The sequence below is a fragment of the Oryzias latipes genome, chromosome 20, assembly GCF_002234675.1.
Source record: "Oryzias latipes chromosome 20, ASM223467v1".
Classification (NCBI taxonomy): domain Eukaryota; kingdom Metazoa; phylum Chordata; class Actinopteri; order Beloniformes; family Adrianichthyidae; genus Oryzias; species Oryzias latipes.
The window spans coordinates 2,177,534-2,249,622 of record NC_019878.2 but is presented as its reverse complement, the minus strand read 5'-3'; the positions used below and the strand labels follow the sequence as shown (position 1 = coordinate 2,249,622).

Here is a 72,089-nt window from a genome sequence, read left to right as displayed (position 1 = left end):
GTTTGCTTTAAATTCATTTTAAGGAATCTTAAAATCTATTGCATTGCAATAGATTTCGAGCTGTTTTTCTGTAGAAATTCAACATAAATTGCAAACAGCGCCCCCTGGTGTATTGCATTTTCATTTGCATAGCATCACTCTTTATGTGTTAAAATTCAAATTGAAAGGCAAACTGTCAGACACTTATCAGGGCGGGGCCTATCAAATTCCTAAATTAATTAAATCCACTGTCTTTGGTCGATCAGATAAAAATATTAAAGATTAAAATATAATAACAATAACAATAACCAAAACTTGGTTCATCCGCGACAAAGACGGTGTCTTTGAATTGGAAAACTATGAACTTAACTATGTGAACAGAGTAAACAAAAAAGGTGGAGGAGTTGCAATATATGTGAACAAAATACTAAGTTTACAGTAATTGATAAATTGTCAGTTGCAGTGGATGGAATACTGGAATGTCTCACAATTGAAATATGTAACGATTCAGGGAAAAATGTCATTATAAGCTGTGTCTATAGGTCACCAGGGTCAAGCCTAGAAGTGTTCAGTAACTGGAGGGGAAAGATGTTTATAAATAACAAAATATTACAAATCTGTGGAAAATTTAAAATGGATCTGATAAACCCCATCAAAAACAAAAAGCAACCAACGACTTTATCAGCAGAATGTATGGAATCATTTTCTATCCAACCATAGCAAGACCCAGCAGAATCACTACTCAAAGTGCTACTCTTATTGATAACATATTTACAAATAATATAGAATACATTCATATGAGTGGACTAATGATATGTGACATAACTGATTGTTACGGCCCCAGGCTCTTTGGTGTGTATATGTGTGTATGTAGAGTGTTTGCGTGTGTCTGGTTGTGTCCGTTGCAGAAGTCTCCACCACAGAGTTGACTCCACCTCCTGCAGGAGATGATTGCGGCATCCTTCCCTCCTCCAATCACCAGGCTGGGCAGGAAGCATAAAAGCCTCAAACATCCCTTGTTCCAGTGGCAGCTGAATTTCTGGGAGGAATCCGTTTAATCAGCTGGCCCCTGTTGTTGGACTTGGCGTTAGAGCCTGTGGAAACGGCCTGGTTTTCACCTCTAGTTGTGATCTTTGTTTTCGGCTTATGCTTTGTGTTTTGTGTCTTGGTGACGTCCATCCAGTTTAAGTTTCACATTGGTTTTGTTATTTATTGCATTAGTGCCTGAGCAATTAAGTTTGTTACCTTCTTTTACTTTTGGAGCTGTCATTCAAATAAACGGCTGCACTGAGAGCCTTAAACCCTTAACGGCTTAATTAATTAATTAATTAATATTTTCTTAATATTTTCTCCCTCCCTTGGGGTGGGATGTAACACTGATCATTTACCAGTTTTTGACATACATGTGAAGACAAAGACAATAATGAAAGAACCAGCCTATAAAAGGTTAAGAAATGAAAAAACTTATGAAGAGGATTGCTGGTTTGTCGTGTCTCTTCTCCGGTGAAGCGGTCTGCAGATCTCCACAATGTTGGTGTCCAGAGAAATTCCATTGGACTTCAGGAACTCCTCCACCTGTTTCTCCACAGTACTCCTCTCCTGGTTGTCGGATTCCTCACTGTTCCCAGCGGTCACTGCGTGCGCATGTGACCTGGGTTTGATTGTCAATAATCATGTTGTTAGATCTGGAGATCTGCTCTTGGTCATCCATTCATTTTATGATTATGTCCGTCCTGTTGAAGCACTGCTCCTGTAGAGCCCAGACCTGCTTTACCTCTCCGAGCAGGTCCAGAATCTGTCCATGAACAATCTTCATAGCTTTGATCTCCTCCAGAATGAAATCAAGCTTCTTCCTCAAGTCCTCATATTCCTCCGAAACTGTTTTTTTTTTAGGTGGCATGTTTAGGAAATGCTTTTATCAATATTTAAGCATTTATGTAGTATATTGAGTTGAGAAGTGCAGCTGTTCTATGCCTGCCAGGCGACTTCTCCGAGAACTTAAAGAGGGCCTTCGCCCTGCAGTAGCCGGGACGGACTCCAGAAACCGGGAGGGGAAAACCAGGTTTCATTTGATTTTGATTTGAAATGGTATATTTCAAGCAATTAATTAGAAATAACACACAAAAGCAATACAATCATCAGTTATACATTCATACAGTAACTAATCAAACTTAGGATAATTAGACATATTAATAAATATTGCTTGAAAGGGAGTGGAAGGAAGCGAACTTATATAATCCCACCCGTTATACTGTAACCATTTTATTACATGATTTATCAATATCTGTTCATAGCTTTTGTCAGACAGAATTAAGAATCTTGAAATATCATTAAAGCACATGACAAAGAAAATTACTTAATTGTAATGTAAAAATAACTATTTTAGAAATCAACATGGTAAATGGAGATCAGTTATATAAAATATATACAGATTATGTTACTTATAAAAGTCATTCAAATGATTAAAAAATAATACTATATCAGTAAAGTAGACACAACACTGTTTCAGAGATTTTCATAGCAAAATTTCATCAACTATCAAAAGTTAAAAACGTGCAAAATTTTGCTACATTCGGAAAGATTTTTGAATCAATTTATCAATTTTTGGAGCAAGTGAAGTAATATTCATTAAATGTCGATCAATTTAACCATTTTCAAAAGGTGATTAATCATTTGTTTTACTTTTTTATTTTTCTTTATTTTGTTTTTGTTTTTAAATAATAAAGTAATGCTGTAAGGGAAAAATAAAAAGGGTCCATAATCTGTCGATTGTCCAAGGTTGGCATTTCTTCTTCTGCTGATTAACAGCCGTTCTTCTGGGTTCAAAACAGTTAATAGTTCTCTTCGATGTTATGTGATTCAGGTCCATATCCTTCTTCAGCTGATATCACTTGGACCGGTCCGGTGGACCAAGTGGTTTGACGTAAATCCTGCAGCCTTTAACCCAAGTGTTCTCAATCTGCTTCTGCTTCTGCTTCATGTGTGAAATATATTTCACACATGAAATATATTTCATGTGTGATATCTAAATATTTCAAATTTCAGGTCATAGGGACCTTATCAATGTGGTAAACACAAGCTCAATCAAAATAAAATCAAGGATGGATTATAACAAATTATATTTGTACCTAGATAAAACCAAAGTGATGTTCTTTGGTACCGACATAGCCAACAACAAGCTCTCAATTAAAATAAAGGACCAAGCAGCCTTGTTTAGCCCCCAAGCGCAACTGGCCCTGCCCCCCACCTCTACACAGTACCCGTCGCCCTCTACGCCCAAATTTTATTAAGGCTAATCAAAGCTAACTATGCTAATTATGCTTCTATGTGTAAAAGTGCTAGGATTAGTTCAGCACCGTCAACTGACTCAGAAAAACACATTGCGTAATATGCTAATGATGCTAATTCTGCTAGTTATGCTAATGTGAATAAAAGTGCTAGCATCACAATCATCAACCCACTCAGAAAAACACATTGCTTAAGATGCTAGTTATGCTAAAGTGGCTAAAACTTGTATATTTGGTGTGTTAGTCAATTCTAAAAAAAAAATCCGAATTTTTTCGTTTTTGCTGAGTGTACACATTTGTTTGCGACCGTCTTTTGCTTACCACGCCCACATTTCATTTTTGATCTTGTCGTTTGTTACATCAGTTTGTTCAGCGTGCGCCAGAGAACTGCATATTTCATTTTCACGACATGCCGATTAAAAATGTGCCGTTCAAAGTCTATAACTTCTAATTTTAACACTTTGTCTACAGCACCTTGCTATGCGTGCCTGAGAAGTTACGAGACGATTGCTAAAAATCCCTAGGACGAGTTTTTGTTTGTATCTGGCGCTAAAGGTGCTTTTTTTTAAAAAAAAAATGCAAGATGGCGGCCTTTTCCCAAGGTCAAAGTTCAAGACACTTCTGTGGTGTTTGTAGACCAGAGCTGGCAGCAAGTGTGTGCAATTTCGTGAAAATCGCTCAAACAAAAGTGTTGTTTTCCCGTATCGTGGAATAAAACAAAAAATGCCAAATCTCAGAGATCACCACAAAGGGGCCGCCAAGCCGTGGGTCGTGTGGCCGTCCCATAATGATGTCAAAACTCTCTTGGGATATTCCCAACACATTTCATCGTCTTTGGGGGGGTTAAGTTGACTTTGTGGAAAATTCATTTGCAATTTATCCTAGGTGTGTGCACATTTTGGTGACTTTTCGACCATGTGGCTAACTAATATGTTCGTTGCAGTCAGTGACTGCTGCTCCGGACCATAATGACTAATGTCCTTATTGAAAGTGTTAGAGAAATCAAATCCTTAGGGGTTGTTATCGATGACAAACTAAGTTGGAAGCCACACATCAGACACATACAAACTAAAGTCTGGAAAAGGAACAAACTGAGGGGATGTCGAAACTTCAAGATCAAACTTATAAGAAGCACAAAGAAAAGTTTCTGTGTGTCGGGGTGTGGCACTTAACTTTGGAACGGGTTAAGTAATAAACCCAAACAATGTTAAATATCCAAAGATTTAAGAAAATGTATAAAGAAACTCTGATTTTACTATTAAAGATAAGAGGAGTTAAGGATCAACAGGTGTTTGAATATTTCCAAATCCATGTGTAAACTTGATTGTGGTGAAATAATCAAAGATCTTTTAATTAAAACCAATGAGTATTACATTGTAATGTGCAATAATGATTACTAAAAGGATTACTATTGATTTTCTTTACTTGATCTGCAATGTGTAGCAATAATTACTGGTGTAATGTGATCGTGTGTTCTAATGATAATCAATTATTATTACATATTGGTTACCGTTACTGTTTACTGAAATCATAAATGAATTACAGAAGATAATCAATCATTATTAGACACTGGATTTTGTTACTTGAAAAGAATCTATCTGATCAGAACCAGATTACAAAAACTATGTCCAACTATAAAATGAATAAACTCAGTATGGGAGGGATTATATAAACTTGCGTCTTCCTTCTCCTTTTCAAGCAATAAATCAAACTACTTGACTTTAGTGAATGATCACTATATTAGATTAAGCAAATGGGATTTAAGTGTCTTTTTTCTTTGTTTTATTTCTTTTATCTGTGCATTTCATCATTTCTGTAATTAGTTTGATAAATCTGTGTATATTATTTTTTGCTTTAACTACATGCTTAAAATAAATAAATAAATCAAATCAAGCCGTGAACAACCTAGGCAGCCTGTCGTAGGGCCACTGGAGCTGGAGCGATCACTATGCTACTGGGAGTTGAGCTGGCGGCCAGACAGAGACCTGCTGTTGGATGAGGAGCCAGCCTGCTCAGCCTCCTGAACTTTATGAAAAAAAGACTGCCTTGCTTTCTGAAAAAGATATGGAAATGTTTTCATCAAGCTCTTTGCCACAAGTCCACCAATAGGGAGTGGTTTAGTCATTTCATCCATCCACCAATTTTCTACTGCTCATCTGGGACCAGGTCATGGGTGAGTTTAGGTAAAGATGATCAGACTTGTCTTCTCCCTGGACACTTCCTCCATCTCCTCGGATAGCTGATTCTGAGTAAGTCTCCGTCAGAAGTCAGAACTCTGTCTCCCCCTCTGGTCACCAGTGGGAACCATCTCTAGAGTTCTAGCCACACTTCCTGGATGCTGCACACCTGACTCTCATTCATTCATTCAGGTTGGAAAGCTGTTTTTATGAGGTCTCACATTTTTAATGTGTGATATCTAAATATTTCACATTTCATATTTTCCTGAAATTAAATTTCAACCGAAAATAAAATAGAACATGATGATGATTTGTTTTAAGCTACATACTACACAGGGCATTTTATGTGCATTCACATCACTTCTTAAAAGCGAGTTTATCTCCTGGTTTTTTAACCCCTCTTTTTTGGATTTAGACCAACCATGTGGCTTTCAAAATGGATGGGGTGGGGGTTCTGTTTCTACTGTTCACTGGTGCGTTTTGCCATATTGGGTAGCAAAAAGCTTTGTGCGCAATCAATGTCCACTAGGTGTTATAGAATTTTAACTGGGCACAAAATGCAATTAATTTGTCCTCTATGATCAATTTTTTGTAAGGATGATCACTTGAAAAACCACAGACGTCACTGCCAAATCCAAGTTGCCGGTTGGTCAAAGTTCAGCAAGTTTAAAATTCCCACTTGCACGATCCCAGTGCGTTTTGTGCAAGAATCGGAACAAAAAATTAAATGTGCATTTTCAAGCCTGGTGTGAACGGAAAGAAAAATGGTGATGAAAACATAAATCGAAACCTACCAGTTTAACACAATTTACAATAAATATTTGCAGGAAAAAATTATCCTATTTAAAAAATTTTATGAAAGAACGGAGCTTTAAGGAATCTGCAACAATGAGCAAGCGCAAGTAAGCAGAGTTCTAAGGCTAGAGTTATTTTAAAAAAGTTCCAATAACTTTATTTAAAGACACACACATGCAATATAAGTTTAAGAAATTATTCAGTTTACTTTTTTTTCTATTGCTATTAGGAACAATTTTAATGATGATTTATCGTATTTCGGGCAGATCCTCGCTGCAGTGTTTTACAGGTAAATACCCTAGGGCGGTTCAGTCAAATAACTCACCTGCTCAGCGTCCTATTTAAGCCCAGGTGCGCAGTTGTTCATTCTCTTTCTTACCTTCAGCGCTCATTCTTCGCCAGTCTCCGTGCCCAAGCGTCTCCTTCTCTTTCGGCGTCTTGCTGTGTTCCCCCCGTCCTTCGGATGGATGATCCCCATTTTTCTGATTTGGGGTTTTCGTTTCGCCGCGTCTGCTCTCCTTTTGCGGCGATCAGCGGGCGGCTGACGGCGCACAGCGCGTTCGTTCCGCCGCGGTAGCGTGCATCTGCAGGGGGTGTGCTTTCCGCGATGTTCGGGATGTCCGTGGCCCCCGATCAGGAGCAGTCCGGGTCTTCTCGTCTGCCGTGGTCGGCCGAATTTCTACGGTGAGCGGCATACGGTTCTTTCCCGTGTAGTTTTTTAAGGCTGCGTTCTTGCTTCCTGTTTACTTCGGTGACGTCACGCCCCTAAGGACCCTGGAAATTGTAGTTTTGTCTCCTGGTCCTTCATGATTCACTTCTGATTCCTTTTCTGCTGCGTAGTTCTGCGTCGTCCGGTTGTTGTTTCAGGGGTTGTAGGGTCTTTTCTGTGGTTGTGAAGGCTGGCGGTCCTCGTTTGGACAGGTTTCTCATGCTGGCTGAATTTTTTTTTTTTTTTGTGGCTTTTAGCAATTTTTTTTCTGTTGCTGTTTGTTCTTTGGGAGCTGAGTGTGAATCTTGACTATCTTTGATTCGATGCTGGCTTTATTATTATGGCGCTTCTTCTGTTTATTTTCTTCGTTGTTGTAGCTGCTGGTTAGTCAGAATGTGAATCAGTGTCTCTTGGACCCATCTCTGCTCAGTGGACATTTTCCCCATGATTGGTCTCTCTTATGCAGCGTCTATCGCTCATTTTATTCACTCAGCGATCGTTGTTCGTTGCCCCCGCACCTTCTGCATCTGTTTCTGCTCTGCCTGTTTTTCCCCTGCTCTGTGTACCCCAGTGGGTCCTGCCCTGGCTTCAGGGACTTGCGTCGACCGCATTAGTGAGTGTGTTAGTCTCGTCGCGGCCTTGTTTTCTTGGCTGGACAGTTAATTTGTTATTCTCTCTCTGGTTTGGTTTGGAGGTTTGTGGGGGCTAGGTGATGGATTCTTCCGGGGCATCGTTTTCAAAGCCGCCACTGAGGGTGGCCCCTAGGAAGTGTTCAGGTTGACGTGACTTGATCTGGACCTGTTAGCGCCTCGCAGTTCATCCCCTGGGCATCTGTGGCCTGGTTCCCCATGCGCCTTCAGGATTGGTATATATTTTCTTCAGCTCCCCATGCTGTCTGCACGATTTTCCTCCGAAAACGATATAAGGCTGAGGATGACTATTATCACTGATGGACTCACTGTTCTGCCTCTATGCCTCTCAGTGGCGTCTCTTGGCATTCAGTTGGCGCTCGACGTGTCGGTTTACCTTTCCGCTGTCGTGACAGTCCTCATAATATCGACTTTATTATCAGAAGCCCTGTACTGGATATTTGTAGGCGATGGGTGCCCTTCATTTTGCGAGTTATTGATGATTTCTTGGTGGCCAACTTTCCTCTGTATCCCTGGTCTTTTGAATCTCTGTGGAAAAAAACGTTATTTTCGAATCTGGGTTTCCACGTTGTCTATAATGTATGGTCCTCCACCCGTCCAGATTTATTTTTCTTCTATGGATCTGGGTCGTTTATTGATGCTTGTCTCTCCCCATTATGTCATCTCTAGCTTTTGTGCAGCATGTTGTTTATTCAATTTTTGGTTGAATATGATTTGTCAATGATTGGGCCACCTGACATTTGCTGTGCCTTTGGTCCTATGGTCATCCGTTCATCTTGTGCTCTGGGTAGTTCGATCCTGGGCCCCGTGTTCCTGTTCTGGATTTTCGTGTTTTGCGTTTGATCTTTCCCTCTCTATGCTTGGAGTGGTTTTGTGATGACTGTCGTGTCTTCAGGCTCCCTCCACTTGTTCTTCTGAGTCTGCGCCTTCTGGTTTGGGGGAAAAGGATTTAAGAAGAGTAGTTTGTGTTTGTCCGGCCGCCAGAATCCACAGCTCTGATGGTTTTTAAGGGGTCGTCCGGTTATTTAATCCTTGGAGATTATATTAAGGCTGTTTCAATAGTGAATGATAGTATTGTGTCATCGGTTGACTTGGTTAATGTTTAAATAACACCTTGAGCAATTTCTACCCTGACCGTAGGAAATATATCACTTGCGCTCTCTAGCTTAGTTCAAGAGTTAAATCTTGTCTCCACAAGCCAGTCTTCTATCTGCCTTGTTTAAGCAGATGACACTCTGCTAGATGCATTCCCATTTAGAGGCTTGTTATACTCCGCCTCTAAATGCTTAAGGTTCAGTCTAGCAAAAATACTATCAAAACCTATGATCCCTCATGGCTCTCAAGTTCTCTTTTGCAGTATCCAGACGCCCTTGGCTAATAGTCTGTACTTTGTTGTCCACCAATTTGAGAACAACTAATATCAAATCCAGCCGAGCTGTAATCCTTTGCTACGTGGGATGTTGACCTTCCTCATCTACCAATCTCCTTGGCTACTCTTCCCATCACCTACTCCTCGATGGCCTCCTGAAGGTGCGTCCCTCTGAAACTGTCAAAGGTTACTTTTCTTATCATTGGAGTATATAAAAAATTGGTGTAAAGATTTCGTGCAGGTTATATATTTCACTATCATTTCACTGTTGGAATTTGTAATTATGGTGGTTTCTAGGTTGCGATAAATCCACAATGGGTCTTTGCCTTAACTATCTACTAAATTTCACTTTCTCAGATTTGTTCTTTAAAAGCACTGTTATTTAATTTCTCTCAATCATTTTGAAACTGATCAGTTTCTGGGTTATTTGTATGTTTTGTCAAGACTAATACTGCTTTGTTTTATCTATGCCTCGCATCCTGAGCCTGCGAACCCCTACGCCCCGATCAGCTTCTCCGTTTCCAGGAAATGATGTCACCCATGCATTCCTTGATCTGGTGCTGCAACGATGACTGCTCGACGTACCTATTGCTGCACTGAAAGTGACGGGGCGGTGGACCTCCTCTGCATACCAATGACACTTCTGACTGAATTAATTAATCAATGTCAACAGCAGAATGAATGTAAATTCTTCGATTATAGATGTTAAAAGAAAATTATAGCCAGGTGGAAGCCTCAAAATTTAGGTTGTTCTAAGTTGTATCATAGTATGCGCAGAGCTCGAATTTGGTTCTTAAGCTCATTTGTTTGTAGTATGCCAATGAAGCATAGTAATTATGGGCGTTGAACTCGTTCTTAATATTTGGATGGAACCTCAATTAAATGGATGTTCCTTGAGCGCTTATAATTGGTATGCCAAATGGAGAAAATTATGGCTATTAAGCTCGTTCGTTGGGAGCTTCGAAATAATGGATTTTACTTAAGCTCGTGTATATATATTTGCCAAAATGGAAGAAGTTTATGGCCATCAAGCTTGTTCTTAGTTTTATAGAAGTTTGAATAATGGCTGTTAAGCATGTCATAATACGCCATCGGAAGCTTTGGATTGGATGTTAAGTTAGTGTATCATACGGGTTGTTTGGCGGTTTAAATTATAGTTCCACACAGCGCTTTGCAGAAGTGAGCTTACGTTCTAAGATCAGGTATGAGTAATTTTATGTTGGCTCCCCTTTTATTTCTTTCCCTCTCTCTTTCAGATAGTATGTTCCCCTAGTGGTTTCCACAAACGGGAGCAACCCTACGGTCAATGATGCCGGGTCACACATAGCAGATCCACTAGATAGCATGTTCCCTTCGTGGCGCTGTACTCGAACGGGGCAGCCCAACGGTCAATGGTGCCGGGTCACACATAGCAGATCCACTAGATAGCATGTTCCCTTCGTGGCGCTGTACTCGAACGGGGGCGGCCCAACGGTCAATGGTGCCGGGTCACGCATAGCAAATCCACTAGATAGCATGTTCCCTTCGTGGCACTGTACTCGAACGGGGGCGGCCCAACGGTCAATTGTGCCGGGTCACACATAGCAGATCCACTAGTTAGCCTGTTCCCTTCGTGGCACTGTACTCAAACGGGGGCGGCCCAAATGGTCAATGGTGCCGGGTCACACATAGCAGATCCAACAGATAGCATGTTCCCTTCGTGGCGCTGTACTCGAACGGGGGCGGCCCAATGGTCAATGGTGCCGGGTCACACATAGCAGTCATACTGTGAAATGAAAATGGAATGCTGCCGAAAAACACACCCCATTTTATTACACACTGATTATACATTCACATTTTTCTTCTTCTGGATGATTTTAGTGTTGGGGGTTTTGTTACCCGAAAGTTTTATGGAAATTTCTCATGGAATTGAACGGAGCCTTATGCCAAACGAAAAGATGTGAATGCCAACTTAAAGAATGTGGAAAATTAAGTATGTCAAATAAATATTTCTTACTGCAAGAGTTGTCTGACTGAAATAAAGATCAGAATAATTTTAACCAATCAAAGTTCCTACTGGATGACAATCTACAAAATCTCTGACAGGAAGCATGTGGGGTAATTGCACTCTATGATGGTAGTGAGGCTATAGTTGTTTCTGTGGATGGGAGAGAAATGTTGTTTAAATGGAATGTTTAATTTTGGATTAATAGCTGCCGATGCTGATGAGGAAGCCTTGCTATGTCTCACCCGGGAGGACTTGAAGGATTGATTTTCTGGATCAGAAAACCTTTTCAGAAGAGAGCAGCTCTGGGATTTCATCCGTCAAAAGGTATAGCAGTAAAAAAGAAATCTGGGCAAAATCTTATGAAAGTGATGCCATCCCTGCAACTACAGCTGTATCACCATGCCAACATTAAAATTCAACTACCATATCTACAGACAAGACAATAAAAATGCCAGACCCACCAGAGTATGTCGTGTACACAGATTCAGAGCTGGAAATGGTGGGCAGTCAGTACTTTACGTTGCTTCTCAAAGGGAAGGAAAAGGGCTGCAGTTTGTCTAAGGAGCTTTGTTGCAGGCATGTGAGAAACACAATTACCAGTATGGTTGCAAATCTGCGTGGATGTTCTATGAGGAAAGCCTAAAAAATGTTTGAGGCATGTCCATGCTTCAAAGAAGTTAAAAATGTAAGTTTCTTACCTCATTTTAATTGGATTTGTTTTTGTTGCCTATGATTGCTGTGTATTTAAGGTCAATAGTGGATTAAATGAATTGAGCACCATTGATTTATTTATTTTACTAAGGCCATGGATGAGCTGCGCCGTATGTGTGTGGTGCTAACCTAAAGTACATAGATAAAATGAAGGGAAGGTGGAAGGACTTTTTTTGCAAAAGTTCGGTTTGGAGTGTGGAAGACGGTTTTGAAACCCCGTTTTCCATTAGATATACGTGGAGGTAAGTTCCTGTTTTGTTTTTCAGAACATGTTTCATTTGTGTCCAAAGCACTCAGTTATTTATTTTGTCTCTTTCTTAGTGGATTTCACTGTTGCTCTCATCAATGCACTCCCATCACTCTTCCCTTCACCAACTCCACCACCAAAATGGCTTGGAAGTGCCAGTGAGGCTCTCCTTAATGTCCTAAAGCAGTGTTTTTCAACCTTTTCTGAGCCACGGCACACTTTAACTTTGAAAAAAATCCTGCCCTTTTTCGCAAATTCAGTACCAGTGATAACCAGGGGCCGGTTGTTCAAAAAGTTTAATCTGGATCAAAATGATCCGGATTTGGAAATCACATTTTTTCCTATGCAGGATCAGGTAATCCGTCTTACTTTTATGCCGGTTTTTCAAACCAACATTGGATTGGATCACCCTGATCCAGATACACAGTTTTCAAGATTACCGAATCCAGATTACCTGTGCTCTAAATGGGATAACATATCACAACATGGGCTACCAGCTATGTAAAGAACAGGTAGAAGAGCCAAAATGGGGTCACTGTAAGAGTTTGTTATTCTGAGACAAAACACAAAAATAACAAACATCCACTTCCATTCATAATTTCTTTTATGGGTCATAAAAGAAATTATGAATGGAAGTCCTCATCTGAGTCACAAAAAATACAAAAAACAGATATATATTAACAAATACATTGTGGATATTTTGAAAACGTCTTAAATAAAATGGCTAAATGTCCAATAGTTAACAAAATAAAGAATGTTTAGGGAGTTTTTTTTATCTGAGGAGGAGAGACCAGCATTTCCAAGCTCTGCTTTTAGGAGGCGGATCTGCAGTTCTGCTTTGGTTTGCTGCAGTTTGGTCAGCTTGATTTGTTCCTCTGCCAGGAGTATCTGTGCTGCTGCTCTTTCAGTCTCTCGTTTTAGAAGTAATTCATAGGCATCATCATTATTTTTCGGCAAAGGATGCTTCAAGCGTCTTTTCTGAGCTCCTGTGACTGCTGGCTCTACCAGTGAGGGTCCAGGTTGAATTTCAATAATAGGGCTGAGATCCAGAATGAATGTTTCCTCTGCATTAGGAGAAACAGGCTCACTTTCCTCTACAATCGTAGGCTCACCATCCCCTACAACACCTTGAATCCCGTGCAGAGCTTTAGAGTTCTCACCTCCAATAATGTCCAGAACCACATCTGTGTATTCACCTTTTTTAAAGGGTTTGTTGCCTGTTTGGGGTTTTTTGGCTTCAGCAAGGTCCTTTGTTGTTCTGGCCCTCAGATTCTTCCATCTAAATTTCATTTGCTCCAAGGTCCTCTTCTGGCCAGACCCCATTGCATTCACATTCTGGGTGATTTCAACCCAAATGTCTTTCTTCCTTTTGTTAGTCACCATTCCACCCGCAACAGAGCTTCCTACTATTGAGACATAATGGCACTTAACACCCTCCAGCAGTGCATGGGTTTCTGCAACAGTGAAATTAGGTCCTTTTGAGTCCATGGTTCCACCTCATCTGTTGCAGTGAACATAGTATTTATAGGCCAGGGGCATGATTGATTTAACTGAACACAAACCACAGCACGTCAGCCAATTGGTGTGTGGGAAATTGACAGCCGTCTTATATTCAGCCTTTCTCAGAGGACTTAGAGAGAGGCACTGACATGGCAGGTATTGTCCATCGCTACCATCGTTTTGGTGGAAGAGGATACTGTCAAAGGGTGTATGTTGAGCGTGCTCAACCACTGGAGCAGTACACCACTGAAGAACTGTATGCTCGCATTCGCTTTGGGAATGCTGATATTAAGTACATTGTAGACCTAGTCAGGCCAAAACATCAACAGAGAACCTGAAGGAGTCACAGTCAGTCTGTGGAACAACAGGTCCTCATTGGTCTGCGCTTTTATGCATCTGGGACTTTCTACCAAGTAGTTACTTGGCTACCAGGCGCAATGTCCCTCTCTGTCATGATGTTTATGATGCACCTGAGCCATTTGAAGAACCAGACCAACCTCTGGCATTCTCTCAGAATGAGTGGACGTATAGTAAGGGATGCAATTGTTAGACATTATTTTCTACAGGCTCATCTTTGATGATTTTTACTTTGAAATTAATATACGGTGATGAATTGAATATATTATTTTTGTTTGTTATTGAAATCTGTTTCGGGGATTATTTCATATTTCATTGTTTTTACTTTACTTAATAGCTTAATTGGTAGCCAATGTCTACTATATCTACTTCATCACTGTTATATAATATAACAACTTTTATAAATAAAAGTATAAACACTAAATGAAACAAATGTATTATTTTACCAATTTTAAAGTTTTTCTACGTTTCCCTCCTGGAATCCACCTTTAAATCCTACCCCCTGTTGGGATCAGGATAATCCAGTTTTTTTGGATCAAAGTTATCCAAATCCTACTGACAAGTTTTGAACAACACAAACTGAAGGTTTGATCCAGATTAGAACTAGGATTGGATTCTGTGATCTAATCTGATTTCAGATTCCTTCTATCCCTTTTGAACAACCCATTTTCAAGATTTGATCCAATCCGATCACCAAAATACGATCAGCTTACCTTTAAACAACTGGCCCCAGGACACTACCCCCATCATCCCTTCTACGTGCATCATAGGAAATCTCACCTGAGCCCTAGAGACACGGATTCTAAAAGATCAAGGTGAGGAGCTCAATCACCCTCCTGCTCCTAAAAATATTTTGTCTGTCCCTTCATCACTCCATCAAGACGTCCTAGCCTTACGCATACGCATCCCGTATGTCCTGTCACAGAGGTGTCCAAAGAACCCTTAATCTCATTAGGCGCAGGTTCTTCTAGCCAGCTATGGAGCACGATGTTCGATAATTTATCTCGGCCTGCAACATCTATTCTCTTCCTCTTTCGGCTTCTCCCATCAGGGGTCGCCACAGCGAACAAGTCGCATGGTAAACTTGGCAATGTTTTACGCCGGATGCCCTTCCTGACGCAACCTTCTCAAAGCAACCGGGCTTGGGACCGGCACAGAGGTAGAGAAGGGAACAGGGAGCAGCCCGGATTTGAACCCTGGTTTCACGGACGGAAGGCGCCGCAAACCAGCACGAGCTGAACCGGCTCCCCGGCCTGCAACATCTATGCCCGCTCCAAATCCTCGAACTCTCCACCCGCTGGTCTGCTACAACCGTTGTCCTTAATCGTCCATGGTCCCACCTAGCTATGGACTTCATCACTGGTTTTCTGCCCTCGCAAGGTAACACCATCATCCTAACCATCATCAATCGTTTTTCCGAGGCTGCCCAATTCATACTCCTGCCTAGTATCCATCCGGTCACGAACACCTATGTCAACATCCAGCTCGATGCCGCCTTAAGGACCCAGCGGCAAGAATTCAAGAAGCTACTATCCTTGCTAAAAAACTTTCTCTTAAGTCATTTCTGGAAGAGAAAGAAATCTGTTAAAATAATTCCTAGTTTGAGTTTACTTCCGGGTTCCAGCATCTGGGTCTGTCTCGTCATACACATCATGACAGTTTTAAGCTTTGAGGATTTATTAAGATGGGCCAACTTGTTGTAAGATCATATTTTAATTACCATGTGCTTTGAACTAGTAAAAAAAAATATTTTGGGGATGTATAATACCCAGTTTTAAGTTATTCTATCTAGGATTTAGCTTTTTAAACCTTTTTCCCCCAAGCATGTCTATGAAGACTCTCATTCATCCAGGTTGGTTCCATTGTAGTAGGTTTAGGGGCTGTCATCTGGACTTGGTTTTAAAAGTTAGTTTCACCTCTTATCCAAGAGGCTTTTCTCAATTCTGAAATAGCTGGTCGAAGAGCTGGTATATATGCGCTCATGGGGGAGGAGTCAGACCTGAAACTGGATGGTATTGTCAACTTACACTGTAAACCCGAATAGTCCAATGAGCTCAAAAGTTTTATAATCACTGAACTCAAAAGTAACAAACAAGTTGAGTCAGCTTAAAACCTATAAGCCGATTGAACTTTTGCCACAGTTATATGTTTATTGGACTAAAACATTTTGAGTAAATGAAACCTTGGAGTCAAAACTTATGAGTAATGAGACGTGATGACGTCGTAACGTACGCCCATGAACGTGAACTCAGCCACAGAAGTCTTCAAGATGGCGGAGGTCTGATGCGAGTGTCAGCTGGCCCAAGTTGATAACGCACATACGTCTAGGTAAGTCGTATTATTTTATTTTTTATTATATTTTATGACTTTCGCCTCTGTATTATATATTTGTTGCTTCTTTTGATGTTCCTTCAAGTATATCCTTTGTATTCATGACGTGCTCCATGAGTTTGTATGTATCTTCGAATATTTGTTCTGAATTAAACAATTATGTATGTTTTGCAGTATCATGTCATCAGAGAATTATTGCTTGTGGTTAAAAGAAGTTGTTGGGGCAAAGTTTCAAGTTTTACTTTTACCGAGTTGGTTGGCGCACATTTTAAATTATCTAACCGTTACTAGCTAACCGTTACTACTAGCTAACCGCTAGCTAGCTCTGGCAGAGCGGCTGCCACAGCCACATATTATACGACTCGGTGGGAATTGCCTTTTTTTTCTACTACTTTTTACCATAGGCTCTGTGATTTGGTAATCGTTATTTTTTTGTGTAACTTGTATTTCACGTAGTAACCTAATAAATGCAAATGTGGGCTAAGCTAGCTGCCTTACGCTAACATGTTCTCGTATCTTCTTTAGTGAACCGGCGGTGCGTTTGAAAAATAAGAGCGAAGGTAAGTTTTGATTGTAAATAACATGGCTGCAATATTTAAGACACGAGCAGCTCCCAGTCCCACGAATCCTCCGGCTATGGAGAACATTTGACCTTATTGAAAAATGAAATTAATTATAAATAAGTAAAAATTTCTAAGCTACCTTAATGTTATGTAGCAGTTATAACTTTGTCCTGAATTGGGCTCGAGTTAAAATACTAAATGTATCATAAAGTTTGCTTAAGACTCAAAAACTGTATTTTGGCCACTGGTTTGGTTGTGATTTGTGTTTCACAATGTCAAATATTTTAAAATAACTTTTTTGTCTCTTCCTAAAACATCCTCTATGTCATTCTAGCTAATGCACAAGTATTTAAAAAATATTAATATAAATCATAGATTACATATTGTGGACAGAGTATTGAGGCTATTGTGAAATGCAGCGGTTTTTCCAAGCTACCAGTAGCTTGAAAAAGCTTTAAAATGTGTTTAACATTTTAAAAAAAAATTTTGTAGATGTGAGCTGAGTTTCATCGCATCACAAATGTCAACCTGCGAAAACCGTTTTATTTTGACCTGGACAGACAGACGCAGAGGATGCTGATCTTGTTGAGAAAGAAGGCAGCACGAACCGGAAGGCTCTATGCGACTTTCTGCACCTCTATGATAAACAGGTGAGGTGTAACTGCATGGCATGATCAACATTATGCATTAGTATAGCTAAAAGAAGGGGCTGACTTGGATCGGTTTATATTAATCACTGAGCGTTTCTAATTCAGTGAATGAGTGTAAATGTTTACTTCACTGGAGAAAAAAACATCAATGTTGATCCCAATGCATTTGTAAATATGAATTTAATGTCATCTTATGTTTGGTGTATTTTTTGAAATAACTGTACAATTTTAAGATTATTAAAAAGACTAGATGAACTGAACTGAGCCAGACCAAAGGGTGCAGTCATTTGAAATATGTTTGCCATATTAATTTGTCTTTGTCTCTGTGCAGCAAGAGCAGACTGCTGATGTCAAAGGTACTCCTGTCCTGTACTGGCTTCCCATATACAAACGTGAGGAGGACCCACAGTTCTTCAAAGTTTGGAATGTAAGTACTTTATGATGGATATGCTGGTTAATACTCCAGCTGTGTGGGTAATACAACTTAACCATAAAGTCATGCCAAAGCAATATTATGTGGCAGAGCACATAGTCTCCTAAAATATTGCACTCCAGCTCATCTGTGCTCCTGTACCTGACCGTGGACCTCGCCTCTGACTCGTCTTGGGCCCACAGCCGTCCCCTATTTCATCTGGATGACGCCAATCTGCTGGACTTAAAAAATGCAGTTGTTGAGCTAGAAAATGTAATTCTTCTCAAAGAGTTCTGGTACATCGCCTGTCCGTCCTGGGGAGGAGTTTTTTTTTATTTTATTTTTATAAAGGAGTTTTTACTAACTGTGTAAAAGGGTCTAATGGCAGGGATGTGATGTGTGTAAATGTGATCCTGTTTTCAGATGTCATATTTTTTATTGTACAGTGCCTTATGGAATCATGAGGACTCTTACAAATAGTCTTATTTTGATTCCATTTGATCTTGTATTATATAAGCTCTGTTCTTCCAGATCCTTTTCAAGCAATAAATCAAGCTCTACATGACTTTAGTTAAAGATCACTGTATTGAATTAAGCAAATGTGATTTAATTGACGTTTTTGTTTTATTTTCTGTCTTTTTAATCAATGCATTTCATCATTTCTGTAATGAGTTTGATAAATATGTGTAATTTTTTTATTGCTTTGACTACAATCCTTGAAATCATTAATTTAAATCAATTTTAATAATTTTCCTGATGTGTAATTTCTGACCTTCTCTTAAAATGTCAATTTCAGGTTGTAGTTTTTGCATAAAGTTTTCTTCCCTCAAGTGATCAATTCTCTCTCTTTAATACTACACTGTATCTTTTCCTTTGCAGATTAGAGTCACCAAAGCCAGACATCAGCTGCACCTCTGTTGGCATTCTGACCGTCAGCAACAACAATACAAGTTCAGTGCATTTCTGTCCGCTCAGTACAGCAGTTGTGGTGGAAGATGAGCTTGTGGTAGGCAAATTTCCTAAATGGGTATTTTTTTGAGCGCTAATGTTTATAGGGAAATGGCAGCCTAAGAAAATACTGTTTTATGTGGGAAAAGTATAAAAAAAAAAAAGGCTGATAAACAATTTTTGCTTTTCTTGAAATGTAAGAATGCTCTTTTTTTATGAAGTTGTATAAGGAAATGGTGTAAAAAAGATTAGTGCTCATTTTTTGCTTTTCTTGAAGACTGATTTATTTATTTTTTATGGCTTGTGCACTTTTTCTTAACACAAATTGTGCTTTGTTTTACCTTTTTGTAGTACCACAAGTTGTTCAAATGTACTTGTGTAAGGTGGTTTAAAAATAAACTTGCAATTACAATTCTGCCTCAGTTTTTCTTTTGTAAAAATGGCCGTGACTAAGAAGGACAAATAAGACTAGTTTAGACTTCAAATGATTAATTTTGAGTTGAGATATATTAAAGTTTTTTAGTTAATTAACTAATGTATTAAGGTTCAATAAAAACAAAATATTCTAGTTCAGTAAAGTAAGAATCTTTAAGTTAGTTAAATAAAAAGTTATAGTTTAATTTTAGTTAAATTGTTTTATTTTATTCAACTCAAAGATTTTAAGTTCAAATAACTTATACTTTTTAAGTAAGTCAACTTAAAAATTATTATGTAATCTGTTTCCTCAAAAATTTTGAGTTCACTGAACTTATTCGGGTTTACAGTGTAGCCTACATGGTTTCGGGTCGTTAAGAGTCCTTTGTCCTCAGCTGGGGATTGGGAATTTCTTGTTTTTAGATTTTGATGTTTTATTTCAAGAATTTTTGTCAAGTAAAAATTACTTGCTGCATGGACAGATAATTTGACTACTTTCTAGTCATTTTTTATCGTTTTTCCTCATTTTTGAATGACGTGTGCAGCATTCAGGAAGTGTGCGCTGGGCTTTCTGGGAGTTGCTTGCTGCCTGGATGTAACACCTCCATTTATTGATGGGGTGTTACATCCAGGCTCAGTGGGTGCAACATAAATGGCACAACCAAGGGCTTACAGTGCAAAGCACCCATGTTTATTTTTAATGTGGAAACACTAACAACAAATATCTGGGGAGGGAAAAAGGCTGCTGTGACAAGCATGAGTCATCCTGCTAGTGTGGCTGCCAGCCATGGGAAAAGTGGGAAGGGAGGAGCCAATAAAGGGCCTTTAAAAACCCTTCTCAATCAGGTCCTTCTGGGGCAGGCTGGGAAACCTGGAGCTGGAATAAAGAAACTAAAAAGACAAGAAATGGTCACCACATAACAGGGGGCTTGCAGGATCTCTGCAGTCCGTTGATGAAGACATCAGTGTCCCTGCAGCTGTCCACATTAATCCTTTCTTCCTCCACCAAAGACAAGATCTCTAAGTATGTGTGATGCTTCCTTCTGAGGAGACTCACATTCTAATGCTAATATAACAGACTATTTTCATTCCTCTTTTTGTTTAATGTTGAAACGGGACGTTTCATCTGGAGGAGGGGACGAATGTAACACGGTTTTTCTTTCACTTTGGTCTTCTGCAGATGACAGGTTCATGACAGGTTCCTGACATGAAATGGGACAAATGGACTTAAAGGACAGAATAAAGTACTGGTCCTCTACACCCAAACGTGTCTCTGAGCTCCTTATTTACATGTAAAACTCTGCTTGTCATGACAGCAGCCGCCTCGCCCTCCATCGGCTGCTCGTCGCCTCTGATTTACTCCACCTGTTCGCCTGAGTATTTATTACTGCCATGCAGCTGCACTCACTGCCGGAACATCAAGTATTCTGCCTGATTCCCAGCTTTCTCATGCTTTACGTTTACAGTCTTCAGCCTGTCTGGAAGCCTGGCTCTTTGCTCCACGTTCTCAAGCTCTCAGACCTTCAGCCGCCTGCCTGCCTGCCGATATCCCAGCCTCTCTACTCTACCCGTGATTCCAAGTTTTCAATAATCAACTTACCTGCCTGTGATCTCACTTTCCACATCGCCAATTCCTACCTCAAGATACCAAGCAGTAAGACATTCCTCTTCTACAAACTCTGTGTTCACGGACTTCCTCATTCCAAGACCGGCGTCCCACCCCCTCTCTGAACTCTGGACTCTGCTCTGTTCCCTCCCTCCTCTTATTCCTAATCACCCACAAGTCTGCCTCAGCGCCCTCTGGTGTCAAGTTTCAGCCATCATCCTGCCTGCTCTGGTCCTCAAATAAACTCTGAAGTTCTCTTACTCCTGGGTCTGTCATATTTTGTTGGTCTTCAAGACCAGGGGCCTCATTTATAAACGTTGCGTACGCACAAAAGAAGGCGTACGCCACTCTCTACGCAATAGTTGAGATTTATAAAAAGCAAACTTGACGGGAAAATGTGCGGTCCTCCACGCAAGCTCTGACCCAGGCGTACGCACAAAAACGGGTGAAATGAGAAACGGCGACACCGTTGGTAGATGGAAGAAACACGTGAAAGTGAAAATGACAATACTGCCTCTCAGAAATAACATGAAGACTTCACAAAGCAAGTCTGACAATTAACCGCCTACACGAACACCCGTTTGATCGATCAGCAGTGAAACAAACAAAAAAAACAAACGCAAATTACAACAGAAATTCAAATGAACACATATTTGCAAAAAGAAAAGTGAAATATGTTCTGCAATATTGGCATGTTGTGCAATTCCTCCTCATAAATATTATAGTTAACAGAATGAAATAATGTACAAAACTGATATTCTCGTTAATGTGTCCGTCTGGCGGAGCAGATATAGGTGCGGGCGCGCGGACGGACGGACAGATGTACTAATTGTCCACTGGGGAAAGTTGTTTTCAAATTAAAAAGTTTCTTCATTAGATATGGAATTATGGTATCCATGCATATGCCTTTGGTTTGTTTTATTTTTGATAAAACAATGTATGGCGTATGTCTCAATCATTCAGAAAGCAACAAGAAATTACATTTGCGCTGATCAATTTCCCATTTCCACGTCGATTATTACCGACATCTGTAGCTTGTCAGATGTAATTAAATGGAGGGAAATAAAATGCCCCATCACAATGCGTAATGACGCACAATGGCTGATCTTGCGCTCTTAGAAGATGTGGCAAATGGAAGAATTCGGAGTGAACGCATCTTTAGACAGCAAGGAGACTTGCTGGCAAACGAGGACGAGTGGCTTATGAGCCGGTTCAGACTTCATCGAGCCGTCCTGTTGGACCTCTGCGGGCTTTTGGGCCCGGCGTTACAGAGGAGCACTCGGAGGAACCACGCGTCACCCGGTGCATCTGGCGCTCCGGTGTGTCCCCCCCCCCCGATGGAGCGTTAGCGCGTATTTTGTTTTTGCCTCAACTTTGATGTCCGACCATTTCTTTTTTATTTCGGCCACGGTCCGAGGTTGTGAGGCTACAGCATTTACGGCGTCTGCCACTGTTTGCCACTCACGTGCCTTTTAGGCATTAGTAATGTCCACACTGTGCCCTCCAAACAACACTTTTCTGCTCTTTTCAACCTCGCCAACGATAACTTCTACTTCAAATTGAGTGAAGTTACATTTTTTTGATTTTCTCTCCGTGTTTGCCATGGTTTCGCAAGCCATGAATATTCATTTGTGGGCGTTTCGCAGACTATTTATGGGCAACTATGGGCGTGTCATGAAGCCGCAAAAACAGCGCTGTATTTAGAATCAGTTGTGATTTATTAAGGGAAAGATGCGTAGGATGTGCATGCGCACGGTTTTATAAATCCGAATATTTCTGTGCGTATGCACGTCCTATGTTTCATCCGTACGCCACTTCTGACGCAAATCCTACGCAAAGTTTTATAAATGAGGCCCCAGGTCCTAGCACCGCTTTACCGACACCGAACCCCAAAAGGCTGATTACACTAACAATAATCTGATTTTCTGAGTCGCCAAAAGGTTCAGAATGTCTTTGTTTTATAACCATATCTGGAAATAAAGCTTCACAAAATACTCCTTATCTTTGCTCTTCGAACATGGCTCCAATAAAAACAGACAAATGTTGTTTTTTTCTCGTTAATTTAGGATTTTAAAGTCGTAATCAAAGTTTTTTATTTAATGGCCCTAAAAACTTGGTTTTACGCAACCAAACTTTTATTCCTTGAAAAAAATGCTGTTTAGAAAATGTCAATTTATTTGGTTTCTGTGAGGTTTATATTAAATTGAATCGGTTGGTTCAAAAGGGGCCCAAGTCCACAATTTTTCAAAATAGAGATATTCTATGGTCTTCAAGGAAAAAGCTATTTGATTATGTGCAAAAAAGTCCCATGTCCGTTGTAATGTATTGACTATGCTTGACATTTACAATGCATTATCTCGTGCTATCTTAGATGACCACCCCCTTCCATTGACGTGTTTCCCCTACCATAACAAAGGTGGCTAAAGGTGGAAAGATTTCATGTAAACCATGGACACCAGTGAAGATCACAAATCATTGAAGACAAAAGGTTCAGCGCACTGTCTAGTGGGTCTAGATGACCCAACTCTCAATGTTAAAGTGCCTAGGATAGAACAAGGGTTACGTACAAAGTTCTGGACTTGGGCCTCTCTTGCATGGGTTTAGCTTTATCCCATAGATGGCAGCACTAGTTATCCAATATGGCAGCTCCCCTGTTTAATTCAAGAAGGGGCCAAATCCAGAGACTTTAGTTTGCTAGTCCTCTGAAATGATAAAAGTGAGGTGCTCTGTATTATAGCATTTGTAAGCCATGAACTGGTGCTAAATCTGGGTAAAGTATTAATCATTTTGTGTAGCCTCCCTTTATGTGATGTAAATAAATTAATTTCCTGGAAAAACAAACCTCTTGGGCTTCGGCCCCTTTTGAATTCACAGAGTCAATTGCAATAAAATGGAGGGTAAAAACAACTACCTGGGCAAAAGTTCCACTAATTTAGTAAAAAAGTATTGCAACCTTTTGGAAAAGTAGCTGCAACTTAAATTTTTTGGCGCCTCAATTATTACAAAAAAATACACGTGAGATCGTGAAAGGACTATACATCAATACAGACCACAGAGTTTCTCTTTTTTATTTTTGGTTGCTGTTGTGGAGTAGGACTTTTGTTAAGGAAAAAGTGTACCTTGTCTCAAAATATTTTGAAAAACACGACTCTAGTGATATTTAGTCCACAGCAGAGTTTTATCTTCTCTGACCTGAACTTGGCTTTATGGATCCTTGTTTTTCTGTCACACAGATTTGAGGCAAACATTTGTAAAGAATCTAAATGTTTTTTAACAACGTTTACTTTGTTAGATTACCTTTGCAGAAAAAAGGTGAGTTGAGATAAAGACTTAGCCAGAACAAGAAATCAAACAGATTTTAGTTTTACTCACCTCCTCTGGTTAAAATCCAAACATGGATCAGGAAAAACAAAACACTAAAAAGTTTGTTCATCATCAAAGTTTTCTGAAAAATAAAAACTCCCATTACTCAAATCCTGAAGCCAACTTTTTTGAGACTCTAATAAAAACAATCACTTTGTCTGAAGAACATTTCTCATCTACAAACTGAAAGTACATGAACCATCAGTAATGTGACAGTGGACTGACGTGAGCAACAAGAGACGACTTCCTGTTTCTGAGACGGTTTATTTTTTGTTTCATTTCTCTTCTTTTCTTCAGACTTCAGACTTTTTTTTTGAAGACACAGCAAACAGTCTCATGCTTGTGGCTGTGAACGGTAACTTTTTGTTTCCCTCCTCGGTTTAGCAGGACGGTGAGAAAAGCACAGAGTTTGTCCAATCAAATGCAGCTTGAAGGCCTCCAGAATTGTTCCTGTTCTGAAAAAATCTCCTCTCACCTTAATGGATCTGTCGCTCTGATACTGAAAATCATAAAGACCCTGGAGTTTGAAACTATGGATCTGGATAAACATGTTCATAAACACATGAAAAAGAACACCAAAAAGATCTGAGGCTGATTGATCAGTCTCAGATCCTGCACTGAACTGGGATCAGAATCATCTTTTTGCCCTAGAATTTCACATCTTTGGATCAGGATTAAAGTGATCCGGATTACCAAATTCCCTGATCCAAGTCCACGGATCAAAAATTGTTATATTGGTATTTCAAAACGTTGCTGTATCAGATCAAATGTTCTTAGATCTGTTGGGATGGGGATTGCCAAATCCAGGCGGAGCATTGTCCAACAATGAGGAAGAATCTGCAGGACTTCAGCAGCCAAATCTGAGACTAGTATATACCCCCCACCTTACACAGAATTGAGAAAACCCTCCAGGATAAGAGGCCAACTTGTTATCAGCTTGGAAAACTAAGTCCGGGCAACCTTGTTTTTCTAGACTAGTTCTGCTGTTGTTACGAAAGGCGATGAGGAGGAGGAGGCAGAGGGTTCCAGGGGAAACAGGATCTTTGATAAAGTAAAACAGACTAACAAAACCAAAAACCACTGCTGAGCAAGCTAGGAAAACTCAAAATACACTGGAACTACTAGAAACAGGGAAACATTAACCTATGAAGCAGCACAGGGTTGAAGGGAAAGACAGGACTTAAATACACAGAACAGACGAGACACAATGGAAACAATAATGGCAGATGGGGACCAGAAGCAAAACTTGAAACAACATAATAGGAACCTTTCAAAATAAAACAGGAAACTGAACTCAAAACATTTGATTGTTTTTTAAATGGTTTATTTTAAACAATAAAATAAGAACAATACACAACATTACAATCATCAGTTATACATTCATACAATGACAAATTGAACTTAGTGTAGCAGGATGATGCAGCACAGCTGCAGGCAATCCCCCTGACTTCCTGGAAGCAGTTAAAAATGGTTTGGCCCATCACTTGAGCACTTGTTGTCTGGTGCTCAAACCCCGCCCATTTCCTGGTGGCTATCCCTCTGTGCTTCCTGGTAAGTGTCGCGGTGCCGTCTATGAATCTGCTTTAGGTTGTCCTAAACAAATTGTGTTCTTTAGCTAAAAAAAGAAAAGAGCTCTGGCATCCGGAGCTCCCCTCTACGCCCCAGTGAGCTTAAGGTGTGGATGTGTGTCTCCTCACTGCTCAGGTGATCAGTTTGTTTGGTCTTAGCCTCTTCCTGTTTTTACACTTTATGAATTGTGTTTTGACCAATTTTTGTTTGGATTTAGGGGCAGCAGAGGCGCACTGCTACTTTTGTTTGGCTTCTCTGATTTTTTTATTTGATTTTTTTCTTTTTTCTTAACTTGTCCTGTCCAACAGCTGGGCAGACAGATGAGAGCTGAAGGCCTCTTGTGTTGGACATATTTTAGTTTTACAACAGGGGTTATGAATCTTTTGACAAACTAGAGGTATGTCTGAATAAACCCCTTTTGTAATCGAGGCCAGACTTTATTCATTTTAATTATTTTTGAAATTCTTTTGTGTTGGACCGGACGGAAAAGGAAAGAAGGGGAGAAGAGAGAGGGATGTTAGAAAGAGGGGGATAGGAGGGGGGGAAGGGGGGGTAAAACCATGAAGCATCATAAAGTAACAAGCTACTGGATGTTTATCATTACGGTAAGGTACAGAGAGAATACAAATCTCAAAGGGGCGGGGCCAGTCCACACACACACTCAAATGTTATACAGTAAACCCTTGTTTTTCTCGGGGGTTACGTTCCAAAAAGAACCCGTGAAAGGCAAAATCCGTGAAGTAGAAACCTTTTTTTTTAAACAATTATTATACAATTAAATTCTCTATTATACATTGAAAAGAAAGAAAAAACCGTTTTACAGGCTCAAGCATTTGTTTCACAAATAAAAGTACTTTAGAAAAGGTTTTTCAACAAATTTCTTCTGTACTTAACTGTCAAATAATAATTTGAATCATCGATGTGAACAGAAGGCTTCAAATCGCTGAGATTGGCCCCGCCCACCGCGACCCGAGAGCTGCGGCAGCAAGCAGCCAGAGAACAACCGCCACCCAGGCCATGGCCAGCAGGACCGCCGTGAGGCCCCCAGAGAGCAGGGAGGCATGGGGGGGAAAGAGAGTGCCGCCCCACCCCAACCAGGAGAGCAGCCCCCCCGCCACGCCGGAAGAGCCCAACGCAGGGCCCCACCCGAGAAGGGCACCCACAGCCCCAGACGAGCACCCCATCACCACCCAGGAGTTCTGGGCATCCCCCAGCCCCAAACCCAGGTACGAGCCAGGACCCCCCAAGGGAGACCTGCTCCGCGCTCCAGGCAGCCACCCACCAGGGCCACAGATGGTCCAGAAAGGTGCAAGACAGGGGCCAGCCGCCCCCGCCCACGAGAGGGGCACCCCAGAGAGAAGGGGGGGCCCACAAGGGTTGTTGTAGACATGGCCCGACCAGGCTCGGCCACAGATGGAAATCGGCGAGGCCCAGCACCCGGCGGCAAGGACCAGAACCCACCCCGCAGGGACACAGACACCCCCGGCTCAGGTGTAATATGATCCCCGGTTTCTGGGCTTGCCAGAAAGCTCAGGGATCCCTCTCCCTGCGCGGGGAGAGCACAGCCGGGCCCAGGAAACTGGCACCCAGGGGACAAAGGGCCCAGCACGCCCCACCAGGGATGGGGTAGGGGACAGATGGTCCAAGGTCCCGCCTTCCTTGCGACATGACTGTGTGTGTGTGTGTGTGTGCGTGTGTGCGCGTGCGTCCGTGCGCGTGTGCGTGTGTTTATTTTTGAATGTATATTTTGAGGAGTAAATGGTTTGTGCACTAAGGGGGTAGGGTGCTAGGAGTACATCTGCTGCAACCGCCGATTGCCTCAGCGGAGACCCCGGCCCGTCAAACCGCCAAGGTCCCGTACCGATAGTGGGTCTTTTTAAAGGTGTTTAGACAAAGTTCTGACCAGACGTTTTCATCTGTGCTGATGCTCAAATCTGCGTCCCATTTATTTATTGGAAGTGAAATATTATTATCTAAATTGCATAAGAGTTTGTATATTTTAGAGAGAATTTTATTCATTGAGAAATTAATCAAAGAGGTAACTACATCTGTTAGCTTTAAATCATTGTCTTTATATTTAAACTTTTTAGTAATAATTGATTTAAGTTGCTGATATTCCAAGAAGTTATTTTTTCCATGTTTGTCTTGAAGTTCCTGGGGAGTTATGAATCTTTTATCAATAATTAGGTGCTCTAGTAGTGTTACGCCCCCTTCTTGCCAAGATGGGAAGTGTATCATTTTTTTGTTTATGAGGATGTCTGGGTTGTTCCAGATGGGTGTCATTTTGCACAGTTGAATTGGCGAGTTAGATATTTTTAGAAATTCCCACCATGCTGTTAAAAAAGCATTTATATTAGTACTTTGGAAAAAGTCTTGTTTTTTACCTGTTTGGCTAATAAATGGTAGATCTGACAGGTTGATCTTTCCACATAACGCCTGTTCCAAGTCTAACCATGAGTTGGTTTCTGGATTATTTTTTAACCATTAAAAGATGTATTGTAATCTATTTGCAAGAAAATACTTGTGGAAGTTGGGTGATTCTAAGCCTACACAGCTTTTTGCAAATTTTAAAGTTTTTAGACTAATTCTTGCAGACAACAAGTGCTCAAGTGATGGGCCAAACCATTTTTGACTGCTCCCAGGAAGTCAGGGGGATTGCCTGCAGCTGTGCTGCATCATCCTGCTACATAAGGATAATTAGACATATTAATAAATATTGCTTGAAAGGGATTGGACGGAAGCAAATTTATATAATCCCACCCTTGTTATTTTTTCTTTTTTTTTCTTTTCAATTGTTCTGTCCTACAGATGATCAAACAGAATAGAGCTGAAAGCCTTTTGTGTTGGACATGTTTTACTATCACAAAAAGAGGTTATAGAACTTTGGAAGCCAGAGTGTAGATTTGTATTAACCCCTTTTTGTTGTATTAGTTTTTATTTATTTGTTACATTCAGTGTCTGTGGAGAGGGAAAGAATGTGTGTGTCTTTGTGTGTGTGGGGGGGTGGGGGTGGAAGAGAGTAAAAGGAAGAAAGGTGAAAAAGTGGGGGATACTGATTTGAATAAGTTATTATTTTAAGCTCTAACAATTATACCAGATCTGCTGGAAAGACAAATATTACATCAAAGGTGAAAATCTGGCATGAAGATGAGCGGAAAATATCTGTCCATCAATACACTGTGGGTTAGGAGGAGGGATGAAGCAGATAGGGAGCAGTGTGGCAGTGTGCACGTGGGGGTGGGGATACATGCATGCTTCACTGAACCTTGTGTTGTGGGGAACCAGATCCTACCCAGCCAGACCAGGGGCCTCATTTATAAACGTTGCGTACGCACAAAAGAAGGCGTACGCCACTCTCTACGCAATAGTTGAGATTTATAAAAAGCAAACTTGACGGGAAAATGTGCGGTCCTCCACGCAAGCTCTGACCCAGGCGTACGCACAAAAACGGGTGAAATGAGAAATGGCGACACCGTCGGCAGATGGAAGAAACACGTGAAAGTGACAGTGTGTGCCAAATCGTGCTGGCATGTGCTGTGCTACACAATGTGGCACAGCTTAAAAACGTGCCTCTACCCCCTGGCGCTGATTGCTGTGTTGGCCCCGACCCTGAACCCCATCCCCACGCATTTGAGCCATTTGCTGCTGCTGTGCGCCAGCGTTTGGAAGTGATGCGTCGCTTATAAAGAAAAAGAGGTGTGGAAAATATTATTTATTTAAGAATTCCCTCATCGTGCAGTTTATTTCAGTCAGGGCGATCTTGATTTCGCCCAACTCCTTGGCCACGTCTCTGATTGAACTACTGACTTCCCTCTGCATTTCAAGGACTGCATCGGTGAGGACACGTCCACTGCTGGAGGGTTGAGAGCCGGATGCCGTGGAGACGCTGGGTCCAGACGGCTGCTCAGCTGCAGCATCGAAACCACTGGCCCCGCTGGAACACCCAGCAACTAAAATAAAATTGTTCTATATTAATAATCTGTAATTGTGTAGCCTGCATACATGTGACTTGACTGCATTCATTTTAATTATTTCTCTTACCTGTGTCACCCTGACCCTGGCGCGTCGGCGTCCCCTCCGTCTCAGTCAGGTGACTGAGGCGGAGGAGGACGCCGATAAGGGGGACTTAATAGGGATTCCCCAATAATAGCGGCCAGTTTCTCATCAAGAGGGGTCAGCTCCGGTCCCCCCCCACCCCACCCCCCCACGTGGCGGACACACTCTGCCGATGCAGCGCTAGACGTTTTTTTGCCTCGACTTTGATGTCCGATCATTTCTTTCATTTCTTTTTTATTTCGGCCACGGTCCGAGGTTGTGAGGCTACAGCATTTTCGGCGTCTGCCACAGTTTGCCGCTCACGTGCCTTTTCGGCATTAGTAATGCCCACACTGTGCCCTCCAAACAACATTTTTCTCCTCTTTTCCACCTCGCCAACGATAACTTCTACTTCACATTGAGTGAAGTTACGTTTTTTTCATTTCCTCTCGGTGTTTGCCATGATTTAGCAAGCCATGAATATTAATTTGTGGGCGTTTCACGGACTATTTATGGGCAACTATGGGCGTGTCATGTAGCCGCAAAAGCTGCGCTGCATTTAGAATCGGTTGTGATTTATTAATGGAAAGATGCGTAGGATGTGCGTGCGCACGGTTTTATAAATCCGAATATTTCTGTGCGTACGCACGTCCTATGTTTCATCCGTACGCCACTTCTGACGCAAATCCTACGCAAAGTTTTATAAATGAGGCCCAAGGAGAGGAGGGGGAGAGACCCCCAGGCCAGGAGCCCCTCAGCATCAGGACCCAGGCAGCCCGGGAGGGGGGGAGGAGGGGATCGCCCAGCCAAACAGCCAGAAGCAGAGAAGGCCCCCTACAGGGGCCCCCCTCAACGCCCAGAGGCATAAGCGAACCCGGTGTCCGGCCCCCAGGCCACAGGACAGGAGCGCTTAGCCGTACCAGGCGGCAGCCATGGGGGCCACCGGACACCGAGACAAGGGCCAAGGGCTAAGCCAGGGCCCCCAGAAACCATGAGCCGCCCACCAACCGACCGGCTTCCCGTCTCCGCAAGCCAGCCCCGGCACGCGACACGAGCAACCCGGAGATTGCCAGGCACCCACAGCCACCCCATAACCCTACACACTACAGCCTCTCCCCCCCCCCCCCCCCCGCCATATTGTCTGAGCCCTCCTCCCCAACCCTCCCAGTGCCCTCCCCTCTCTGATGAGAGAGGGGAGGGCACTGAGAGGACCAGGGGGGTGAAGACCGGTCGCCCCTCCCCGACCCCACCCATGTATGGTGGTGGGGTGTGCTGTGTGTGTGCTGCAGTTAAAATAGGAGGTCCCCAGTGTGGGGGGCCCCACTGCTGCCAAGCCGCAGAGCTCCCCACTCCTGGTTCCCTCTGTGAGTGGTGTGTATTTGCTGTGTGTGTGCTGCTAGCATGCAGTGTGTGTGTCTACAGTGGGAGTTAAAATTGTGGGGGGGGCCAGTGATAGACGAGCACAGATGTTTCACCGTGCCCCCCTCCAACAGACCTTCCTCACAAGGCCCTAGATGAATCAGAGTGTCTAATATGCAAGTAAAAGCGGAATGGAGGGCGGGCGCCAACGCGAGAGAGACACCCCCAGTGAGCCCAGCCATAACCCACATATCCAGTTCCCGTAGTCCTATGTGCCTGTGTGCAATATTTGTTTGGGTGAGAGCTGGGAGGAGCAGGCGGATGGGTACAACTGGAGGAAGAAGGCTCCCCCGAGCAACCGGCCCCCCAGCCGGCCGCGGTAGGCTACCCCCTCCCTGGGCTGCCAGTCAGCCAGGAGGCGGCAAGCCAGACGCGGATAGAGGCCAGAGCCCCGTAGCGCCGAGACACAGCCACCAAGGAAGGGTCTCGGAGCCAGAACAGAAGGGCAGGGGGTCCAGCCCAACCATTCATTCAACAAAGTAAAAAGAATGTAATAATAATAAAAATAAATGCAAATAATAATAAAATTAATGAGTTAATAAAAACACACAAAAACCCAACACATACACATCCCTTCTTTAAAATAAAAACAAATAAAATTAGCTGTTAAAATTTTATAAAATCAAATGAAAAAAAATGTAAAAGCTTTACTAAAAAGATGTGTCTTAAGTTTTTTCTTAAAAACCTCCACAGTGGCTGAAGCCCTCACGTCCTCAGGCAGGCTGTTCCACAGGCGAGGCCCACAGTGCTGAAAGGAGGCCTTGCCGTGGGTTTTAGTTCTGACCTTTGGGACCACTAGCAGACCTGCACCTGTGGACCATATTCATGCCCTGACCTTCCTAAGGACTAAAACTCTCCCCCCTCCCCAAAAAAGAGAACCCAAAATAGATTAAATAATAAGAAGAAGAAGACAATAATAATAATAAAAAAAATGTTTTAAATAAAAATAAAAAATAATAAAATAAACCCGCCCAATTGAACCTCTTAACCCCTGCTGTGAATGCAGCGTCGACCCCCGGGAGGCCAGGCCACGCGCCAACTACTGGCCACGGGCGATATACTACTCCTGATAAAAATCAGCGCCCAATCCTTGCCCACAAGCACCTGTATGAAGGATGTATGGCAATGTCGGATTGGCAAAGGCGAGGATCGGAGCAGATGTTAATCTTTCAATCAGCACCTGAAAGGCACTGTCACATTCGGGAGTCCACTCATCACCAAACGGAACTTTTGAGTTGGGATCACCTCCCACACTGAGCCTTTTGTAAATTTTGCCTCTTTTCCGTGCTGGGTGATAACCGCCTGTTAGTTGGTTTAATAGTTTGGCTATCTTCAAATACCCTTCGACGAAACGCTGATAGTATCCTGCGAAGCCTAAAAAACATTTCAGCTCTTTCCGGTTTGAAGGATGGGGCCAAGTCTTCAGAGCAGAAAGCTTATCAGGATCTGTATGGACCCCCTTGGCGTCCACTACATGACCTAAGTACTTGACTGATGTTCTGAAAAAATGACACTTCTCGGGAGACAACTTCAACCCATAGTCTCTCAATCGAGTGAGGACTTTCATAAGTCGAACTTCATGTTCCTCCAATGTCTCAGAGAAAACGATTAAATCATCAAGAAAGACAAGTACTTCATTCAAATGCAAATCACCAACACACTTTTCCATGAGGCGCTGGAACGTACTTGGTGCATTAGTTACACCATGGGGCATTTGGTTAAATTCAAAGAAGCTTAGAGGGCACACAAATGCTGTTTTGTGCTTGTCCTCTTCAGCAACTTCAACCTGGTAATATCCAGACTTAAGGTCCATCACTGAAAACCACTTTGCTCCATTTAAAGCAGTGAAAGTCTCCTCAATATTTGGGAGGGCATACGCATCTTTAACAGTGCGTGAGTTCCACTTCCTATAGTCGACACAAAGTCGGATTGCTCCGTTCTTTTTCCGTACCACAACGATGGGAGAAGCAAATGGGCTCTCAGACTCTCTGATAATCCCTGAGGCAAGTAGTTCTCTCAGATGCTGCTTTACAGCTTCCCTATCACATGGGTGAATGGGTCTTGACCTTTCTTTAAATGGGGTTTCATCTTGCAACCTAATGTGATGTTTGACTGCGGTGGTGTGTCCATGAGTCAGATCTTCCATCGCGAAAACCTCAGAAATGCTGTTCAGCTTCTCTGTGATGCGTACTTTCCACTGTTCAGAGACAGGGGAGTCCTCCAAGTTAACCTTAAGCTGACTAGGAAAGGTTCCTCTGGGAGCATGATTATCAGAGCCAAGTGGTGTGACACATTGAGCTGCTGATATTTGAGCAAGAATCCTCTGTGGATGAAGTGTTACATCGTGTTTGCTCACGTTACGCAGAACAATAGGAACTTTACAACTAGCTTCACATGGAACATTCACCAGGGCAGGTTCGAGAAGCACACTGCCTGGGAGCGAATAACATTCATGCGGCTCAAGTACAAAGCCAGCATGCTGCAGAGCTTTTCCCACTCTAACAATGCCGGTAGTACAAAGTTTCTGTTTAGCATGAATGATGAGAGGTTTCCGCCCTCGCAGTTTAACAGTGTGGCAGCACTTATTGGTCTCATGAACCTGGGCAATATGCTGGAAAAGCTGAGCATAGCCACCATTTTCATTAGCTCGAAAAAAAGACGTAAGACCATCTCGCCCCTTATCACGTTTATAAAGTCTGTCAAGGACATTGGTGCCAATCAATAGGGGAATCTTACTGTTGAGATGATGTTCTGGAACCACAAGCACCAGAGCCATCAATTCTTCCTTTTTTCCTGTTACAATCTGAGGAAAAGAGATGCACGCTTCAATGTAGCCAAGATAGGGCACAATCTGGCCACCTGCACCTTCAACTTCAAGAAGAGCCTGAATAGGCTGAATAGTAACAGCAGACAAATACATTTTATGAAAGGACTCAGAAATGGTGGTAACCTGTGAACCAGTGTCAAGTATGGATTCACAAGGAACACCTTCAATAGAAACTGATGCTACACAACGAGGACCAACAAGTCCTGGAGGTAAGGGTGGAATGACATGGTAACTCCCCCCACTGCTTTCTGGTGTGATAACCTTACAGTCAGCTACTGTGGGACGGTTAAAGTTTGAACTCTGAGCTCCTGCGTGTCCCGCAGCAGGAGCCCTCAGTAGTTTAAAGATGACTGGGAGTAATTTTGCTGACGTCTGAAGTTATTTTGCCTTTCTCTCAGTTCAGCTTTCTTCTCCTGTACCAGGGTTGGGTTGGCGTTTTGTGAACATCTAACAGCTTTGTGGCCATCTCCGACACACTTAAAGCAAAACCATGCCCTTGGCATTCCAGAGGGCACAAAGGTTCTCTGGAAAGTGTTGCTGGCTGCTAGACACCCACTAGTTTCGATGTTACTATCCTCTCTAGCATTTTGTGTTTGATGTGACAGTCTTTCCACTTGTTTTGTCAATGCCTCTATCTGTCTTTTCAGTTCAGTGGTGCCTTCTTGATGTTTGTCTCTGTTCAACTTATTTGGTTGTTTTGCAGGCTTTAAGTTCACGCTTTGATTGTAGTTGTGCGTCACGACAGGGTCTGCATCATGAGCAGGCATACCAAGAATAGAATGGGCATGTACTGCAGCTCTAGTGGACCCCAAGTGCTTCTTCATACGGTCATATATTGCAGACCTGCGGTCTTCCTCTGTCCTCAGCATGAGGAGCAGGTCAGAGAAAAAAAAGGTGGGTGGTCTTTCTTAAGTTCTAGCTGCAAACTTGTGATGAGGCTCTGATCCCAACAGCCTCTACAAAACAGACGAAGCAGCAGTTTACTTGCATCATTACGGGAAGCTCCCCCTCTAGAAATAGCTTTGGTGAGAAGTGTGTGCAGTTTAGTGAGATACATAGATGTTAGAGTTCACGAGGCTGGACCCAGAAGCAGGACAGAACAGAGATGGTTGGTGAGAAAGAGTTTTTAATCAGTCCCAGTGGTGGGGGGGAAGTTCCGGCTGGATCCTGGACGGCAGATGAGACCAAAGGTGTGGAGGATGCTGGAGGCAATGTCGGAAGGAAACAGATTAACAGTGGATTAGGATTCTTGGCATAGGCATGAGCATATGCATAGAAATGGTTTTGACAAGGTCTAGAGTTTAGCATAGGTCAGTACTCTACCGCTGAGAGCAGACGGACTGACATCGGCTGGAAGGTGAGGAGTCCATAAATAGGCTGAAGGTTGACAAGGAGACTGGAAACAGGTGAGGCGATTCTTCCCCGGCAGGAGTGGGAGGAGCTCATAATCCTAACAGGACCCCCCCCCCCCCCCTCAAGGGACGCCACCCGGCGGATGAAAACGGTCAGGGTGTAGGCGGCGAAACTCCCGCACCAGAGCAGGGTCCACAATAAACGAACGAGGCACCCAGCAGCGCTCCTCCGGGCCATAGCCCTCCCAGTCCACCAAGAACTGGAGGCCACGACCCCGCCGACGCACATCCAGAAGGCGACGGACAGTGTAGACCGGATGGCCGTCCACCAGCCGGGCGGGAGGAGGGGGTCCGGACTGAGGGCACAGCGGACTGGAGACCACAGGTTTGAGGCGGGAGACGTGGAAGACCGGATGAACCTTCGTGGAGCGTGAGAGACGTAGCTTGACACTGGCAGGATTAATGACAGAGTCCACAATGAAGGGTTCGATCAAGTGAGGTGACAACTTCCGTGACTCTGTGTGAAGGCGAAGGTCCTTGGTGGACAGCCAAACCTCCTGTCCAGGAGCGTAAGGGGGAGCTGGAGAACGGCGCCTGTCAGCAGAGGTCTTAGCATGTAGAAGCGACTGTCTAGTCGCCGACCAGACCCTGCGACAGCGTCGGATGTGATCTGCCACAGAGGGAACAGTTGAGTCAACCTCTTCGAAGGGAAACAGAGGCGACTCAAATAGGCCTCAAAAGGGGACCTTCCTGTGGCGGAAGAGACCAGACTATTATGGGCGTATTCTATCCAGCTCAGATGGTTAGACCACGAACTGGGGTTCTGGGAACAAATGCATCGAAGGGCAGACTCCAAATCCTGGTTTGTGCGTTCAGTCTGGCCATTGGTTTGGGGATGGAAACCAGAGGACAAGCTGGCCGTGGCACCCAGTCCCTGGCAAAAGTTCTTCCAGACCTGGGAAGAAAACTGGGGGCCACGGTCAGAAACAATGTCACAGGGAATGCCATGGAGCCGCAAAACATTGTCAGTGAGGCACCTGGTGCTCTCAGTAGCAGTGGGAAGTTTGAAGAGCGCCACGAAATGAGCAGCCTTGGAGAATCTGTCCACAATCGTTAAGATGACAGTGTTCCCTTGAGAGGCGGGGAGTCCGGTGACGAAATCCACTGCTATGTGAGACCATGGTCTGGAAGGGACAGGAAGTGGATTAAGAAGGCCAGCAGGAGTTTGATGGGAGGATTTGCTGGTGGCGCAAATGGTGCAAGCAGCCACATAGGCCTTAGTGTCTGAGATGATGGAAGGCCACCAGAAATGCCGCTGGACTTGGAGTAGAGTCCGACGGAACCCCGAATGGCAGGAGAACCGAGACGCATGGACCCAAGTCAACACTCGAGACCGGACCAACGCTGGGACATACTGGCGATTGGGTGGTCCACCTCCGGGGTCCGGATCAGTGGCCAGAGCTTACTGGATGGCGGTCTCGATCTCCTAGCAGAGACTGGCAAGAACACAGGACGGAGGGAGGATGGGACTAGAGGAGGTCTCTGGTTCTTCAGGGGAATGCAGGCGAGTGAGTGCATCAGGCTTCACGTTGCGTGACCCAGGGCGAAAGGAGACAGTAATATTAAACCGGCTAAAAAACAAAGCCCAACGGGCCTGACGAGGGTTGAGTCTTCTGGCAGAAACGATGTATTCGAGGTTTTTATGATCTGTCCAGACTATAAAGGGAAGTTCGGCACCCTCCAGCCAATGGTGCCATTCTTCCAAAGCCAATTTAATGGCCAGCAATTCCCTATTACAAACGTCGTAATTGCGCTCGTAAGGTGACAGTTTGCGGGAAAAGAATGCACACGGGTGAAGCTTCCCATCTTGAGTACGTTGGGAGAGGACCGCCCCCACCCCGGTATCAGAGGCATCCACCTCCACCACAAACTGTCGAGAGGGATCGGCTTGGGCCAACACGGGGGCGGTGGTGAACCGGGTCTTGCGAAGGTTGAAGGCATCCTCAGCTTCCTGGCTCCACAAAAAAGGAGTCTTGGGAGATGTAAGAGACGTTAGGGGGCGTGCAATGCTGCTGAAGTTGCGCATGAAGCGACGATAAAAATTAGAAAAACCAAGGAAACGCTGAAGGTCTTTACGGGAGGTTGGTCGGGGCCATTCCTTAATGGCAGCGACCTTCGTGGGATCCATGTTAACATGACCCTTTTCTATAATGAAACCTAGGAACGAGATCTTGGGGACATGGAATTCACATTTCTCCGCCTTGATGTACAGTTTATCTTCGAGGAGTCTTTGGAGGACCAAATGCACATGTTGGACATGGGAATCGAGAGAGGGGGAATAGATAAGAATGTTGTCCAGGTAGACAAACACAAACGATTAAGAAAGTCTCTGAGCACGTCATTTACGAGTGCCTGGAATACTGCTGGTGCATTGGTTAACCCAAAAGGCATCACCAGGTACTCGAAGTGGCCTAAAGGTGTGTTGAATGCTGTCTTCCATTCGTCTCCCTCTCGCACCCGCACAAGATGGTAAGCATTACGGAGATCTAATTTGGTAAAGACCGAAGCTCCCTGGAGATACTCAAAGGCTGAATTTAGTAACGGCAAGGGGTATTTGTTCTTTACCGTGATGTTATTGAGATGATGGTAGTCAATACAGGGCCAAAGAGACTTGTCCTTCTTTTCCACAAAGAAAAAGGCAGCCGCCAGGGGAGAAGAGGATGGTCGGATTATGCCCGCAGCGAGGGACTCCTTGATGTACTGTTCCATGGCCGTGAGTTCTGGTCTGGAGAGACTGTACAGTTTGGAAGAAGGTAAGGTGACACCTGGGAGCAGATCTATGGCAAAGTCATACGGTCTGTGAGGAGGAAGGGTGGAAGCCCTTTGTTTACTGAACACCGCTGCAAGGTCATGATACACCGGAGGGACGCCAGACAGGTCTGGGGAAACAGGTGGCAAATCAGTAGTCTGTAAATCAGGAAGGGCAGAGCGAAGACAGGTGGAGTGACAGTAAGGACTCCAACTTATAATGCAGTTTGTCTGCCAGTCAATGTGGGGATTATGCAAACTAAGCCATGGACGTCCCAAAATGATCTGGCAGGAAGTAGCCTGAAAAACATAAAACTGGAGAGACTCACAGTGGTTGCCAGAAAAACACAGGGTAACGGGAGTAGTCTGGTGCTGAATCAGAGTTAGTCTGTCCGGTAGCTGCACTGACCTTTAAGCAGGGGTCCAGGGGGAGGAGAGTTAGTCCAGCTTCAAGGGCTAGGTTCCTATTGATGAAGATTTTCCTCAGCACCGGAGTCGATGAGGCCGGATATGGATCGGGACCAGGAACCAAAAGAGAGAGTGACCAGGAATTCAATTCTAGCTGGGGTTTGAGAGTCAGAGACAGCGCCCTTCAGTGTCCCCATGATCACTGAAGGGCTCTCTCTTTTGGCTTGAGGGGGAAGACTGCCACTTGGTGATTTTTACTGCCACAGTAAAAACATTCTCCTCTTGTCCGACGCTCATCTCTTTCCTTTGGTGTTAAACGCGTCCTACCAAGCTGCATCGGTTCCTCAGGGGTTAATGAGTGAGCAGGAATATCGGCAGAAGAAAAAACAGAAGGGGGCGTGACCGGACGTGACGTGGGTCTCGGGAAGGCCAGCTGGGACTTGTAGTTTCGAGAGCTGCGGCGCTCGCGGAGGCGGTTATCAGTTCGAATGGAAAGTGTAATCAAAGACTCAAGGGAGTCCGGTTTATCATAATGCAATAGTTCATCTTTGATTGAATCTGTTAATCCGTTATAGAACACTTCCTGTAGGGCTCGCATGTCCCAACCTGCTTCCGTGGCTAAGATGCGGAAGTCAACGGATTACTCAGCCACAGAGCGTCTCTCCTGTCGGAGACTGAGCAGTTTCCTGGAGGAGTCGTGGTATTTTTCTGGCGTTTCAAACACTTGTTTGAAATGCCCCCAAAAGGCTTGAAAAGATAATGGAGCGGAGCTGCGATTAGCCAGGAAGGCTTCTGCCCATTCCAGAGCCCGACCTTGCAATAAACCAATGACGAAGGCGATCTTGGCTTCATCCAAGGAATACGTGGCAGACTGTTGCGAGAAGACCAGAGTGCATTGCAGGAGAAAACCACGACAGGAAAATGGATCCGGGTTAGGAATACGTGCTTCATGTATGGGCGAGGAACTCACAGGAGGCGGCTGAGGAGGAGGAGCAGCTGAAGCCAAAGGTAAGTGCGTCGCGTCTGCGATGGTCTGAAGCAGAGATTGGAGTTGTGCTAGTTGCTGCGAGATGGTCTGTTGATTGTTTGACAGAGCGTCGATCATCTGTCCTTGTCGGTCCAGGGTGGAGGCATGGGTAGACAGAGTCTGATTAATGGGGTCTGTGCCTGCTGGGTCCATAATGGTCAGTCCGTTCTGTTAGAGTTCATGAGGCTGGACCCAGAAGCAGGACAGAACAGAGATGGTTGGTGAGAAAGAGTTTTTAATCAGTCCCAGTGGTAGGGGGAAGTTCTGGCTTAGACGGCTGGATCCTGGACGGCAGATGAGACCAAAGGTGTGGAGGATGCTGGAGGCAATGTCTGAAGGAAACTGATTAACAGTGAATTAGGATTCTTGGCATAGGCATGAGCATAGGCATAGAAATGGTTTTGACAAGGTCTAGAGTTTAGCATAGGTCAGTACTCTACCGCTGAGAGCAGACGGACTGGCATCGGCTGGAAAGTGAGGAGTCCATAAATAGGCTGAAGGTTGACGAGGAGACTGGAAACAGGTGAGGCGATTCTTCCCCGGTAGGAGTGGGAGGAGCTCATAATCCTAACAATAGAAGGTTTTTCACCATTTTTTTGGCTACAGTTCAGAAAGGCAGCAAACAAATCTTCCCCATCCTCAACAACTCCAAATGCAGACTCGAGCTGAGCAACATATGCGTTGGGAAGTGAGTCTATGCCGAGGGGCTTTACTACATCAGTAGCAGGAGTTATTAAGCTCTCAAGGATCTTTCGCACTTTCTGGTTGTTGGTTAAGTACGGATCACTAATTAGAAGATCAGCCTGAGTGCGCCAGGTTTCATAGTCAACTTCTTCGTTTAGGCAGGGGTATGCGCCCAGAAAAAGTCCGAAGTCTGGGATGAGAAGAGGACTGTAGTGGGGCTGACTCACTGCGAATGACATGCTCAACAATCACTTTTTGAAGGTGTGGGGGGTTCACAATACCTTCATCAATGGGGGCAGAGCTAGCTTGAAAGCTAGGTGAAGGTGCACTAGAAACACGTGGAACTGACAAGGGTGTGGCTGTCACACTCGGAGCACTGGAGGTGGTAGGTGAGGTGTATTCAGTACCTCTGCTACCTTGTAGCTCATCCTGAAGCGCTTTTAAAAACCCTGCTCGGCTGTTTCCTGCAACTGCCTCAAGTTCATCCAAATAGCGTTTAGCTAACCGCCTCCCCAGCTCTTCTTCATATATTCCCCGCACAGTTCTAACATGCCATGCCACATTTGGGTCATTTGGGCTGGGTATCTTACCCAAAACTATTGGATCAATCTTGGTGATGGCGCTGTCAGTTGAATATTCTATCAAGACTCTTCCCCGCACCCCGTTCTCCTCATCTGGGATCCTGACAACACAAGAAATATTGCCATTGACAGAAAACACTTGTTCAACTTCCTCATCAGTGTAAATGTCTTCAATGCCAGTGACTAAGAGGGTTTTCTGCCCATCCACGCTAAAACGATCACACAGATCCATTATCTGTCTACTTCTTGAAACAGAGAAAAGAGTGAATTGTGGGTAGGTGAAGCAACTAGCTATTGCATTCCTCCTGGCTGGCTCGACACTTTTATGTAACCCTGCCTACCTGGATAACCCTAGGTGGGAGGTCAACTAAGCTCGCACGGTGAACTTCTTTCTTTATACTCAAGGTTTGTGGAGGAGGAATGCGGTAGTAGATACTAATTACCCTTCCGACCCACAATAACACACTTGACACAGATCAAATTGTATAAAGGAAAAATATTCTATATTCAGACTTTTTTCAAGTTATTCAGTACACATTCTTTCAAGGAAATAAAATGTTGACATCAACATATAAATTGAGAACAAAAAATAAATTATGGGTGTGGTGTGGAAAAAGAAATAAGACAATGAAAGAACCGAAAAATTAATCAATCACAACATAGAATAATATTCAGTATTTCTTAATAAATCACCGTTGGATCCAACAATACCTGAAATGGTAACTGAATACAAATACCTTGTATGGAGTAAAGTCCTTAAATTCTGAGATCTCAGAAGAAAAAGTAGAAAAAACTGAAAAAGACTCCAGTAATGGAGCGGGGGGGAATAAGAAGTGCACTTAGAAAAATTGAAAAAATAATACTTGCACGTCCTGAGACGGGAAATTAAGCTTTACCACTCCTTTGGTTTCGAAGCTGTGAGTCTGGGTAAATCAGGTGAGCTTGAGTTCAGGTGGAGCCACAGCAAAAGTGTGAATTCTGCGTAGATCCGGAGGAATGCGGTCCACTCCTTGAAGCACATGGAAAAAACCAGCCTTCACACATGTGTAAGGTAGTTAGCCAACTCAAGTTTTTCTTCTTGCAGTATCCTCAAAAATAATATCTTGCACATTCCTACTCCTCAACATTAACAAGGCAATTGTGCTTTTTTGTTAAATAGAAATTCTCATTAAAGTAAACACAGAACATAAAATAAACATTTCTCTACTTGGCTCCGTGTACGCACGCTAGCTTGCTAGCTTGTAAGCTTGCTAACTCGGCCAGCTTATTCAACATCAACTGAAAACAACTTTCAACTCACCAAGATATCTTTTCATTCAAACACACTCTGTCTTGAATCCTTAAACCGATTTTCCAGTGTCTGGATCACTGCCAAGCTGCATATGATTTTTTCAAGGAGCACGATGTCTCGTCATCTAGCAGTGTCGTCGCAGATCAAAGAAAAACAATGAGAAGAAGCTTCCTCCTTCCTTGAACTTTAGGAAACGTCTTTCAAAAAGGGTGTCTCCCCCTAGTGTCTGAGTAAGGGTACTGTACATAAGATGTATGAGTGAACATCTAAACTTAAACAGGGTTACAATCACATTAGTCCTGTGCTCAGGTCTCTGCACTGGCTCCCTGCACCTCAAAGAATAGACTTCAAAGCAGCTCTGCTTGTGTACAAGTCTCTCCATGGCCGAGCACCAAAGTACATCTCTGGCATGTTAGTGCCATATAAACCATCTCGTACTCTGAGGACCTCAGGGGCCGGCCTCCTGTTGATTCCCAGAGTCAGAACTAAACAAGGGGAATCAGCGTTTCAATATTCTGCAGCTAAAATCTGGAACAGCCTCCCTGAAGTCGTAAGACAGGCCTCTTCTGTGTTCATGTTCAAATCTATACTTAAAACATTTCTGTTTAGCCGTGTATATGACTGAAAGTTCCTATCTGCACTTTTCTTTCCTTTCCTTCCTTTATTTTTAAATCAATTTTCAAATTTTTTTCGTGCTCAACGTAAATTTTACGTTGATTATTTCTATGATGTATTGTGGAGCCGGTTTAGCTCGTGCTGATTTGTGGCGCCTTCTGTCCGTGAAACCAGGGTTCAAATCCGGGCTGCTCCTTGTTCCCTTCTCTACTTCTGTGCCCGTCCCAAATCCGGTTGCTTTGAGAAGGTTGGGTCAGGAAGGGCATCCGGCGTAAAAACATTGCCAAGTTTACCATGCGACTTGTTCGCTGTGGCAACCCCTGATGGGAAAAGCCGAAAGAGAAAGAAGAAGATTTCTATAATGTATTGTGATTTTAATGCATTTTTCTGTTTTGTGAAGCACCTTGAATTACTTTGGGTACGAATTGTGCTATACAAATAAACTTGCCTTGCCTTGCCTAAATTGTTTCATCTATGTTGGATAACAACTTGTAAATTTTGGAGGTGAGCTTGGGATTCTTAAGGTCAATGAAATGTGTTACTGTAAGGGGAGGGTCTAGGTCTATTTGGGTCAGGCAGTATTTAGTGCTTATAGCTGATTTAAGCTGCTGATATTCTAGAAATTTGTTTATATTAATTCCATAGGTTGAGGATAACGTTGAGAGGGACATAACTGTTCTATTCTGAATTATATGCTGGAACTGCTGGATTCCTTTGTTCTTCCATGAAGCAAAATTAATCATTTTTTTGTTAATTAAAATGTCAGGGTTGTTCCCAATGGGGGTAAGTTTACATGGAAATAATGTGAGGTTGTTTTTTTTTTAACCCTTGTGCTATCTTAGATGGTCTAGTTACATGGGATAGGTGTTACATTACAACATCAAAGGTGAGCTTTCAGCATTAGATACATTCATCCTCAGAGGTTTAAGGATTGTTACACCGGTTTCTGTGAGACCCATTCTATTTACACCTGCCAATGAGAGTCATTAAGGAATTGTGCGCACTAAACAGCGCTTGAGGGACCTTTATTAATGGCCAGAGATGGACTCCCAACCAAGTGCAGGCTGCTATAGCCTCATGTGTGATTTGTCAGACTAATGACAAAACTGCCCAATCACATCCTGCTCCCCTGCAGCCTGTTTCACTTCCTGATGGACCATTGAAGAAGCTGGGAGATGACATTGTTGGTACTTTTGAGACAGCTGACCCTACCTGCAGATTTGCCATCACGCTGATTACTATTACTACTAAGTGGCCTGAACTTACTTTTTCACCTACTGCTACCGCTAATGATGGCATTCGGTTCTTGTATAGTGTTTTTAGTCGACATGGCAAACCTGAAAACATAGTCACTGATAATGGTACACAGTTTACCTCTCATGTTTTCGCCTCTTTTCTGTATCCAGACTGCAATTCAGCAGTCCCTACCTTGGACAGAGACTGTGACAGACTGGCTCCAGGTGTACCATGAGCTCCACATGCAACCACTTTCATTTCTCCTTATGAACCACTCTACAGCAGGAAGATGTGAACCAAACTCGACAGTCTTCCAATACCCCCTGCTGTTTCTCCTTTGAATAATGTAGCACGTTATTCAGCTCAAAACCAGCAGAGCACTATGCAACGTTACACCAACGCTAGACATGGTGCACATAGACCATCCTTTCTGCCATTAGAGAAAGTGCGAATAAGAAAACCATATCCTGTTGCTAAAGCACACCCCAGGTTTACTGCTGCTGCAGCTGTGGAGAGGGCCAAAGGTACAAACTCATTCCCACTCAGTGACAGGAGGATATGGAACGCTACACATATTGCTCGTCTTCCTGAGGTGACTGAACAAAATTGCTACTCGATCATCGCATACTGCTGACACTTCTCCAGCTACATAGAAACCAGTCCGTGCTAAAAGCCCAGATGGCGTAAGGACTATGTAGTGTAATCAATCGTTTTTAGCTGAATGTTCAGTAAATTTCAGATTTTCAAGTCATAGTTACTCATAGAGCAGAGAAACGACATGTTACAGATTTTGTTTACTGGTTTAATACTTATTATTTTGAGTGAGTGACTCGGATACTAAAGATGAAATGGGATGTAAGATGAGAAGATGAGGAAGTGGAGGAAAGGATAAAAATGGAGAACTGTTGTTGAACGTAAATAAAGCTTTTTGTTAACCAACAACGTTCGTCTTCTTACGCCTGAACACTACCCATCCATCCATCCATCCATCCATCCATCCATCCATCCATCCATCCACCTTCAAAACCTGCTGTATCCCTTTAAGGGTAACAGGGTTGCTGGAGTCAAACCAGCTGTGGTTGGGTAATGGCAAAGTACACCCTGAACAGATCACCACAACCACACTCACACACACACCCACACACACACACACACACACACACACACACACACTCACCTAATGACAATGTAAAAATCACCAACTATCCTAAGAAGCATGTTTCAGTCAGACAACTCATGCAGTAATAATATTATTTATTTTCACATCTTTGTTTGCATTTCACATTCCTTTAACTCTGCATTTCACATTCCTTTAACTCTGCATTTCACATTCCTTTAACTTTGCATTTCACATTCCTCTAGTTGGCATTTCACATTCCTTTAGTCGGCATTACAGATTCTTTTAGTTTGGCATGAGACAAATTTCCATAAACTTTTGGGTAATAACTACCCCTAACAGAGCTCACAGGTGGAAGCCGGGGAGGAGGATGGGGCGACAAACACAGTGCTTCAGTAAAGAAGGATGAACAGCTTACACACCTGTTGATTAACTGAACCACCCTAGGGGAGTAACCGAAGTAAACGCCTGCCTGAGTTATCTGCCCAAAATTGCTCCTAAGGTTGGTCACTTCAGTCAGACAACTCATGCAGTAATAATAATAATGAAGTGTGTTACAGAGGCATCCCATATTCAGACTTACAAGTATGACTGCTATGTGTGACCCGGCACCTTTGACCGTAGGGCCGCTCCCGTTCGAGTACAGTGCCACAAAGGGAACACACTGTCTATGTGTGACCCGGCACCATTGACAATTGGGCCGCTCCCGTTCGATAACAACGCCAAGAAGGGAACTAACTATCTAGTGGATCTGCTATATGTGACCCGGCACAATGGATCGTTGGGCCACTCCCTTTAGAGTACAGCGCCAAACACCAACCTACAGGTTGGTGTTTGGCGGCACAATTTAACATTCAAATTTGAAGCTTTCACTGGCATAATATGATAAAGCTTAAGTGAAATCCATAATTTAGAAGCTTCCATCTGTGAACTATGAGCGAGCTAAACGATATGATTATGATGCTTCCATCCGGCACACTATGATACGAGCTTAAGTAACCTCCAATTTCGATCGCCTTTGCATATCGTAACACAGCTTGAGAACATCCTAATTTGAAGGCTTCCACCTGGCAATATAGTTTCCAAACATTTATAATCCAAGATTTTGTATGCCATTCCGATGCTAACATATTGGTTCATTCAAGTAAGAAACTCATTGAAACTCGGATGAGGTTTACCACCCCTTCACTTTCAGTGCAAAGTAGCTACGTGGTGTGCAGTCGTCGTTGCAGCTCCAGATCAAGGAGTGCAGGGACAAGGATCTGCAGGGAAGCTGCCGGACGAGCAGAGACTGTGGAACTTGGAAGCCATCCGACTTTGTCGAGGGTTTTACATCATCCGCCAGAAACTGAATTGCTGACCGGGGAGTAGGGGTCGCAGGCTCAGAAAGTGATGCATAGATAAAGACAAAGCAGTATTAGTCTTGGCAATGAATATATAAATAATTTAGAACTGATTGCTTATGATAAAGGGAATAAAAGTGCTTTTAAGAACAACTCTGTGAAGGTGAAATCAAGTAGTGAGTTTAAAGAGAAGGTTCTATTTGTGTATTCATCTCACCATAGAAAACCATCAGAGCACAGATTCCAACAAGAAATGACATTTAATATGGAACCTGCCGTAATATTACCAAAACAATTTTTTTTACAAACACCAATGGTAAGAGAGAAGTAACCTTTCGTCAGTTCCGGAGGGACGCACCTTAAGCAGGCCATCGAGGAGCAAGCGAATAGAAGGGTAACCAAGGTCCAAGGAGATTACGTAGATGAGGAAGGTTGCCATCCCACGTAGCAATGGACGGCAGCTCGGCTGGATTTGATGGTATGTTTTTGATATCGTTGGTTTCCAAATAGGTGGAAAACAAGAGCACAGAGAACTTAAATATTAATTAGCAAAGGGGTGCCTTGATACCGCAATGAAGAACAATTTGAGATTGATGAGGGATCATAGGTTCTGATAGTATTTAAACTGGCTGAACCTTGTGCATTTAGAGGCAGATGACAACAAGTCTCTAAATGGAGATACTCTTAGTCGAGTGTCATCTGCTTGAAGCAGGGCAGACTGAGGATTGGCTTACTGACACAAATCTTTAACTCTTAGAACTGAAGCTGGAGATCGTCAGTGATCATTTCTACAGCCAGGATTAAAGTAGCTCGTAATGAAAGTTATTTATACACTAAATTATGTCAAAGGATGACGCATTAACTATTTATCATTGCACTTCTTAAAACAACCTTTGTTGTGCAGAATCTCCACAGCTGAATTCTCTCAGAACCACATGATCCGTAAATGGACTATTAGAGCTGTACATTTGGGTTAACGACCAAAATTTCCGGCAGCCGGACATTCATAAACCAGACTTCATAAAACTTTTTTCTCCCACACAAACAGAGGGCGCAGCCTCAGAAAACAAGTGGAGGGAGACCGAAGACCTGAAACAAACATCCTTATAACAATACCACTTCAAGCATCAAGAAAAAGAGACCAGAAACGCAAGACAGAAACATCCAGAACAACAGAAACAAGGAAGTCCAGGAATGAACTACCCAGAACAAGTAAACAAGATGACGGATGACAGTGGGGAATAACGCACATAGCAAAATTCAAGTGGCCCAACAGTGACAAAATCTTATTTATAACACCAAAGATCGAATAAACGTGTGCTGCACAAACGTGAGAGATGACATAGTGGCAGAGAGGCATGCATAAATAAACCAGAGATCTAGAGAAATAAATCTGTCATGGTGCCTCTGTCAGCTATCCTCCCCCTCCCCTCTCTGCTTGGCCACTGATTCATTCCAGCTGCGTCCACTCATCTCATCAACCCGCCAGACCTGCTTAAGGAGCGCCAGGACCAGAATTCAACGCCAGTTCGTTGCCCCTGATGGTGCTAGTTTGGTCTCTTTCAAGTTTTCTCGTTATGTATCTTTTCTCACGTATAAACTCAAGTCTTTCTATGTCCAGGACCTTCATATCCCACGAGTGGACGCACGTATTCACTTCTGCCTAAGCGGAGATTTCCTGAAGTTACCTACCTGCCTCAGCTCAAGCCTCAGCTCAAGCCACAGCCGAACCTCCAGCGACGCCACGGGCCAGAGTCAAACCCCCAGCCTCGTCAAGATCCAGCGTCTCGTCTGGAGTTGCCGCCGAGCCGTCCGACTCTTCTGGAGCCATCACCGAGCCCAAAGACTCGCCTCGGATCACCGACGGTCCTTCGTTCTTGCCGACCCCCCTGCCACAACAAGACAACTCAACCACCGGAACAATTAACCCAATTATTTACCTTTACTCACCTCCTGTCTTCCTTCCGGACAAAATCCAGATGGGCGGAGGGCCATACATCTCACTTAAATAAGTGAAAACCGAGATTCGAAAACAAGTCACAACTATGGAGTTGCAAAAGAGCGGTGACAAGGAGGAAAATAGAACACAGAGAAAACATCAAGAAGATGCAAAACAAAGGGGAGACCATAGGATTAAACCAGGTCCAACACAGGGCTTCAGTGGAATGAGGTCGAAAACATGATCAATACGACAGCTGAAAGGTAAACTGATACATAACACTTCGAGCCCAACCTAAGCCAGAAGACGCCACTGGGAGGAATGGAGAGGCAGAACAGTGGGAAAATCAACAAAATCCGCCTCCCCCAGCCATGCACTGCGGCCGGTGGAATTAATCATAGAGATGGCATGGTCGGCCAAAGTGCAAAAACAAAACCGGAAAGATCACGAAGAATTAGGCTGCTTATGCCCAATGGACGAACCGAGGCGCCGACAGTTCTCACATAATCGTGTCAAACATGAAAACGTCCGAGTGACCAACTTAGAGCTGACTCAAAAAACGATCACATAGCCCCACACACAAACCTGCCATAAATCCCTAAATCAACCAGAGAGAAAATAACAAAACATCTGTGAGGTTGAGAAGACAGGGCCACGTACAAACTGACACATTCACAATGGGGCTGGTGTGAGTTCCCCGAAGGCTAGGGCTGGACTCCCTGGGGAACACAGAGCTGGGTGGCTGTCCACAAACCAGCCAGCTCCAAGGGAGAAACGGTGGAGCAGAACCAGACAACTGAGCATGCAGTCTCTCCGTCTGTCTCGCGGGGAGACGGACGCAGTCATGATGACACGAGGATCGCTGTTTCCGGACCAAGCGAAATAGAATGAGAAAGGACCCACAGACGCTGCATACAGAGACCAATGATAAGGAAAATGTCCACAGATGAGACAGGTCCATAGACTGACCAATCCAAAATGCATGTCAAACTATTAAATGTACACAGCTTTAACAGAAAAGAAACAAAAAACAAAGAGCCACCACAACAAAGCCAGCACCGAATGATGCCCCACACAGCAGAAACCGGACCTGGTTTTGAAGGAAACGCACCATGTACTTATAACAAAAGAACTGCAAGTCCCAGGGTCCTTAGGGGCGTGACGTCGCTGATGACTGAGTCGAGCAGGAAACAGAACCCGGTAAAACAACACAGAAGCATGTAAGATGGCAACTGACACCAAGAGATTCCGGCGATCACGGCACTCAAGAAGGCCAACACATCTCCCGCTCGATCGCCACTGACAATCCGAATACTGCAGGAAGCTTACTCTGCAGATACGCACCGGAGACACGAGGACCGCCGCGCCGAGAGATGCGCCGGGACAGCAGTTAGCAGAAAAAGGAGGGGCAGACGCGGGGAGACGGACGTCCACACACCATAAGAAGGGGGATCAACAATCCGAAAGAACGGGGGGAGGACACCATGACGCTGAAAATGAGAAGGAGAACAGCGAGCATGGACAACCGGCAACAAATGCAGTACTGCAGTAAAGAAGGATGAACAGCTTACACACCTGGACTTAAAGAGGACGCTGAACAGGTGAGTTGATTAACTGAACCACCCTAGGGGAGTAACCGAATAAACGCCTGCCTAAGTTATCTGCCCGAAACGCTCCCAAGGTCGCGCACTTCTGGACAGTGGGTTGAAAACCAGAGTGTCTGCAGAAAACCCACACATGCATGAGGAGAACATGCAAAATCCACCCAGAAACAAACAGCAGGGATTTGAACCAGGACCTTCTCACTGTGAGGCCAGAATGCTACATCTGTGCTATTTGAATCAATATTTCCTCTTTTTTCCAAAAGAGAATCAGTTTGTTTGATTAAAAACCAGCTTTGATCCAAACAACAACCATGTGTGATAAAAAGTGAGATTCTCTTCTATTCTGATCTTTTAGAATCATTCTCTATTCTCTTCAGAAACTTCGGCACATTTTCTGCTCACTGTCTCTTTTTCACATTGATTCCAAACTAGAAAGAAACTTGTAAGCTGGATGAAACCTGAACCAGAAGTTGTTCAGTGGTTTGTGTTTCCAGTTTGGATGAAAAGATTTTCAGAAAATCAATGTTTAGTTTTTCAATGGAAGACTTGAGTCCAAATATTCCTGATGGTCCAACATTTTCTCCTGGATCAAACACAAGCTGGGATTCTGCTCTGCTTTGACACTTTCAACACATCCATCCATCTTTCTTTCTGTCTTTTCTGCACTTTTGCAGCTCAGCTCCATTTCAGTCCTTTTTCATCTTCTGGAGACTCTGGAGCCTCAAAGTCAGAGCAGCTGAAACTCAAAGACTGTTGAGGAAAAATGAAGCTGAACTGCAGTCATGAAGCTGATGGGAGGGTTTGTTGAAAGCAGGCCCACAGAACTGCAGCTGACCTCTATCACCTAAAGGTCATCTGCTAGATCTGCATTTCTGATTCTGCTGTCTGAGCAAAAACTGAACACAAACCTGTGAGCAAGGCAGCAAACAGACACACTTACAGGATTATCTCTGTGTTTGAGGCCACTGATGAAACTTCAGCAGCTTTTCTCTGAGCTGTAACAGAGAAGAGGACACACACATTAGTGTTTAACACAAAGACGTGCACAGACACGTGCACTAACACACATGGATGTAAATTCTCAGCTGGGATGTTCATCTCTGAGCTCATTTCTAAATGTCAGACAGACTCTGCACACAATAAAGAAACTAATCATCTTCTTGTTGCTCTTCATCACCTGACCTTCATGTCTTCCTCACACAGAGCAGTCCTAAATATACAAACTCTCACCTCCTCAACTTTATTTTGAAAATCACTGATCTACAGCAACTTCCTCAACGGCTAAACAACAGCAGGATTTGAGGAACTTTACCGTTTCTTCTTCTTCTTCTGCAGAAAAACACCAGAGCGATTACAACAGCAGAGATCCCAATAACTGTTAACACTATGATGATGGTGACATGAGGATTGTCTGAAACAGAAAGCAGTTATCTGGTTCAAAAAGGAGATTTTATTCTTTAAAACTGTGAAACATGAAAGAACATTTAGAGGAAAGTTGACAGAAAATCTTCTGCAGCTAAACGTTGCCGTCTTTGGTAACTTCTTACTCAGCATCATGTTTTCATGTGAACTCAATCTAAATGTTGCTGCAAGTTTCAAAGTAAAACACAATCACAAAGACGGGACGAGTTCTGACAGACTTCATGTTGATCACGTTCTGATGTCTGGAACATGGGAGCAATTTCTCTGAAACATCAAGTCTAAATGTCTGACAGCCTGAAGCAAAGACACTGTGATGTTTGCACACAGCCTCCTGCCTCCATATTGACATGAATGACACTTTGAAAGACTTGAAAGAAATCATTTCAGAGCTGAATCCTCCATAGTCTGCTGGATCCTGGAGGATCCTGTAGGTCTGCATGCAGAAACAGTCCCACAGTGACAAAGAACATCAAGGTCTTTGATTCTGGAAAGTTCTGCCATGATCAGACAGAGATGTCTCCAGATGAACTGGAACACTCACGTCCTCTCCTCCATGAAGCTCTCCTCTGGTTTGATGGAGTGCTGATGGTGCAGATGTAGTCCAGGTCATCTTCACGGTCTGAAAGAGTCAGAGAGCTGCTGATGTTGTAAAGAAGTTCTTCAGTCTCCTGGACTCTGGTTGTGTTCTGGAAGGTTCTGCTGGATGGAGGACTGATGGACCAGCTGAGATCAGGTTCAGGATAGATCCCATCTGAGCTGCAGATGATCTGGTTTTCCGTCTGCTTCATGTTGATCTTCTGAGGTGGAGCTGCAACAAGTGGAAAAAGTAGAATTTCAGCTTCCAGCAGTGTAGAATCAGTGTTTGTGTGGAAAAGTCAATCCTCTCTTCCTGCTGCTAGAATTCCAGCTTTAAGCAGGTTCAGGATGAACTGATCCTCAGCAGGTGTGTCCTCCTCTAATCCACACTCTCACTAATCTGCAGCTCTGCTTGAAATCTTTCTTCATTTCCTTCAACATTGGAGCTGAACCTCCTTCAATTCTGCAGAATCTCTCACTTGTTCATTTCTTTTGGGACATTTTCAGCCTTAATGACAGATTTCTCTGATAAATTTCCAGCTGTAAAGTCAACAAATGTCTGCATTTTCCCATTTCCTGTCCTTCCTTCATCTCTTCTGGTTCAGTTTTCAGAGCTTCCACATCTTTCTGTTCTTGCAGTCGTCTCTGCTTCAACAAAGAAAACCTTTTAGTGACTCCAAGATTTGGAGGATTTCAAGAAGCTTTTAGTTTCAGAGACACAGAACATTTGTTCATCAGAGAATGGGACAGATTCAGGAGAATCAGGAACTTTGGATCATGAACTACTGTCTAAACTCTGAATTCAAGTTCATTTCATGACTTACTGTGGAACATTCAGCTTGAAGAATGTCTGATGGACTGAATGGGAGAAACTAAACTAAAATATTTGGACTTTCTCCAGTTTTCTGGGTTTCTCGTACCGTAAACCTTCATGTCGATGTAGAATTCTCCTGTTTCAGTGATGGTGCTGGTCAAACATCGATATGGTCCTTCATCCTGAACCTTCACTCCTGTCAGCTGCAGGGAGGCGTTTCCTTTGGACATCTGCTCCTGGAACAGAGACGTTCTTCCTCTAAACCTCTTGTCCTGGACCTCCAATTGGTCCTTGTTGTCATAGTAGGAGTGAAATCCAGCCTGTGTTGTTGTCAGCTGAATCCAGTGAATAACTAGATCATCTCCAGGTGTAAACCTGCAGGGTAAAATGCAGCTCTGTCCAAACTGACAGGAGACCTCTGCATCTGTGAACATCAGAGACAGATGTGTCAATGTTGAGCTGCACAGAAACACTTTTTCTCATAGAATGAGATTTAATGAAGGACATTTCTCAGATGATGCTGCAACATTTAGCTATTAGCAACAGTTTGGTCTGTTGCTTAGTAAAAATCGTATTACATTTTATTTATATAGCATTTTCCTGGAAACCCAAGGTCACCTTACAGGTAAAAAACAAAACATAAAACACAGTTACAATAATACAACAGTCCTTTAGTTCATACAATTAAAAAAGTCAGTACAATTATAAATCACTTATGGTTGTTATGCTTGTCTGAAGAAATGTGTTTTGAGATTTTTAGTGAACTGAGGGGCTGTGTCAGAATTCCCGCCCTTTCCCCCAACTAAAAACTGTGTAGTGTGGGACGATGTAGTGTCCTTGACTTTAAAAGCAATTCGGACACTACTTTAAAAAATGTATATAAATGGCAGGTACAACGTCATAAGTGATTTGAGCGTTTTGCGATGATTATTTATGTGTCCAAAGTGCTTTCAAGACAAAAGCGTTGATAGTTTTCAATTATTTCAGCCATTTTAAAAAATCTTGCTCAATAAAAAGGTCTGTCAAGACAAGAAGTCATCCATTCATCTTGTTCTTGGAGGCATTTATGGATGGCAGTGTGGATGTTGTTTAGAAAGATTTGATTTCCTTGTAACGTTAAAGTTACTCCATCAGGTCCATACATTTTCTCATCATCAAGTGACAAATCTTGATGCTCCACTACATCAAACCGGTCGGTATACTGGTCAGTATGTGATTATTATTATTATTTTTACAGTTAAATGTTTACATTTTAGTATGTATTACTATTTTGTTCCTCAGGAAGATCAGGGGCATGAGTGGTGGTTCTGGACCTCCTACCCTCGGGTCCTGCTCTGTGCCCCTTCCTTGCTGACTGTCTCTATGCACTGGCGCTGTCTCTGGCTACGTTCACACTGCAGGGCTTAATGCTCAATTCGGATTTTTTCAAAAAATCCGAATTGTTTGCTAGACCGTTCACATTTCCAAGTAAATCCGAACTTTTGTGATCTCCAGTGTGACCGTGACACGACCCAAACGAGACCCGCATGCGCAGAAGCCAGAAGAATACTCAACGGTGAACGACGTCACTTGTTGTTTGCGGAACCAACGTTAACAATGGATGTCAACAACAGTGTTGTCAAAAGCGGAGCTCTTTTTGTAATATTAAATTTATTTTCACGAAGGAGCAGCACAATTACAATCTTCTCATTTTAAGAAGGCATTGGAGTCGGGATCGTCTGGACCCACTGTAGTGGAATAGGAATGTGTATGTGTTGGGGCCGCGCGCGCGCGTGTGTGTGTGTGTGCAAGCGCGTGCCGCGATAGAGAATAGGGGGGGGGGCAGTGTGGGCGCGCATTCATGTTGTGTGTTACGGAGGACGGTAATAAAAGAAGGTTTCCCCCAGAATAAATGCTATGGACTCTTTATTAACCCGTTCTGGAGAATCTAAGGATCAGAACAGGGAGGAGGAGGATCGCCTCGGGTCCCCCGCGCTTCTGAGCACGGTCGGAAAGGCCGGGGAGAAAGATAAAAAAGTCATCGCGTGAAAGGTTCAACACCACGCTCGGCCATTTATCTGGAAATTTTTTCAAAAACCGCCCAGTTGCGATCAGAGCCCTGGAGTTTGGCCTGAAAAGAGCGATCAGCCCAAATATTAATCCAATCAGTGACCTCCCTTCCCTTCCACTGACTGATCTCAGCAGCATCGTCCACCATGGTTGATGTTTACGTTCTCGTTCCCGCCTACTTCAACGCAAAATGATGACGTTTGTTGCGTGTCGATGACGTACAGTTCGGAATCAAGTCGCCTGGCCGGTCAGACGGCGGTCGCAATTGAAAAGAACGGCTACAATTCGGAATCAGGACGGCAAACCCACGGGGCCTGGGTCGCAATTGAAAAGATCGGATCTGTGTCATTCAGACTGTCATGAAAAGATCGGAATTGGGCCGCTTAGGGGCAAAAAATTCAGAATTGGGTCGTTTCAGCCTGCAGTGTGAACGTAGCCTCTGTCTCAATCTGCGGCTGGCTGGGGGAGCAGTCGCTCAGGGGGAGCCTCTTCTCCCGGTTGTGCTCATGCGCCTGCTCCTTCCCGCTCCCACCCAAAAAAATGTTGCACACAGGCACATAGGGCTCCGGAAATGGATGGGTGGGACATGCTGGCGGGGCTCACTGGGGTTCTCTCTCTGGGTTGTGTCGGCGCCCACCCTCCATTCCACTTTTACTCACATATTAGACACCTTGATTCATTTAGGGTATTTAGGGGATGGTCTGGTGGAGGGGGGTAAGGTGAAACATCCATGCTCATCTTTCATTGGTCCGCCCAACAATTTTAACTGCCACTTTAGGCACACACAGTATGTGTTAGCATCACACGCACAGCAAATACACACCAATCTATCTATCTATCTATCTATCTATCTATCTGTCTGTCTGTCTGTCTGTCTGTCTGTCTGTCTGTCTGTCTGTCTGTCTGTCTGTCTGTCTGTCTGTCTGTCTGTCTGTTTGTCTATCTATCTATCCATCTATCTTCTTTTTTTCTAAAGGGGAAGGAAAGAGGAATAGTGGGGGTACAAGGGGAAAGATTTCTTGATTTCTTTCAAGGGGGGTACAAGACATAGAGAGGCAGCGGGAAACAGTTAGGGCAGGGGTCGGCAACCCATGGTTCCAGAGCCACATGTGGCTCTTTCATCCTTCTGTTGTGGCTCCCTGTGACTTTGGAAAATAATGAGTATTTTATAAAAATTAAATTTTATTTTAGTTTGTTCATTTTTCATGGCATTTCAAAGGCGCTGCTGGCTCCATACGAAGCGTGTGCCACGTAAAAAACAGCTTCGTAATGGGCTCGTATTTATCGGGCGAGAACTGCAGAGCTGATAGCAGGAGGAGAAACGCGGGGCGGCTTCAATAAACACTCCGATTGTCTGGAGTGATCTTATGCCGGGAACTTGACGTGCCACGGGGCAGAGAGCAACTTTCTGATGACAGAGAGTTTGCGCTCAGTGTTTTTAAACACGCATGTGCATTGATGTATGTTTCAGAGCAGGGGTGCTCATTACGTCAATCGCGATCGACCGGTCGATCTTCAAGGACATGAGGGTAGATCGTGGGACAGAGAAGATTTTAAAAAAAAAGTACTTCTTAAAAATCCACCAGCTAATCAAAATCCTTACCGAGAAGTACGGGACTTGATTGACATGCAGAATGGCCAATCGGACATCCTCTGAAGCATACGTCACTGCAGACGCGTGTTTAAATTCACTGAGCGCAAACTCTCTGTCATCAGAAAGTCTCTTTCTGCCCCGCTGCACATCATGTCCCTGGCAGAAGACCACTCCTGACAACCGGAGTGTTTATTAAAGCCGCCCCGCGTTTCTCTTCCTGCTATGAGCTCTGCAGTTCTCGGCCGATAAATACAAGCTCATTAAGGAAGCTGCGAGGCACGCGCTTCGTACGGAGCCATCAGCGCCAAATGCCTCATAATATGCCACGCTCCCCGCATTGCACCGTTTACAGCAGAGCATGACATACAATGGTTGCTGCTTTCTTTGTAATAAAACGCCTCATCTGTTAATACAAAAGTATCTTTGTGTAATCTTACTGTGTAGTTTTTAATCATAAGTACATAAACAATAATGTTCAAATAAACATGTAACTAATAAACATGACAATGGAAAGAAAGAAGTTCTTTTAAAAAAAAAAAAATTTTCTGACAGCGATCTACACTCATGTCCTTTAAGATCGACTGGTCGATGGCGATCGACGTAATGAGCACCTTTGACATAATATATACATGCATAATATATATAATGATGTCAAAACGGGTTGTGGCTCCGGGTGCTTTCTTTTCATTAGGGGCGGTCCCAAATGGCTCTTTGAGTAAAAAAGGTTGCCGACCCCTGAGTTAGGGGATACAAGTGCCGAGTAGCTAATTTGAAGAGGTTATTGTTTTAAGATGTGAAACATTTATAATAAATCTGCAGAAAGGCAAATATTACATCCAAAAATGAAATTCTGACTCGAAGATGAGCGGAAGGTATCAATACACTGTGGGTTAGGAGAGGGGATAAAGCAGACAGGGAGCAATGTGGCAGTGTACACGTGCACGTGGGGGTGGAGATACGTGCATGCTGCCAAAGTGAACCATGTTATCATTAGGGGGACCAGATCGTCCTGCACACCCACCCAGCCAGGTGCAGAGGAGGCCCGCCTACAGCGGCCCCTCCAGCACCGGGAGGAGCATCACTGCTCCAAGTGGGATGAGCCGACACACCTCAAAATGACGTCCACCTGTTGAAAAGCCTTTGAACTTTACTCTGATAAAAAAAACATAACTTTCGACGCGGGGGTGTGGTTGTGACAGAGCGGCAAAGTTGGGCGTCTCGCCATGCACACAAAAGTTGCTCTCACGTGGACATTCCTTGTCCAATCTCACTGAAATTCAATGGATATGATGAAGCTTCCATTCTGAACCCATGGATATGACAATCTTGGACGAGCTCCATAGCGCCACCTAGTTATTGAAAAACACACTTTTTTTCGCATTCTGCACTATCTTTTCTCTGTGCTTCGTCTGACGTGCATGAAATTAAAACTGGAGATACTCAAAAGGGTCTTCTCTCATAATCTGCAGTTTCATGTCTGTACACACTACGGTGCCTGCGTAAGTCACTGCCAAACAGAAAGGGTTGATAGCATTGCAGTCATATAATCAAGCTTCATAAAACATCAGCCGTTTGTCTAAACAAGCTGAGATTTCAGAATTAGATGCCTCTTACAAATCTCCACATTTGATACTCAGCACTATAGGGTCTACGAGAAAAATTTAACCACCTTCATCACTTTATTGTGCTGAAAGTAATTTTTAGACATTTTGGACTAAAACAAATATTTTTATCATAACTTCTGTTTTGGTTATTAGCACCAAATTTTCCACATTAATAGTCATTTATGTGCTACTGTTTTCTAAATATTTTCAGAATTTAAAAAGTTACAAGCGAACTTTCAGACAACTTTACATCCAAAAAGGTAAAGGCAAAACTACAATAGCTTATAGCTCTAAATATAAAAACAATGCCTTTATATCACTTAGACACAGATGGAGAAGCATATCAACTGGATTAGTAGCAGGGTGGCATGTTTAGGTTTACTCAGGTTAAAAACTTACATCACTAGACAACATGAAGCTGTTCATCTCATTATTGACCTAAACATGTAAACATATACTTGGCTCTGCAGTTAGGAAACGGTTTTTGGGAATCTCTTCATTCCAGGAGCCAGCTTGGCCATAGGAACATCACCACAGCACCCACCCAGACTGGGACAGCAACGGGGTCCACTTCACAGCCGGGAGACTGCAAAGTTTAACCCCAGCTGTCCCAGCAAGGGCGACAACTGCAGCAACAACCACCGACCAAGCCGGCAAAACCTGGCAGAAAAGATCCCCACAGGAAACACTGGCTCGGGCAGGCTGTTCCATAAAAAATATATAGTTTTGTCATTGCCTTGCAGCTCGCAACTGAAGTGGTTTAGTTTTCCAGTAATATCAGTCAAAAATGCACGTTCAGATTCACCATGTTCATATTCACCATATTCAGCAGACATCTCCTCCAATAGCACCTTGAAAATCCTGTGCTTTTTTGCTTTGCAGCTGAGGTTGTTTACGATTTTCACAATAGGAGTCATTATGTGTCCAGAGCCAATCACTTCTGCACATAAGGCCTACTGGTGAATGACGCAGCAGTAATGCAGACATTTTGGAAAGTCTGGGTCAGCTTTACAGTGAGTGATGAAACCTGTTTGTCTATTGATCATAGCAGGAGTCCCATCTGCAGTCACTGCTGGCAGCGTTTCTAATGGTACCTTTTTCTGAACAAAAACTCCTTCACCATGTTATACATTTCAACTCCTCTCGTAGTTGTCTGTTAGGGCAGTTGTGTCAAGAGTTCTTCTCCTGTGGAGAAATCTTTAAACATCATGTTAATAAAAACCAACAGCTGCGCTGTATTGCTGCTGTCCACAGACTCATCACACTGGATGCTAAACCACCTGCACTTTGCAAGATCCCGGTCCAGCTAATCGGCCAAGTTATCAGACATAGCTGACACTTGTCTAGACATTGTAGTGGAAATTAGATCAGTTCCATTTTTCTCATCCTTAGCTACAGTGTTAGAAATTATCATCATTGCTTGTTTGACAACTTCTTAATCTGAGAATGCCTTCTTCTTGATGAGAAAATGAGCAGGTCTAAACGAGGCTTCGGTTAAAGAATTTTTATCATGCTATGCACAAAAATCTCTGTCGTTAAAGGAAACAGATTACAGCCCCCACCCCCCGCCAACATGCTGCTTTCATGTTAAATGTAGCTTGCAGCTCCAGAATGCAGAAGAAAGAATGACGCCATATGGCTCGAGAAGGGCATTGCTCGCGGGGCGGTCGCCCATGCCAGGCGGTTGCACTTGCTCAGGCCCGCTAAATGCTACTTGTAGCTTTAATGTGGTACTTTTGTTTGTTGATGGGCGCTGTAGACGGTGGGCATGTCATTTGGGAGGCATTATAAATGCAGTTGTTATAAAAGTGTCATTGGAATCAGTGCAAAATGAAAGAGCTAAGGAAGCATATTGTCTTCATCGGGATGCATTAAAGATGCTGAAGAGGAGCTGGATGCAGAAGTAGAGGAGTTGGCTTATATAAGCATTATATATTTTTATTTTTATTTTATACATTATATATTTCAGCTTAATTTCTGAAATTCATGACATAGTTTCAGAGTTTATCAGACAGAAATATAATAATTCAGGTAATACACAAATACTTTTCTGCTCTTTTAAGCACATTATTTACACATTTGTTGGATTTCTGTTAAAAACAAATTGTTATCTCTCTTACCACACACAATCCTCACGGTTAAGAGGCTTGTATTTTTATTAGTGACGGTACTGGTATGGCATTGATATCTTCCTTCATCCTGAACCATCACTCCTGTCAGCTGCAGGGAGGCGTTTCCTTTGGAGATCTGATCCTTGAACAGAGACGTTCTTCCTCCAAACTTCTGGTCCAGGTGTCCCCATTGGTCCTTGTCGTTATAGCAGAAGGAGTTAACTTCAGTCAGTGTTGGTGTCATCTTAAACCAGTGAATCTCAAGATCATCTCCAGGTGTAAACCTGCAGGGTAAAATGCAGCTCTGTCCAAGCTGACAGGAGACCTCTGCATCTGTGAACATCAGAGACAGATGTGTCAATGTTGAGCTGCACAGAAACACTTTTTCTCATAGGATTAGATTTAATGAAGGATATTCTTCAGATGATGCTGCAACAGTTAGTGATTAGCAGCAGTCTGGTCTGTCATATCATGTAGACTCTGAGGGAGAAAAACAGAGTTAAATACATGAACATCTGTTAGAAGACAAGACAGACAGAGCCAGTAACAATGATGTTAGTCAGTTAATGAATTTAACAACTTTGCTAGAAGCTGTTTAACATTTGAAATAAACCTAAAGATGTTTTCAGTCAGAACATTATCAACACCTTCTCAATGTTGTGCTCTTTTGTTTGTTTTTTGGATTGAGAAAGTGTGGTAAACATTATTGATGGTCTGTCTGTCAAACTTTTATTTTAAGTTATTTGTAATTTTGTTTCAGTTCATCTGTTTTGTTTCGTTCTCATCTTTTTCTTTTCTGTGCGGGCTGTGGATTCTAAAGAGCTCCGCCCAGTCACATGTGGCTTTATGTGCAATTCATAATCAACAATTTAATTTGCAATTTAATCATGCAATTTAAAAATGCATTTTGTAATTTATTTTGTTATTTACTATAAAATAGTAAAAACTAACATTTTAATACATGGTTTGCTCTAAATTCATTTTAAGGAATCTTAAAATCCATTACATTTTAATAGATTAAAATGTTGGGGGGATTTTAGAAGAACATAAACACTCACCTGAGCACAGGTGTTAGCTCACCTTTGCACTAATAGTTTGCATGATTGAATGAATGAAAGATTTCACACTGGTTGGTTTAAAGGCATAAGTATGCGTCTGTGAACACTATCTGTTTTGTGTACATGTTGACATGTGGACATTTTTGCAGCTAACAGGTGTGTTTATAACATTTGAGTCTGTGTGTGGACAGGCCCCGCCCTTTTTGTACTACATTTGAACCTTACAGCAATGATAAACAACCAGTAAACCTATCTGCTCTATGCTGCTTCATGGTCTTATCCCCCCCCCCCCCTCTCACTATCACCCCCCCCCCCCCCCCTCTAACATCCCTCCCTTTTCTTCCCCTCTTTCCTTTTCCGTCCGGTCCAACACCAAAGATTTTCAAACATGATTGAAATTAATAAAGTTTGGCCTCAATTACAAAAGGGGTTTATTCAGACATACCTTTGGTTTGTCTGAAGATTAATAACCCCTCCTGTTAAAGTAAAATATGTCCAACACAAGAGGCTCCCAGTTCTCATCTGTCTGCCCAGCTGTTGGACAGGACAAGTTAAAAAAAAAAAACAAAAAAAACAACGAGTGTTACATTGTAATAATGATTATTAAAATGATTACTATTGATTTTCTTTACTTGATCTGCAATGTTTAGCAATAATTACTGGTGTAATGTGATCATGTGTTCTAATAATAATCAATGATGATAACATATTGGTTACCATCACTGTTTAATGAAATCATAGATGAATTACAGAAGATCATCAATCATTCTTAGACACTGGATTTTGTTACTTGAAAATAATCTATTGGATCTGAACCAGATTACAAAAACTATATCAAACTATAAAATGAATGAACTCAGTAGGGGTGGGATTATATAAACTCACGTCTTCCTGCTCCTTTTCAAGCAATAAATCAAGCTCAACTTGACTTAAGTTAATGATCGCTATCTTAGATTAAGCAAATGTGATTCGAGTGTCATTTTTGTTTGTTTTATTTTTCTTTTATCTGTGCATTTCATCATTTCTGTAATGAGTTTAATAAATCTGTGTATATTCTTTTTTGCTTTGACTACAGTTTTTGAAATAAATCCATCAATCAAATCAAGGCGAGTTCAACCTAGGCAGCCTGTCGTCGGGCCGATGGAGCTGGAGCGATCGCAATCACTGTTGGGTGTTGAGCTGGCGGCCAGACAGAGACCTGCTGTTGGATGAGGAGCCAGCCTGCTCAACCTCCTGAACTTTATGAAAAATAGACTGCCTTGATTTCTGAAAAAGATATGGAAATGTTTTTTCCAAAGCTCTTTGTTGTGGCTATGAGAGTACTTGCTGTACCTGCCACAAGTCCACCAATAGGGAGTGGTTTAGTCATTTCATCCATCCATCCACTCTACTACTCATCTGGGACCAGGTCATGGGGGAGTTTAGGCAAAGATGATCAGACTTGTCTTCTCCCTGGACACTTACTCCAGCTCCTCTGATAGCTGATTCTGAGTCAGTCTCCGTCAGAAGTCAGAACTCTGTCTCCCCCTCTGGTCACCAGTGGGAACAATCTTTAGAGTTCTAGTCACACTTCCTGGATGATGCAAACCTGACTCTCATTCATTCATCCAGGTTGGAAGGCTGTTTTTATGAGGCATCACATTTTTAAAGAGTGATATCTAAATATTTCGAATTTCATATTTTCCTGAAACTAAATTTCAACCAAAAATCAAATGGAACATGATGATGATTAGTTTTAAGCGACATACTGTCAGGCGTCGGGGTCGTCCCCGCACACCTGCGTGATGATCCGGTCTCGCACACCTGTTCAACATCCAATCAGGGACCCTATTTAGTCCATCTGGCCCTCCAGCCATTGTCGGTTCGTCTGCCCTAATGAAGGACTCGTCGATCCAAGCCAAAGCCAAACTAAAGCCTACGCCAAAGCCCTCGCCAAGGCCAAAGCCGAAGTCTACGCTAAAACCTACGCCGAAACCCAAGCCAAATCCAAAGCCAAGCCAAGTCAAGCCAAAGCTAACGCCCACAGTCCACACCAAGCCAAGCCGACGCCCAAGCCAACGCCAAAGCCAACGTCCACTCCAAAGCCACCAGAACCGAAGCCACAAGAACCCAAGCCTCCAGATCAAAATTTCGCAAGAAACTCTGAATCCTCCTCCAAAGAACAAAAACCCAAAAGAACCAAGACCAACACCAAAAAGCCAACGCCCAACATCATCTGTTTCATCCTACAATAAAACTCACTAAATCAAACCAAGTCCTCGTCTGCCTTTTTGGGTCCAGCAACTCCAAACCTAACACATACTACACCGGGCATTTTTTGTGCATTCACGCTAAACACTTCTTAAAAGCGAGTTTATCTCCTGGTTTTTCCCCCCTCTTTTTTGCATTTAGTCCAACCATGTGGCTTTCAAAATGGATGGGGTGGGGGTTCTGTTTCTACTGTTTACTGGTGCTTGTCGCCGTATTGGGTCGGAGGAAGCTTTGTGCGCAATCACTGTCCACTGGGTGTTATAGAATTTTGACTGGGCACAAAATGCAATCAACTTGTCCTTGAAAAATCACAGACGTCACTACCAAATCCAAGTTGCCGATTGGTCAAAGTTCAACAAGTTAATAATTTCACACTTGCAAGATTCCTGTGCGTTTTGTACAAGAATTGGAACTAAAAATTAAACGCGCATTTTGAGGCCTGGTGTGAACAGAACATGTAAATGGTGGTGAAAACATGAATCGAAACTTACCAGTTTAGGTGGTGACACAATTTACAATTTACACACAATTTACAATAAATACTTGCGGGGGGAAATTGTCCTATTTAAAAATTTTTACAAAAGAATGGAGCTTTAAGGAATCTGCAACAATAAGCAAGCGCAAGTAAGCAGAGTTATTACTAAAAAACTTCATCTAAGGCTAGAGTTATTTTAAAAGAGTTCCAATAACTTTATTTAAACACACAAACATGCAATATAAGTCTAAGGCATTATTCAGTTTACTTTAGGGGCAGATTTTTTTTCTATTGCTATTATGAACAATTTTAACCCTGGTGCTATCTTAGATGACCCCCCCCCCCCCCCCCCTTCCATTGACGTGTTCACCCTACCATGAAAAAGGTAGATAAAGGTGGAAAGATCTCATGTAATCCATAGACACCAGTGAAGATCACAAATCATTGAAGAAAAAAGGTTCAGAGCACTGTCTAGTGCACATGTGTCAAACTCAAGGCCCGCGGGCCAAATGTGGCCCCCCATGTCATTTTATGTGGCCCGCGAAAGCATAAAAGCTTTTGATTTCTTAAAATAAAAAAATACAAATTGGTGTGTATTTGTTCAATCTAGCCACAGGGGTTGCAAGCCAGTTACTTCTGTGCCGGTCCCAAGCCCGGAAAAATAGAGAGGGTTGCGTCAGGAAGGGCATACGGCATAAAAATTGCCAAAATAACCATGCGAATCATCCACAACACTTTAATACCGGATCGGTCGAGGCCCGGGTTAACAACGACCGCCACCGATGCTGTTAACCTACAGGGTGTCGGTGGAAATTTGACTACTGTTGGTCGAACAAAGAGGGGAGGCAGAAGGGTCCGTGGCCAGAGAGAGAAGGGAAAAGGCAGGAACATAGGTTTGAGAATAGGGACTCTTAACGTTGGCACAATGACAGGGAAAGGCAGAGAGCTGGCAGACATGATGGAGAGAAGGAAGGTAGATGTACTGTGTGTGCAGGAGACAAGGTGGAAGGGCAGCAAGGCACGTAGTATTGGAGGAGGATACAAACTGTTCTATCATGGTGTTGATAGGAAGAGAAACGGGGTAGGAGTGATTCTGAAGGGGGAGTTTGTAAACAGTGTTCTAGAGGTGAAAAGAGTCTCAGACAGGATGATGAGCCTAAAGTTAGAAATTGAAGGGGTGATGGTGAATGTAGTCAGTGGGTATGCGCCACAGGTTGGCTGTGAGTTAGAAGTGAAGGAGAGATTCTGGAGTGAGTTGGATGAGGTCATAGAGAGTTTTCCCAGAGGAAAGAGAGTTGTTATTGGAGCAGACTTTAATGGACATGTTGGTGAGGGCAATAGAGGTGATGAGGTGATGGGCAGGTTTGGTGTGAAGGAAAGGAATCTGGAGGGACAGATGGTGGTGGACTTTGCGAAGAGGATAGAAATGGCTGTAGTCAACACTTACTTCCAGAAGAGAGAGGAACATAGAGTGACATACAGAAGTGGAGGTAGGAGTACTCAGGTGGACTACATCCTATGTAGACGAGGTCATTTGAGAGAGGTTAATGACTGCAAAGTGGTGGTAGGAGAGAGTGTAGCCAGACAGCACCGCATGGTGGTGTGTAAGATGACTCTGGAGGTCAGGAAGAAGAAGAGAGGGAAAACAGAAAAGAAGACCAAGTGGTGGAAGCTACAGAATGAAGAAACTTGTGAGGAATTTAGGCAGAAGTTGAGACAGGTCCTGGGTGGTCAGGATGAGCTTCCAGATGACTGGGAAACTACAGCAGAGATTATCAGGGAAACAGGTAGGAAGGTGCTAGGTGTGTCATCTGGAAAGAGGAAAGACGGTAAAGACACTTGGTGGTGGAATGAGGAAGTACAGGAATGCGTCCAGAGGAAGAGGTTGGCTAAAAGGAAGTGGGATGTAGAAAGGACTGAGGAAGGTAGACAGGAGTACAAGGAAGCGCAGCGTAGAGTGAAGAGAGAGGTGGCAAAGGCCAAACAGAAAGCTTACGATGAGCTATATGACAGGTTAGACACAAAGGAAGGAGAGAAGGACTTGTACAGGCTAGCCAGACAGAGAGACAGAGATGGGAAGGACGTGCAACAGATAAGGGTGATTAAGGACAGAGATGGAAAGGTGCTAACAACCCAGGAGAGTGTACAGAAAAGATGGAAGGAGTATTTTGAGGAGCTGATGAACGTGGAAAATGACAGGGAAAGAAGGGAGGAAGATGTGGTTGTTGTGGAGCAGGAAGTAGCAGAGATTGGAAAGGATGAGGTTAGGAAGGCTCTGAAAAGGATGAAGAGCGGAAAGGCCGTTGGTCCTGCTGATGTACCTGTGGAGGTATGGAAGTGCTTAGGAGAGACAGCAGTGGACTTTCTAACGACTTTGTTCAATAGGATTTTAGAGAGTGAGAAGATGCCTGAGGAATGGAGGAGAAGCGTTCTGGTCCCGATCTTTAAAAACAAGGGTGACATGCAGAACTACAGCAACTATAGAGGAATGAAGTTGATGAGCCACACAATGAAGCTGTGGGAAAGAGTAGTGGAAGCCAGGCTTAGGAAGAAGGTGGAGATTTGTGAGCAGCAGTATGGTTTCATGCCCCATAAGAGCACCACTGATGCCATTTTTGCTTTGAGAATGTTGATGGAAAAGTACAGAGATGGTCAGAAGGAGCTGCATTGTGTGTTCGTAGATTTAGAGAAGGCGTATGACAGGGTGCCAAGGGAGGTGCTGTGGTACTGTATGAGGTCGTCTGGAGTGGCAGAGAAGTATGTCAGAGTAGTTCAGGACATGTATGAGAGAAGTATGACGGTGGTGAGATGTGCTGTAGGTCAGACAGAGGAGTTCAAGGTGGAGGTGGGACTACACCAAGGATCAGCTTTGAGTCCTTTTTTGTTTGCTATGCTGATGGACAGGCTGACAGATGAGGTAAGACAGGAATCTTAAGGAAGTTTAAGTACTTGGGGTCAACAGTTCAGTGTGATGGGGAGTGTGGAAAAGAGGTGAAGAGGCGAGTGCAGGCAGGTTGGAGCGGGTGGAGGAAAGTGTCAGGAGTGTTGTGTGACAGAAGAGTGTCAGCAAGACTCAAAGGAAAGGTGTACAAGACAGTGGTGAGACCAGCTCTGCTCTATGGGTTAGAGACGGTAGCAGTGAGACAGAGACAAGAGGCTGAGATGGAGGTAGAGGAGATGAAGATGTTGAGGTTCTCCTTAGGAGTGACCAGGTTAGACAGGATAAGGAACGAGTACATCAGAGGGACGGCTCACGTTGCCTGTGTTAGGGACAAAGTCAGAGAAGCCAGACTGAGATGTTTTGGACATGTTCAGAGGAGGGATGGTGGATATATTGGTAGAAGGATGTTGGAGATGGAGCTGCCTGGCAGGAGGGCAAGAGGACGGCCAAAGAGGAGATATATGGATGTCTTAACAGAGGACATGAAGTTGGCTAATGTTAGGGTAGAAGATGTTCATGATAGAGTGAGGTGGAAAAGGATGATTCGCTGTGGCGACCCCTGATGGGAAAAGCCGAAAGAGAAAGAAGAAAAGGGTGTGTATTTGTTCAGATCAAGGGGAAATGAGACTTGAAATATTGGATTGGGCAACTATACATTTATATAGGACTTAAACACTGTCCAATATTATGTTACCTGACAGAATCAAATTTAAAAGGATTTATGCTAGAGTAACAAGAAAATGTGTTTTCTATGCAACTGTAATTGTCACTTTAAAAAGTTATAATAAATAAATAATGAGTTATTTAACCTTAAGGAGTAGTTACATTCATTTTTCATTACATTTAGTTACATGTATAAGTTTTATCTGGCCCTTTGAGGACAGACACTATGCTGATGTGGCCCACGGTGAAAATGAGTTTGACACCCCTGGTCTAGTGGGTCTAGATGACCCAACTCCCAACGTTAATGTTCCTAGGATAGCACAAGGGTAAATAAAGATCAGAATAATTTTAACCAGTCAAAGTTGGTTAGAATTCCTATTGGATGACAATCTACAAAATCTCTGACAGGAAGCATGTGGCGTAATCGCACTCTATGATGGTAGTGATGGTAGTGATGCCATCTGTGGATGGGACAGAAATTTTGTTTAAAACGGAATGCCTAATTTTGAATTGATAGCTGCCGATGTTGATGAGGAAGCCTTGCTAGGTCTCACCCCGGTGGACTTGAAGAATCTACTGTATTTTCTGGATCAGAAAACCTTTTCAGAAGGGAGCAGCTCTGGGATTTCATCCGTCAAAAGGTATGGCAGTAAAAAACAACATTCTGGCCATAATCTTGTGAAAGTGATGTCATCCCTGCAACTACAGCTGTATCACCATGCCAACCTTAAACTTCAACTACCATATCTAATGACAACAAAATGAAAATGCCAGACCCACCAGAGTATGTCATGTACACAGATTCAGAGCTGGAAATGGTGCACAGCCAGTACTTTGCGTTACTTCTCAAAGGGAAGGAAAAGGACTGCAATTTGTCTAAGGAGTTTTGTTGCAGGCTTGTGAGAAACACAATTACCAGTATGGTTGCAAATCTGCGTGGAGGTTCTATGGGGAAAGCGTCAAAAATGTTTGAGGCATATCCATGCTTCAAAGAAGTTAAAAATGTACGTTTCTTGCCTCATTTTAATTGGATTTTTTTGTTGTTGCCCATGGTTGCTGTGTATTTAACGTCAATTGTGATTAAATAACTTGAGAACCCTTGATTCATGTATTTTGCAAAGGCCATGGATGAGCTGTGTCCTATTGTGTGTGGTGCTAACATAAAGTACATAGATGAAATGAAGGGAAGGTGGAAGGACTTTTTTTTTTTGCAAAAGTTCAGTTTTTTGGAGTGGGGAAGAAGGATCTGAAACCCCGTTTTTCCATTAGATGTGTGTGGAGGTAAGTTCCTGTTTTGTTTTTCAAAACATGTTTCGTTTTTGTCCAAAGCACTCAGTTATTTATTTTGTCTCTTTCTTAGTGGATTTCACTGTTGCTCTCATCAATGCACTCCCATCACTCCTACCTTCACCAACTCTACCACCAAAACGGCTTGGAAGTGCCAGCGAGGCTCTCCTTCATGTCCTAAAGGTATAGATTTTGTTTTATCAGTGTCCGTTATATGCATAATTTCATTACATGCAGAGTTGTTCTTCTACACATTTAATTGGATATTATTTTTTTTCTTTTGCGCAGCAAATCAGTTTTTCTTTCACTTGCAAGGTCAACATTATTTTCAAACATTTTCTAATGTTTGACAATAATTTATATTGTTTCATTAAAATCCTGCTTTTTCTATTTTATTTTTTACACTCTGACCATTCATTCTGTCCGTTATTTTAGCAAGGCGAGGACCCCATGATCTACTTGCAGAAGCGACCTTTATCTTCCCCAGTGCTCCTCTTCGATGGAACAACCAGCTTGAATTAGGTGGGAACTACACTTGCGAGCCCCTTCCTCTGGAGGATTCTGTAAAGGACTCGTGATATTAATGGCGTACTACTACACTTTACACCTTACATATCCAAAATGTGTTGCTACACTCGTCTCGGTCTTCCAGACTGAGGTCATCGGGGATGCCCATTCACAACAAAGATGCCACTAGTTCTTCGAAGAAGGCAATTGCCGAATGATAATTCGGCAGTGATAATCATTGTTATTATTTTGAAAAGAAAAAAATAGTTTTATTTTCTAAGAACAAGATCTAGTTTTATGCTTTGAGGATTTTTTTTAAGATGGGCCAACTTGTTTTAAGATCTTATTTTAATTTCCATTTGCTTTGAACTAGTAAAAAAAATATTTTGGGGATGTATAATATTCAGTTTTAAGTAATCTATCTAGGATTTAGCTTTTTAAGCCTTTTTTACCCATTTTAAAACCTTGTGTGGAATTTCTTGTTTCTAGATTTTGATGTCTTATTTCAAGAATTCTTCTCGAGTAAAAATTACTTGCTGCATGGACAGATAATTTGACTACTTTCTAGTAATTCTTTTTTATTTTAGTTTTTTTGTTATTTTTGAATAACGTGTGCAGCATCCAGTAAGTGTGCACGGGGGTTTCTGGGAGATGAAGTGCATATAGTCCTCTGGAGGCTGCTCCCACGGGGGACCGGAGGGGGAGACAGAGTTCTGACTTCTAACAAGTTTATTAATGTTTTATTTATTGATGGGGGGCTTGCAGGATCTCTGCCGTCCGTTGATGAAGACATCAGTATCTCTGCTGTTGTACATTTCAATTCTTTCTTCCTCCACCAAAGACAAGATCACTAAGGCCGCATTTACACTGTTCAAGTGATCGAATTCTGATTTTTTCCTCTCATGTGGCACAGATCAGATATGACCGGTGAACGTGTAAGCAGGACAAAAGCGCATGGATTCCGATTTTCTCAGATTGGAATCAGGCCTCATTCATATGTGGAAATAAATCGGATGCGACTCGGATGCGTGCAAATCGGATTTTACCCAGTAAATGCGAGTCGTACGTCAGTGACGTCAATTCTGGACACCACCAACTGAGATCACATGACTTATTCAGGTGCTTTTGTGCGCTGATTTTGCTGTCAGCGTGTTACCTTTCAGCCTCAGGCTTCAGACCGAAGTCGGAAACCGCTGTTATGTCCGGTCTGGTTGGGACGTAAACGGTAACTAATGAAGCAGGACACCGTTGCTATGGAACAGGCTAGAAGCCGTTTATATTTTTGCTTGTATTGCGGAGTGTGGGCGTGTATGATGGCGCCCGCGAATCCTGTGTGTGTGTGTGTGTGTGTGTGCGTGTGTGTGTGTTTGTGTGTAAGGAGTGGAGAGGGGGTGGGAGCGGGGAGCAGGAGAGTGTCGGAGAACCGTAATAAAAATAAGGTGTCTCCCCCAAAAGATTCTTTGGAGTCTTTCTTAACCCACCCTGTGCAGAATCCGCCTTCGGCCCTGGAGAAAATCTCCCGTGTGTTTCTGACTACGGTCGGAAAAGAGAAGTCATCGCGCAGGAAAGGGTCAACACTTCTTGGATCGAACTGTTAGTACAGCACGTCTGCAAACACTTCCTCATTCAAAACTCAGAGAGAGCACATAAGCCGGCCGAGCAGCCCTCATTTTTACTCCCCCATGCATTCCCTCAGGAGCGCCCAAGGCAACGCCTCCGTCCGTCGCTGCGTTTCCTCCATGACAACCGCAGTCACACAAAAGTACGAAGGAAGTCCACGGAAGGCGGAAATACTGCTACGTAGTCCTCAGAACGTCTACGTTTGATAGTTTCAGCATTTTGTAGTGTAAATGCAAAAATCGGATACGGGTCACTTTTAAAAAATGATGTAAGCGGGTCGTCAACAAAATCGGATATAGTCAGAAAATCGGATATGGGCATCAAGACCTGCAGTGTAAATGCGGCCAATGTCTGTGTGAGGCTTCCATCTAAAGAGGCACACTTTTTGGCATTTTCAATGTTCCTCTGCTAATAAAACAGACCATTTTTTTCATTCATCTTTGTTGTTTAATGTTGAAATGGGACGTTTCATCTGGAGGAGGGGACGTATGCAACACTGTTTTACTTTCACTTTGATGTTCTGCGCACTAATGGTTCATGACAAAATGGGACAAATGGGCTTAAAGGGCAGAATAAAGTAGCTGTCCTCTACACCCAAACGTGTCTCTGAGCTCCTCATTTTACAATAAAACTCTGCTTTACTGACACCGAATCCCAGAAAGCCTATTACACTAACAATAATCTGATTTTGAGTCGCCAAAAGGTTCAGAATGTCTTTGTTTTTGTAACCATATCTGGAAATAAGACTTCACAAAACGCTCCACATCTTTCATCTTCGAACACGGCTCCAATAAAAACAGACAAATTTGGTGTTTTTTCTTGTTTATTTAGGATTTTAAATTTGTAATTAAAAAGAAAAGAAAGTTGTTTATTAAATGGCCCTGAAACTTTGTTTTCCTTAAACAAACATATTTTTTATTCTTTAAATAAATTGCTGTTTAGAAAAAATGTCAATTTATTTGGTCTCTGTGAGGTTTGCATTAAATTGAATCGGTTAGTTCTAAAGGGGTCCAAGTCCACAATTTTTCAAAATAGAGATATTATATATTCTATGGTCTTCAAGGGAAAAGCTATCTGATTATGTGCAAAAAAGTCCCAAGTCTGTTGTAATGTATTGACTATGCTTGACATTTAAAATGCATTAAGTGCTAAATTCCTGGCCTTGGGCCTCTCTTGCATGGGTTTAGCTTTATCCCATAGATGGCAGC

The 72,089-nt window shown here is 43.1% G+C and overlaps 1 protein-coding gene and 3 long non-coding RNA genes across 5 annotated transcripts in view; 1 reads left to right on the top strand and 3 right to left on the bottom strand.

The window, feature by feature from the left end:
* Nucleotides 1–20,772, bottom strand: part of LOC105353610 (hemicentin-1-like) — a 703,897-nt gene extending 683,125 nt beyond the window's left edge. Inside the window, exon 1 of the mRNA XM_023950035.1 lies at nt 20,687–20,772. Within this exon, the coding sequence (XP_023805803.1) occupies nt 20,687–20,711 (25 nt within the window). The 5' untranslated portion in view covers nt 20,712–20,772. The remainder of the gene's footprint in view (nt 1–20,686) is intronic.
* Nucleotides 15,802–18,375, top strand: LOC110015698. The gene is made up of 3 exons (XR_002872332.1): nt 15,802–16,096; nt 17,155–17,312; nt 17,644–18,375. It is a non-coding gene; the product is annotated as an uncharacterized LOC110015698 (long non-coding RNA).
* Nucleotides 20,773–39,420: 18,648 nt separating the features above from the next.
* On the bottom strand, nt 39,421–42,406 carry LOC105357488. Its single transcript, XR_002288596.1, has 3 exons — nt 40,775–42,406; nt 39,941–40,067; nt 39,421–39,832 (listed from the first exon to the last, which is right to left on the bottom strand). It is a non-coding gene; the product is annotated as an uncharacterized LOC105357488 (long non-coding RNA).
* Nucleotides 42,407–45,296: 2,890 nt separating this feature from the next.
* On the bottom strand, nt 45,297–51,325 carry LOC111946668. Of its 2 annotated transcripts, XR_002872392.1 has the most exons (4): nt 51,223–51,325; nt 50,851–50,905; nt 48,060–48,256; nt 45,297–46,833 (listed from the first exon to the last, which is right to left on the bottom strand). It is a non-coding gene; the product is annotated as an uncharacterized LOC111946668 (long non-coding RNA). The 2 variants fall into 2 exon arrangements; XR_002872391.1 differs by having other exon boundaries at nt 48,060–50,905.
* Nucleotides 51,326–72,089: the final 20,764 nt, after the last annotated feature.